Genomic DNA, 72,089 nt, shown 5'->3' on the forward strand with positions numbered 1-72,089 from the left:
GAATTAGACTTGGAAATACACAGTAGCGGGTGTGTGTGAAGTTATTCTGAATGACCCTATGTGCACCTTCAATATTATATACCCTTTTTGGGATAGATTTCAAATAGCTCTGATATAGCAGGAACCACTAAATTATGAAATTGCTAAATTGGGAATTGTACTTCAACCCAGAACAAAAAATGTGCTTTGACGGGCACTAAATAACTTTCCCAGCTACAACAGGACAACGGTAACGAGAGATTTAGAGGGATTTAAATTTGAGGCCTAGTATTTAGGCGCTGGGTGACAGGTATGGGTTTAGTGACAGAATTAGACTTGGAAATACACAGTAGCGGGTGTGTGTGAAGTTATTCTGAATGACCCTATGTGCACCTTCAATATTATATACCCTTTTTGGGATAGATTTCAAATAGCTCTGATATAGCAGAAACCACTAAATTATGAAATTGCTAAATTGGGAATTGTACTTCAACCCAGAACAAAAAATGTGCTTTGACGGACACTAAATATCTTGCCCAGCAACAACAGTACAGCGGTGGGTAACGAGAGATTTAGAGGGAATTAAATTTGAGGCCTAGTATTTAGGCGCTGGGTCACCGGTATGGATTTAGTGACAGAATTAGACTTGGAAATACACAGTAGCGGGTGTGTGTGAAGTTACTCTGAATGACCCTATGTGCACCTTCAATATTATATACCCTTTTTGGGATAGATTTCAAAGAGCTCTGATATAGCAGGAACCACTAAATTATGAAATTGCTAAATTGGGAATTGTATTTCAACCCAGAACAAGAAATGTGCTTGAACGGACACTAAATAACTCGCCCAGCTACAGCACTAGGGACAGATTTAGCTGGATATAAATTTGAGGCCTAGTATTTAGGCGCTGGGTGACAGGTATGGGTTTAGTGACAGAATTAGACTTGGAAATACACAGTAGCGGGTGTGTGTGAAGTTATTCTGAATGACCCTATGTGCACCTTCAATATTATATACCCTTTTAGGGATAGATTTCAAATAGCTCTGATATAGCAGAAACCACTAAATTATGAAATTGCTAAATTGGGAATTGTACTTCAACCCAGAACAAAAAATGTGCTTTGACGGACACTAAATATCTTGCCCAGCAACAACAGTACAGCGGTGGGTAACGAGAGATTTAGAGGGAATTAAATTTGAGGCCTAGTATTTAGGCGCTGGGTCACCGGTATGGATTTAGTGACAGAATTAGACTTGGAAATACACAGTAGCGGGTGTGTGTGAAGTTATTCTGAATGACCCTATGTGCACCTTCAATATTATATACCCTTTTTGGGATAGATTTCAAATAGCTCTGATATAGCAGGAACCACTAAATTATGAAATTGCTAAATTGGGAATTGTACTTCAACCCAGAACAAAAAATGTGCTTTGACGGGCACTAAATAACTTTCCCAGCTACAACAGGACAACGGTAACGAGAGATTTAGAGGGATTTAAATTTGAGGCCTAGTATTTAGGCGCTGGGTGACAGGTATGGGTTTAGTGACAGAATTAGACTTGGAAATACACAGTAGCGGGTGTGTGTGAAGTTATTCTGAATGACCCTATGTGCACCTTCAATATTATATACCCTTTTTGGGATAGATTTCAAATAGCTCTGATATAGCAGAAACCACTAAATTATGAAATTGCTAAATTGGGAATTGTACTTCAACCCAGAACAAAAAATGTGCTTTGACGGACACTAAATATCTTGCCCAGCAACAACAGTACAGCGGTGGGTAACGAGAGATTTAGAGGGAATTAAATTTGAGGCCTAGTATTTAGGCGCTGGGTCACCGGTATGGATTTAGTGACAGAATTAGACTTGGAAATACACAGTAGCGGGTGTGTGTGAAGTTACTCTGAATGACCCTATGTGCACCTTCAATATTATATACCCTTTTTGGGATAGATTTCAAAGAGCTCTGATATAGCAGGAACCACTAAATTATGAAATTGCTAAATTGGGAATTGTATTTCAACCCAGAACAAGAAATGTGCTTGAACGGACACTAAATAACTCGCCCAGCTACAGCACTAGGGACAGATTTAGCTGGATATAAATTTGAGGCCTAGTATTTAGGCGCTGGGTGACCGGTATGGATTTAGTGACAGAATTAGACTGGGATATGGCCAAAAAATGAACAGACTATTGCTGGTTAAATGCACTTGGTGTGACAGCTTCACCCTGATGTAGGCTTTAGCCAAAAAACAACCACACCATTGAGGGTTAAATGCACTTGGTCGCAGCTTGTGCTGGCGCACCACAAGACACAAAATGGCCGCCGATCACCCCAGAAAAATGAGACTGACAAACGGTCTGTGCAGCCTAAAAACAGTGAGCAATTGAGGATCAGCAGCTCAATGATCCACAGCTGCAGATCGATCAGTTAATCAAGTCCTTTGGAGGAGTTAATCTGCCTAATCTCGCCCTACTGTCGCAGCCGCAACCTCTCCCTACGCTAATCAGAGCAGAGTGACGGGCGGCGCTATGTGACTCCAGCTTAAATAGAGGCTGGGTCACATGGTGCTCTGGCCAATCACAGCCATGCCAATAGTAGGCATGGCTGTGATGGCCTCTTGGGGCAAGTAGTATGACGCTTGTTGATTGGCTGCTTTGCAGCCTTTCAAAAAGCGCCAAGAAAGCGTCACAAAAGCGCGAAGAAAGCGACGAACACCGAACCCGAACCCGGACTTTTACGAAAATGTCCGGGTTCGGGTCCGTGTCACGGACACCCCAAAATTCGGTACGAACCCGAACTATACAGTTCGGGTTCGCTCATCCCTAGTCTATTTATAAGGTAGGGGGTATGTCCATGTGCTGAAATGTCTCAATTGGCTATCCTGTACCACCTGATGGATGTGTCATGGGTCAAAGTTCTTCACAATGTAAAAGAATACGGCGAGCACGAATATCGCCATATGTTCACATGTTCGGCGAACCACGAACAAGCAAAGTTTGCAGCAAACCGACCGCCGGGCAAACCGCAAGGCCATCTCTAGTCCTCAAAATCCCTGTGACAGGTTCCCTTTAAAGGAAACGGTGTCATGATAATATTTGGGATACTTCATATGAATGCTAAATAAAGCTACATCGTATCTTGATAACGCCATGCATATTTAGTAATAAAAATACCAATGCATCAGGTGATTTTTTATTTTTTTTTAACGTGATGTTGGTAGACTATAAAATTAAAAGGGGCACCATAGTACATTGTCCACCTGGCCAAAGGCCCAGAGGTTTTTAAATTATACAATCTACAATATTTGTTCTGTTTTGATCACCATATTGAAGACCAAAATCCTCACCCCTCCTTTATATCAAGCTGAAAGGTATAATACAAGGGGTCATGGAAAAGGCTCAAGTACGTGTAAATAGACACAAATTTGTTCTAACATTTTTTTGATCACTAAACAAAATGCCCCAGAAAATGCTTGCAGGGTTTTTTGGATTTTTATGGCTTTTACCTTATGCATATTTTTAAAATTGGGTTAGGCTACATGCAAATGACAATTGTGTGTTTTGCGCACGGCATCCGTGTGCGTTCCGCAATTTGCGGAAGGGCACGGACAGCCATTGATATAACTGCCTATTCTTGTCCGCAAAACGGACAAGAATAGGACGGGTTATATATTTTTTTGCGGACCACGGAACGGAGCAACTGATGGAGACAACACAGAGTGCTGTTAGCATCTTTTAAGGCTTCATTGAAGTGAATAGGTCTGCATCCAAGCTGCGAAAATGGCGGCTCGGATGCGGACCAAAACAACGGACGTGTGCATGAGGTCTTACTGTGTTTTTTCACTGTGTGAAATGCTAGAAAAAAAATCCAAAAATGTCTGCATGCTGATTTAAGAAGATAAAAAAAAGATTAAAAAAAACAACCACCCCAAAAAGCCAAATAATTAGAAAAAACCCTAGTAGTAAGGAAATGTTTGTGTATCCAGTGTTTCGTATTGCCCACACTTGCAGCTAACATCTGGAGCTTGCATTGTTACAGCAAAAAAATCACCAAAAATTTCACTAAACCTACAAAAGTGCAGAAAAAAACACCAGCAAAAACCTACACATGAACCCACCATAAAATAAAAAGTACAGCAAACATCATCATCTCATATAACTACTATGAATCGTTTTAATTTTAAATCCATCCAGCAGTTAACATGTGTTCAATATAAAGCAGATAACAGTAGACTAGGCTGGCTCCAGCCCGGGAACCTTCAGATGAATCCTCAGGACAGCTGAAGACTGCAGCAGCATCTAGTGGTCATCACAAGGAACCGGCCAACAGACATGTCTACGTTATCCAAAATGCTTTATTTGGGGAAAACCACGGTGAATGGGCTTGGTTGCCATAGATACACAGCAATGATCTCCCTGTTCAGTGATTTGGTGTATTTCATTTATTCTCTTCCCACAGAGGGGGATAACTCACATTTTAATTTTTAAACATACTAAATTTTTAAAGGCTTTGAAAAAACAAACATGTAGAAGCCTTTGGTACATGCTCAGACCTGCAGTTTTACACATTTAGCACTTAACAACACAACCCCAGGGTAAGGTTGCTCATGGTTGTAATAAGTAAAGGCTAGAAAGGCTCAATGTATAAAAAAAAATAGTAACTTAAATGCTATATTCCACATCACAGCCATTACAGTTAGTATCAGAAAGTGCAGAGCTGCAAACAATAATCTGCATATATGTAAATTAGCATATAATAATTAATAAGAGTATGACCGCAAAGCACGGTTGTGAGGCGGTATCTGATGCCGCCTTGCTGTCGTTGAGTACCACATTTCTATACGGCAGCAGTAAGCTCTAACTTGAACTAACGAATACTGACTGCACTGTTTAGTTGGTCTGCAATGTTAATGGCCGTGTGGTATTGAAGGTTCTGCAGCTGTACAGATGCACAGTACTTGACTGCAGTGCAGCTGTGTTGGAACTGTGACTTGACTGTGGCTGCATATAGTGTTGAGCGAACTAAAGTATCCAAAGTGAACTTCGATTCTAATTTCAGGGAAAATTCTATTTGCCGAGAAGCCGAATTTACTTGTTCTTCGTAGTAACAAATACATTTTCCCTGAAATGGCGGTAAAAAATGAATAAAAAATCATTCTCCCCTCATCAATTTGAGCGCAAAGAGGCCACCTTGGCAATCTTGCTTGAAGATTTCACACTGGATCTTTGCGTTCAAATGGATAAGGTTAGTACAATATTATTATATTTTTTTTTAACTCATCAATCCCTGAAATCCCTTAATAGTCATCTGAGATGTCGTGATAAGTGATGAACACGTCATCTGAGGGATTCAATGACAGGGGGCAGTGCAATTGCCGTTCCCCATCATTGCACTACTTACAAAGAAATGATGGGGATTTCAGGGATTGCATTTTAAGTAAATCGTCATGAAGCAAAATTATTTTCAAAGTTCAGAGAAGCAGCCAAATCGAATTTTTAAGAATTTCGCTCATCTCTAGTTGTATACCGATTGCACAGTATCTATCATCTTGAAGATTATATTTTGTGAGTGTGTGTACATAAGTATACAGTTATCAGTGATAACACAAATATCACCTTCCTAATATTTAGTGTCGGCTGAATACCGCATGTGCTTGAGCGCAATGCTCGAGTCTCCTCCCTGCACATTTGTTGGCTGCTACGCAGCCAATAAACATGCAGGTAAGTACTGCCCTTCACTGTAATGCCATAGCCATGTTGGTTACTGGCATTACAGTGATTGGCTGGCCGGAACGCGCCATCGGGTGTTATATAGCACCCGATCACACGTGTTTGGCTCAGTGTTAGTCAGAGCGAGCTGTGCTGAAGAAGGGACAGATAGTGTAGGGAGTGAAATTATTTTTTTGTAAAGGACTATTGTTGTATGTGGCAGCAGCAATATAATTTTTTAACGCAACCTGCGCAAAATTGCTAAAACTTTACAGACCCAACAGTCCTTTTAAGGACTGTTGTGTGTGGCATCAATATATATTTTTAGCACATCCTGCGCTAAATAGTGTGCAATTAATTTTATATTAGCCATTGCTAACATCAGCAACATTATCTGCGGTATTTCTCCTGTGTAACATTTCCACATCCCAAATATCTGTGACATTTCCTGTAATTTTTTATTAGCCACTGGTGACATCAGCGACATTATCTGCGGTATATCTCCTGTGTGAAGTTCCCACATTCCAAATACCTTTTTTAATTTTTTTGCGCATACACTTACAAATCCTATGCTGTTGCACGTGTTACATACTTTCAAACATATATAACATTTAATATGAAGTAGGCGAGCAGTAAGGGACAAGGAAGTGGCCGTGATGCTGAAGGTGCACGCAGAGGCTGTGGCCCTGGGCGCGGAGAAACTGTGCTTGCTGCCAGAGCACAAGAAAAACAATCATCCACGATACCAAGCTTCATGTCCCAGTGGTGGTGCAGGACAACACTCTCGAAGTCAGACCAGTGCGACCAGGTGGTCGGTTGGATTGCAGCAGATAATTATTCCAGTTGGTTAATCACCACCTTGTCTTCCACCAAGTCCAGTTTCAGTAGCCAAGAGTCGGGCACCTAAAGAGTAACCAGCAGGCCCGCACCTAAAATCTTTTACAGGGTAAGCTCACCAGCAGCCCCGAACCTAAAATCTTTTACAGGGTCAGCTCACCAGCAGGCCCTTGCAAATCATTTTTTACAGGGTCAGCTCACCAGCAGGCCTGCACCTAAAATATTTTACAGGGTCAGCTCACCTACAGGCCCACATGGGATGCCATTCTGGGTGAAATATTTCCTTCCGGGGACCTTCCATTGATGTGTGCCAATGGCCACAAATTTTTATAAAGGCCTCTGAGTCCAACAGTTTATATGGCAGTAGGTGGCAGGCTATCAGTTCCAACAAGCCATCGGTCAGCGGTTAGGCAACAGGGTGATGCGGCATTATCACATTTTTATGCTCAAACATTTGGGCCACGGAAGCCTGCCTTCTACTAGATGAATGCGACAATGGCACGGTGGTTGATTGAGTGGAGGACAAATGGAAGGGGAGAGGAGAAGAGGCAGGATTTGGAGCGCCAGGAGTGTGGCTTTGTGGGTTCTTACGGTGTTGCTCCCACTGGGTTCGGTGTTGCTCCCACTGGGTCATCCCTAGGTGAGAGTTGGGCTCACCGCTACTTATGCGTTGACAGCACAGGCTGCAGATAGCAACACTATTATCAGCAGCTGACACGTTAAATAAAGCTTACACTGCGGAGCCATGTGCTGGCATCCTGGGAGTACAAGAAGTGACCATGCATGGTGCATGGTACGCTCTAGATACATTTGCAGTCTGCTTTTTGCTTCCTGTGCACTGCGAGTTCTGCCTGCTTCTCTTCCTTCTACTCCCTATCTGCTTCTCCGTCTATCCCTCTGAACTTCCCTCCTCTTCCTCTAGTGTGTGCACCCACGTGACGTCCGTCGACACGTCATCATCGTTACCTTCACCACCACTAACATTAGAAATCTTGGAGCAGGCAGCAACAGCGGGGACCACCCTCCTTGGGCTGATCTGGGTACTGTCGTCAGACTGCTGGGTGGCGGCCGCTGCTGCCTCCTCTTCCTCATCCGATGCCAAGAGTGGCTGCACATCGGTAAGGTCTGGGAATGGATGGGAAAATAATTCCTCTGACACGAGTGGAGGGGCTATCGTGGTGCTGGTGGTGGTGTCTTTGGGGGTGCACACAGCAGAGAGTGAGGAGGGTGCAGATACAGAGGATGAGGAGGGCGCGGAAGGCTGAGTGAGCCACTCAACCAACTCTGGTGCGCCCTTTGAAGTTAGAGTATGCACCTTCTGCAACTTCCCACTTAGGCTTTGGCCTGGTGCACCTGCCTGACCCCTACCATCCCTATGAAATGTTCTGCCTCTTCCTCTGCCTGTCATTTTCTAAATGACCCTCTGCCTAAGTCCGTAGAGAAGAGCAGTATTTGTGGAAGAAGTTATATTGCAGCCCTAAATCAGTATTTGGTGGAAAAAGGTATATATCAATAGCACCCCCCAATCGGTATTTTGTGGAAGAAGGCATATGGCACCCCTCAATCAATATTTGGCGGAAACAGGTATATATCACCCCTAAAACAGCATTTGGAGGAAACAGGTATATGGCACCCCTCAATCAGTATTTTGTGGAAGCAGGTGTATGACAGCCCTCAATCAGTATTTGGTGGAAGAAGATATATGGCACCCCTCAATCAATATTTGCTGGAAACAGGTATATAGCACCCCTCAATCAGTATTTGACGGAAACAGGTATACAGCACCCCTTCATCAGTATTTGGCGGAAACAGGTATATGGCACCCCTCAATCAGTATTTTGTGGAAGCAGGTGTATTGTAGCCCTCAATCAGTATTTGGTGGAAGAAGGTATATTTCACCCCTCAATCAGTATTTTAAAGAAGAAGCTATATAGCAATAGCACTCCTCAATCAGTATTTGGTGGAAGAAGGTATATGGCACCCCTCAATCAATATTTGGTGGAAACAGGTATATAGCACCCCTCAATCAGTATTTGACGGAAACAGGTATACAGCACCCCTTAATTAGTATTTGTCAGAAACAGGTATATGGCACCCCTCAATCAGTATTTTGTGGAAGCAGGTGTATCGCAGCCCTCAATCAGTATTTGGTGGAAACAGGTATATACAGTTGCAAGAAAAAGTATGTGAACCCTTTGGTATTATATGGATTTCTGCACAAATTGGTCATAAAATGTGATCTGATCTTCATCTAAGTCACAACAATAGACAATCACAGTCTGCTTAAACTAATAACACACAAAGAATTAAATGTTACCATGTTTTTATTGAACACACCATGTAAACATTCACAGTTCAGGTGGAAAAAGTATGTGAACCCCTAGACTAATGACATCTCCAAGAGCTACTTAGAGTCAGGTGTCAGTCAACTGGAGTCCGGTCAATGCGATGAGATTGTAGGTGTTGGTTACAGCTGCCCTGCCCTATAAAAAACATACACCAGTTCTGGGTTTGATTTTCACAAGAAGCATTGCCTGATGTGAATGATGCCTCGCACAAAAGAGCTCTCAGAAGACCTATGATTAAGAATTGTTGACTTGCATAAAGCTGGAAAGGGTTATAAAAGTATCTCCAAAAGCTTTGCTGTTCATCAGTCCACGGTAAGACAAATTGTTTATAAATGGAGAAAGTTCAGCACTGCTGCTACTCTCCCTAGGAGTGGCTGTCCTGTAAAGATGACTGCAAGAGCACAGCGCAGACTGCTCAATGAGGTGAAGAAGAATTCTAGAGTGTCAGCTAAAGACTTACAAAAGTCTCTGGCATATGCTAACAGCCCTCCCCTCAATCCTGGTATATACTATCCTGTGCTATGTAAGTGTCACACTTCTTGTAAACCATGGCTTATGTGCTCCTTCCTGCCATTTAAGTAGGTATGGATGTTATATTATGATTATGGATATCTAAGCATCCTCTTTTGGGAGACTTCATTGTTGATATTAGACTACAGAAGTCATGTAGTCTCATTATGTATTGAGCTGTCTTATGATAAAATGCATAGAAGTATGCCTCGGTAACTCCAAGTACTGGATTATAAGTTCAGCTCTGACAATATATAAGGCTATATGCACACGACCATGCCGTTTTTTGTGGTCCGCAAACCGTCTATTTAAATATATATATTTTTAAACAAAGATTTAATTTATAATATATGTGTGTTTGTATATTTGGTGAATCTTTATTTATATATTGGCCCCTCTGTATATAATATGTAATGGTCCCTCTTTATAATATATATTGGCCCCTCTGTATAATATCTAATGGCCCCCGTTCTTTCCCCCACCTCCATAGTGCCCCCAATATGGCCCCTAGTACTTACATAAAAATAAAAAAAATACTCACCTCTCTTCATCGCCTCTTGAAGCCTTTGGTCGTGCGTCCCGGTGCAGGTGGTCAGATACACATCACCGTGCCCTCCTGCGCCTCGTCATCACTTCATCTAGCGAGACCTGGCACAGGAGGTCACGGTGATGTAATCGCAATCTTCTGCGCTATTCTACTGCTTCATAGGCTTCAGGCCTGGCCTGAAGCTTATGAGGCAGAACGGAGGGGGATGGGAGCCATAGGGTTCCATCACCCTCATTATACTGCCTGCTGCCTGGCGCCCCCTACAATTTGGTGCCCGGGGAAATGCCCACCCCCTTCCACCACGCCACGCCACTGGGTGATGTGTACAGTATATGCATCTAGGTGAAAATATATTACATACAGCATACAATAGGTCACCCTAATATTTATTTTTCTCTAATTAGTATGAAATCTGACTGAAAAAACACTCTGTGAGGGAGATTGCAAGTACCACATACCTGGTTTCTTGCAAAATTGTTTTGTTCTCTAATGTTTTTCATGTTATTTAATAGCATTTTTTTGGAATACAATAGTGTGTATATTCACTATGGATCTTCTATGGGTCCTAAGGGTTTAACCAACCTGGATACAGCCCCAGAGGAAGCTGAGGTATGGATTGTTTAGCTCCATACCTGTAGGAGTCTTGAGTCATTAGAGAAAGTGAGAGTTTGTTCTTGTGCTCACTCTACGTAGATCAAGGCTGCATCTACCAAGAGAGAATCATCTATACATTAAAGTACTCCAGGAAGAGAAAGAGAGGGGATCTGTGACGGCCAAGCAAACTGAGTCAGTAATGTACAGTGCTGCTTAAAAGTTTGTAAACTTTACTTCTGTGAGTGGAAAATTCTGCACTTAGTAAAGAGATGCTTATTTTCCACATCTGGCCTGGTTACTGACTCTGGCACTATACACTGACCACTAGAGTTGAGCGAGAACCTGGATGTTCGGGTTCGAGAAGTTCGGCCGAACTTTCCGGAAATGTTCGGGTTCGGGATCTGAACCCGATCCGAACTTCGTCCCGAACCCGAACCCCATTGAAGTCAATGGGGACCCGAACTTTTCGGTACTAAAAAGGCTGTAAAACAGCCCAGGAAAGGGCTAGAGGGCTGCAAAAGGCAGCAACATGTAGGTAAATCCCCTGCAAACAAATGTGGATAGGGAAATGAATTAAAATAAAAATTAAATAAATAAAAATTAACCAAAATCAATTGGAGAGAGGTCCCATAGCAGAGAATCTGGCTTCACGTCACCCACCACTGGAACAGTCCATTCTCAGATATTTAGGCCCCGGCACCCAGGCAGAGGAGAGAGGTCTCGTAACAGAGAATCTGTCTTCATGTCAGCAGAGAATCAGTCTGCATGTCATAGCAGAGAATCAGGCTTCACGTCAGCCACCACTGCAACAGTCCATTGTCATAAATTTAGGCCCAGCACCCAGGCAGAGGAGAGAGGTCCCGTAACAGACAATCTGGCTTCATGTCAGCAGAGAATCAGTCTTCATGTCATAGCAGAGAATCAGGCTTCACGTCAGCCACCACTGTAACAGTCCATTTTCATAAATTTAGACCCAGCACCCAGGCAGAGGAGAGAGGTCCTGTAACAGACAATCTGGCTTCATGTCAGCAGAGAATCAGTCTTCATATCATAGCAGAGAATCAGGCTTCACGTCAGCCACCAATGCAACAGTCCATTGTCAGATATTTAGGCCCAGCACCCAGGCAGAGGAGAGAGGTCCCGTAACAGACAATCTGGCTTCATGTCAGCAGAGAATCAGTCTGCATGTCATAGCAGAGAATCAGGCTTCACGTCAGCCACCAATGCAACAGTCAATTGTCATAAATTTAGGCCAAGCACCCAGGCAGTGGAGAGAGGTCCAGTAACAGACAATCTGGCTTCATGTCAGCAGAGAATCAGTCTGCATATCATAGCAGAGAATCAGGCTTCACGTCACCCACCACTGTAAGAGTCCATTTTCATAAATTTAGGCCCAGCACCCAGGCAGAGGAGAGAGGTCCCGTAACAGAGAATCTGGCTTCATGTCAGCAGAGAATCAGTCTTCATGTCATAGCAGAGAATCAGGCTTCACGTCAGCCACCACTGCAACAGTCCATTGTCATAAATTTAGGCCCAGCACCAAGGCAGAGGAGAGAGGTCCCGTAACAGAGGATCTGGCTTCATGTCAGCAGAGAATCAGTCTTCATATCATAGCAGAGAATCAGGCTTCACGTCAGCCACCAATGCAACAGTCCATTGTCATAAATTTAGGCCAAGCACCCAGGCAGAGGAGAGAGGTCCCGTAACAGACAATCTGGCTTCATGTCAGCAGAGAATCAGTCTTCATATCATAGCAGAGAATCAGGCTTCACGTCACCCACCACTGTGAGAGTCCATTTTCATAAATTTAGGCCCAGCACCCAGGCAGAGGAGAGAGGTCCCTTAACAGAGAATCTGGCTTCATGTCAGCAGAGAATCAGTCAGCATGTCATAGCAGAGAATCAGGCTTCACGGCAGCCACCACTGCAACAGTCCATTTTCATAAATTTAGGCCCAGCACCCAGGCAGAGGAGAGAGGTCCCGTAACAGACAATCTGGCTTCATGTCAGCAGAGAATCAGTCTGCATGTCATAGCAGAGAATCAGGCTTCACGTCAGCCACCACTGCAACAGTCCATTTTCATAAATTTAGGCCCAGCACCCAGGCAGAGGAGAGGGGTCCCGTAACAGACAATCTGGCTTCATGTCAGCAGAGAATTAGTCTGCATGTCATAGCAGAGAATCAGGCTTCACGTCAGCCACCACTGCAACAGTCCATTGTCATAAATTTAGGCCAAGCACCCAGGCAGAGGAGAGAGGTCCCGTAACAGACAATCTGGCTTCATGTCAGCAGAGAATCAGTCTTCATATCATAGCAGAGAATCAGGCTTCACGTCACCCACCACTGTAAGAGTCCATTTTCATAAATTTTGGCCCAGCACCCAGGCAGAGGAGAGAGGTCCCGTAACAGACAATCTGGCTTCATGTCAGCAGAGAATCAGTCTTCATATCATAGCAGAGAATCAGGCTTCACGTCACCCAACATTGGAACAGTCCATTGGCATATATTTAGGCCCCGGCACCCAGACAGAGGAGAGGTTCATTCAAATTTGGGTAGCCTTGCAATATAATGGTAAAATGAAAATAAAAATAGGATTGAATGAGGAAGTGCCCTGGAGTACAATAATATATGGTTAAGGGGAGGTAGTTAATGTCTAATCTGGACAAGGGACGGACAGGTCCTGTGGGATCCATGCCTGGATCATTTTTATGAACGTCAGCTTGTCCACATTGGCTGTAGACAGGCGGCTGCGTTTGTCTGTAATGACACCCCCTGCCGTGCTGAATACACGTTCAGACAAAACGCTGGCCGCCGGGCAGGCCAGCACATCCAAGGCATAAAAGGCTAGCTCTGGCCACGTGGACAATTTAGAGACCCAGTAGTTGAATGGGGCCGAACCATCAGTCAGTACGTGGAGGGGTGTGCACACGTACTGTTCCACCATGTTAGTGAAATGTTGCCTCCTGCTAACACGTTGCGTATCAGGTGGTGGTGCAGTTAGCTGTGGCGTGTTGACAAAACTTTTCCACATCTCTGCCATGCTAACCCTGCCCTCGGAGGAGCTGGTCGTGACACAGCTGCCTTAGCGACCTCTTGCTCCTCCTCTGCCTTGGCCTTGGGCTTCCACTTGTTCCCCTGTGACATTTGGGAATTCTCTCAGTAGCGCGTCTACCAACGTGCGCTTGTACTTGCGCATTTTCCTATCACGCTCCAGTGCAGGAAGTAAGGTGGGCACATTGTCTTTGTAGCGTGGATCCAGCAGGGTGGCAACCCAGTAGTCTGCACACGTTAAAATGTGGGCAACTCTACTGTCGTTGCACAGGCACTGCAGCATGTAGTCGCTCATGTGTGCCAGGCTGCCCAGGGGTAAGAACAAGCTGTCCTCTGTGGGAGGCGTATCGTCATCGTCCTGCCTTTCCCCCCAGCTACGCACCAGTGATGGACCCGAGCTGCGTTGGGTGCCACCCCGCTGTGACCATGCTTCATCCTCATCCTCCTCCACCTCCTCCTCATCCTCGTCCTACTCGTCCTCCAGTAGTGGGCCCTGGCTGGCCACATTTGTACCTGGCCTCTGCTGTTGACAAAAACCTCCCTCTGAGTCACTTCGAAGAGACTGGCCTGAAAGTGCTAAAAATGTCCCCTCTTCCTCCTCCTCCTGGGCCACCTCCTCTTCCATCATCGCCCTAAGTGTTTTCTCAAGGAGACATAGAAGTGGTATTGTAACGCTGATAACGGCGTCATCGCCACTAGCCATGTTGGTGGAGTACTCGAAACAGCGCAACAGGGCACACAGGTCTCGCATGGAGGCCCAGTCATTGGTGGTGAAGTGGTGCTGTTCCGCAGTGCGACTGACCCGTGCATGCTGCAGCTGAAACTCCACTATGGCCTGCTGCTGCTCGCACAGTCTGTCCAGCATGTGCAAGGTGGAGTTCTACCTGGTGGGCACGTCGCATATGAGGCGGTGAGCGGGAAGGCCGAAGTTACGCTGTAGCGCAGACAGGCGAGCAGCAGCAGAATGTGAACGCCGGAAGCGCGAACAGACGGCCCGCACTTAATGCAGCAGCTCTGACATGTCAGGGTAGTTGTGAATGAACTTCTGCACCACCAAATTCAGCACATGCGCCAAGCAAGGGATGTGCGTCAAACTGGCTAGTCCCAGAGCTGCAACGAGATTTCGCCCATTATCACACACCACCAGGCCGGGCTTGAGGCTCACCGGCAGCAACCACTCGTCGGTCTGTTGTTCTATACCCCGCCACAACTCCTGTGTGGTGTGGGGCCTGTCCCCCAAACATATGAGTTTCAGAATGGCCTGCTGACGTTTACCCCGGGCTGTGCTGAAGTTGGTGGTGAAGGTGTGTGTCTGACTGGATGAGCAGGTGGAAGAAGAGGAGGAGGAAGTCGAGTAGGAGGAGGAGGCAACAGGAGGCAAAGAATGTTGCTCTGCGATCCTTGGCGGCGGAAGGACGTGCGCCAAACAGCTCTCCGCCTGGGGCCCAGCTGCCACTACATTTACCCAGTGTGCAGTTAGGGAGATATAGCGTCCCTGGCCGTGCTTACTGGTCCACGTATCTGTGGTTAGGTGGACCTTGCCACAGATGGCATTGCGCAGTGCACACTTGATTTTATCGGATACTTGGTTGTGCAGGGAAGGCACGGCTCTCTTGGAGAAGTAGTGGCGGCTGGGAACAACATACTGTGGGACAGCAAGCGACATGAGCTGTTTGAAGCTGTCTGTGTCCACCAGCCTAAATGACAGCATTTCATAGGCCAGTAGTTTAGAAATGCTGGCATTCAGGGCCAGGGATCGAGGGTGGCTAGGTGGGAATTTACGCTTTCTCTCAAATGTTTGTGAGATGGAGAGCTGAACGCTGCCGTGTGACATGGTTGAGACGCTTGGTGATGGAGGTGGTGGTGGTGTTGGTGGTACATCCCCTGTTTGCTGGGCGGCAGGTGCCAACGTTCCTCCAGAGGCGGAGGAAGAGGCCGAGGCGGCAGCAGCAGAAGAGGCCGAGGCGGCAGCAGCAGAAGAGGTAGCAGGGGGAGCCTGAGCGACTTCCTTGTTTTTAAGGTGTTTATTCCACTGCAGTTCATGCTTTGCATGCAGGTGCCTGGTCATGCAGGTTGTGCTAAGGTTCAGAACGTTAATGCCTCGCTTCAGGCTCTGATGGCACAGCGTGCAAACCACTCGGGTCTTGTCTTCAGCACATTGTTTGAAGAAGTGCCATGCCAGGGAACTCCTTGAAGCTGCCTTTGGGTTGCTCGGTCCCAGATGGCGGCGGTCAGTAGCAGGCGGAGTCTCTTGGCGGTGGGTGTTCTGCTTTTGCCCACTGCTCCCTCTTTTGCTACGCTGTTGGCTCGGTCTCACCACTGCCTCTTCCTCCGAACTGTGAAAGTCAGTGGCACGACCTTCATTCCATGTGGGGTCTAGGACCTCATCGTCCCCTGCATCGTCTTCCACCCAGTCTTGATCCCTGACCTCCTGTTCAGTGTGCACACTGCAGAAAGACGCAGCAGTTGGCACCTGTGTTTCGTCATCATCAGATACATGCTGAGGTGGTATTCCCATGTCCTCATCATCAGGAAACATAAGTGGTTGTGCGTCAGTGCATTCTATGTCTTTCACCGCTGGGGAAGGGCTAGGTGGATGCCCTTGGGAAACCCTGCCAGCGGAGTCTTCAAACAGCATAAGAGACTGCTGCATAACTTGAGGGTCAGACAGTTTCCCTGGTATGCATGGGGGTGATGTGACAGACTGATGGGGTTGGTTTTCAGGCGCCATCTGTGCACTTTCTGCAGAAGACTGGGTGGGAGATAATGTGAACGTGCTGGATCCACTGTCGGCCACCCAATTGACTAATGCCTGTACCTACTCCGGCCTTACCATCCTTAGAACGGCATTGGGCCCCACCATATATCGCTGTGAATTCTGGCAGCTACTGGGACTTGAGGTAGTTGGTACACTATGACGTGTGGATGTGGCAGAACGGCCACGTCCTCTCCCAGCACCAGAGGGTCCACTAACACCACCACAACCATGTCCACATCCGCGTCCCTTAATAGATGTTTTCTTCATTGTTATCGTTCACCACAACAACAAAAATATTATTTGGCCCAATGTATTGTATTCAAATTCAGCTGAATATAAATTTGAGGCCTAGTATTTAGGCGCTGGGTGACCGGTATGGATTTACTGACAGAATTAGACTTGGAAATGCACAGTAGCGTGTGTGTGAAGTTATTCTGAATGACCCTATGTGCACCTTGAATATTATATACCCTTTTAGGGATAGATTTCAAATAGCTCTGATACAGCAGAAACCACTAAATTAGGAAATTGCTAAATTGGGAATTGTATTTCAACCCAGAACAAAAAATGTGCTTTGACGGACACTAAATAACTTGCCCAGCCACAACAGTACAGCAGTAACGACAGATTTAGCAGGATATAAATTTGAGGCCTAGTATTTAAGCGCTGGGTGACCGGTATGGATTTACTGACAGAATTAGACTTGGAAATGCACAGTAGCGTGTGTGTGTGAAGTTATTCTGAATGACCCTATGTGCACCTTGAATATTATATACCCTTTTAGGGATAGATTTCAAATAGCTCTGATATAGCAGAAACCACTAAATTAGGAAATTGCTAAATTGGGAATTGTATTTCAACCCAGAACAAAAAATGTGCTTTGACGGACACTAAATAACTTGCCCAGCCAGAACAGTACAGCGGTAACGACAGATTTAGCGGGATATAAATTTGAGGCCTAGTATTTAGGCGCTGGGTGACCGGTATGGATTTACTGACAGAATTAGACTGGGATATGGCCAAAAAATAACCACACTATTGCTGGTTAAATGCACTTGCTGTGACAGCTTGACCAACCACACTACTGAGGGTTAAATGCACTTGGTGACGGGCGCAGCTTGCCCCTGATGTAGTATATGGCCAAAAAATGAACAGACTATTGCTGGTTAACTGCACTTGGTGTGACAGCTTGACCAACCACACTACTGAGGGTTAAATGCACTTGGTGACGGGCGCAGCTTGCCCCTGATGTAGTATATGGCCAAAAAATGAACAGACTATTGCTGGTTAAATGCACTTGGTGTGACAGCTTGACCAACCACACTACTAAGGGTTAAATGCACTTGGTGACGGGCGCAGCTTGCCCCTGATGTAGTATATGGCCAAAAAATGAACAGACTATTGCTGGTTAATAGTGATGAGCGGGAGGTGCCATATTCGATTTCGCGATATTTCGCGAATATTCGAATGAATATTCGTGTTATATTCGTCGAAATCGAATATTCGTAATTATTCCAATTATCGCGAATAATATACGAATTTTTTTTCGCGTATTGCGATTATTTATCTTGATAGTATAAGGCAACGTTCCTATGCTAATTGACTATGGCTAGGCTAATATGTGTATTTTACGAAATTTCGTGATTTGCTCTAACTTCGTCTCTTAGAATATTACGAATATTCTAAAAGACGAAGTTAGAGCAATATTACGAAATTTCGTAAAATACACATATAGATTGTAATTTAGCTAATATACTGCTATAATCCCTTTTTTTGCCTCTAATTTTTTTTTGCCTCTTCTGAACTTTTTTTGTAAAATATGTACACTATTAAAAAATATTACTATAGCAGTATATTAGCTTAAATACAATCTATGTGTATTTTACGAAATTTCGTAATATTGCTCTAACTTCGTCTTTTAGAATATTCGTAATATTCTAAAAGACGAAGTTAGAGCAATATTAAGAACATTTGCAAAAGCCGAAATTGCGATGCGAGTAATATAATACGAAATAATCGCATGAAGATTTCAACTTAGCACTGCTATATTCCATATTCTAGCCTAATATGGAATATAGCAGTGCTAACTTAGCACAGCTATATTCCATATTAGGCTAGAATATGGAATATAGCAGTGCTAAGTTGAAATCTTCATGCGATTATTTCGTATTATATTACTCGCATCGCAATTTCGGCTTTTGCAAATGTTCTTAATATTGCTCTAACTTCGTCTTTTAGAATATTACGAATATTCTAAAAGACGAAGTTAGAGCAATATTACGAAATTTCTAAAAGACGAAGTTAGAGCAATATTACGAAATTTCGTAAAATACACATAGATTGTATTTAAGCTAATATACTGCTATAGTAATATTTTTTAACAGTGTACATATTTTACAAAACTTAAGTTCAGAAGAGGCAAAAAAAATTAGAGGAAAAAAAAAGGGATTATAGCACTATATAAGCTAAATTACAATCTATATGTGTATTTTACGAAATTTCGTAATATTGCTCTAACTTCGTCTTTTAGAATATTCGTAATATTCTAAAAGACGACGTTAGAGCAATATTAAGAACATTTGCAAATTTCGCAAGTTGCGATGCGAGTAATATAACACGAAATAATCGCATGAAGATTTCAACTTAGCACTGCTATATTCCATATTCTAGCTTAGTATGGAATACAGCAGTGCTAACTTAGCACAGCTATATTCCATATTAGGCTAGAATATGGAATATAGCAGTGCTAAATTGAAATCTTCATGCGATTATTTCGTGTTATATTACTCGCATCGCAACTTGCGAAATTTCGTAAAATACACATATAGATTAGATTGTAATTTAGCTAATATGGAATATAGCAGTAAGTTGAAAACTCCACTGACTGGAGCAGCCAGGAAGCCAGGAATCCAAAGGACAGGTAAGAACAACTTTAGAAAAGTGGGAAAGAAAAAAAATATTATAATAAAAAAAAAAATACGAATATTCGAATTCGCGAATATATAGAACGATATTCTAAATATTCGCGAAATCTCGAAATTGCGATATTCGAGAAAAAAATTCGTAATTCGAATATTCGCGCTCAACACTACTGGTTAAATGCACTTGGTGTGACAGCTTCACCCTGATGTAGGCTTTAGCCAAAAAACAACCACACCATTGAGGGTTAAATGCACTTGGTGACAGGCGCAGCTTGCCCCTGATGTAGTATATGGCCAAAAAATAAACAGACTATTGCTGGTTAAATGCACTTGGTGTGACAGCTTCACCCTGATGTAGGCTTTAGCCAAAAAACAACACCATTGAGGGTTAAATGCACTTGGTCGCAGCTTGTGCTGGCGCACCGCAAGACACAAAATGGCCGCCGATCACCCCAGAAAAAAGTGACTGACAAACGGTCTGGGCAGCCTAAAAACAGTGAGCAATTGAGTATCAGCAGCTCAATGACCCACAGCTGCAGATCGATCGATTAATCAAGTCCTTTGGAGGAGTTAATCTGCCTAATCTCGCCCTACTGTCGCAGCCGCAACCTCTCCCTACGCTAATCAGAGCAGAGTGACGGGCGGCGCTATGTGACTCCAGCTTAAATAGAGGCTGGGTCACATGGTGCTCTGGCCAATCACAGCCATGCCAATAGTAGGCATGGCTGTGACGGCCTCTTGGGGCAAGTAGTATGACGCTTGTTGATTGGCTGCTTTGCAGCCTTTCAAAAAGCGCCAAGAAAGCGTCACAAAAGCGCCAAGAAAGCGACAAACACCAAACCCGGACTTTTATGAAAATGTCCGGGTTCGGGTCCGTGTCACGGACACCCCAAAATTCGGTACGAACCCGAACTATACAGTTCGAGTTCGCTCATCCCTACTGACCACCTCACCAACGTCTCCTGCCTAACATCCACACCAAAGGGTACTCCAACTACCATCAGACAGGACCCCAACACATACCTCCCAACCGTCCCAGATGCTGCGGAACAGATCCGGATTTCAGTGGTTGTCCCGCGGTCCCTGTTCAGGGAAGGTATGTCCCGCTCTCTGGCAGCTGTCCCTGCTTCCATACAAATTTACTGTGATGGGGGGGGGGGGCAGCTGCGCATATTACTGTGTGGGGGGACAGTTGCGCATATTACTGTGAGGGGGCACAACTGAGCATATCACTGTGAGGGGAAAAATATGGGCATATTACTGTGACGGTGCTCAACTGAGCATATCACTGTGAGGGAAAAATATGGGCATATTACTGTGACGGGGCTCAACTGGGCATATCACTGAGGGGACAAATCTGGGCATTGCTATTGTGAGGGTGCACAATCCTGGGCTTATTACTGTGAGGGGGCACATATCTGGCATTGCTACTGTGAGCAGGCACATATCTGACCATATTGTGAGGTAGTACATATCTAGACATAACTATGGTGGAGGAGGCACATATCTGGGGTACAATGCTGGCATAACTATTATGTAGTGACATAAAGATGGAATAATTACTATGTGAGAGCATTTAGGGGACTGGGTGGGATTAGGTGATTAGTTATGTTTTGGATGGAGTTATAGGCGTAGCTTAGTGCAGAAATGTGCTCCACTTCCTTCTTTTCTAAAATTGAGAGTTGTTCCAACATCAGGGTTTTCCCTCCTTTCACTGCCCTGGCCGATGGAGTGATGCTATGAGGAGAGCCATTGTGATAGAATTTTACAGCTAGATCCACTATCACTCCCATCCTCTGCTCTGTCGCCTCAGGGGCTTGTGCCAGATTTATCAAAACTGATTTAAAGGAAAACTTGCTTAGTTGCCCATAGCAAGAAATTAGATTGCAACTTTGATTTTTACACCCCCCCAAACAACTTCTTTGCGATCTCCATCTTCCATGCAATCCACTATTATGTCTAGTCAAAATCGCTTCTCTTACACCAGGGCCAGCAGACGCTCCATCCGTTTCCTACAGTGCCTCTGTATATAATGTCATTGTATATTACTGTTGAGGGGATTTTGACAACAAAATATTTTAGTCCTCCTCCTGGGTGGGCCCCTTCTGATTTTGGGTCCCAAAGCAGCCACTTCCCCTGCTTCCCATATAACTATGCCCCAGCACTTGACATGAAGTGTTTGGTCAGTTAAAACCAGAAATGGAACCTGCAGGAAATAATATTCCATATGATTGAAAGATTTGTATTTCCTCTGTGATTTGAACCCACTCCTATTTTGGCTTACAATTACTGATGAAAAATACTGACTAAATATTGACTGTGTGAGAGCAAATTAAGTCAACACACTTTATACTTTAAAGGGGTTGTTCGGGTTATGTAAAAAAAATAATAATCTGATGGTTAGGAATATACAGTTTTCAAAATAATAGCAGTCAGACATCACTACCCTGATCAATCACTGTTTTTGGTAGAAATTATACTTCTACATGGTAAATAATATACTAGCAGGTGTATTAGAGTAATAGAAATCCAACAGACCCAACAGTCATAACATGCATACTGCTGATTCTGTATAATTGAATCACTAATTGAAAGGGGCATGTTCAAATTAACAGCAGTGTGGAGTTCAATGAGTAAAGTCATTCATTCTTTGAAAAACAGGTGGCAATTATTGCCCTTATTTAAGGAAGGAAGGCAGCAAATGTTGTACATGCTGGTTACAGTGCATTTCTCTCTCAAATTCTGAGGAATATGGGTCGTTCCAGACATTGTTCAGAAGAACTGCGTACCTTGATTAAAAAGTTGATTGGAGAGGGGAAAAAATATAAAGAAGTGCATAAAATGATAGGCTGCTCAGCTAAAATGCTTTAAAATGGCAACCAATACCTGAAAGACGTGGAAGAAAGCGAAAAACTGCCATTCAAATGGATAGAAGAATAGACAAAATGGCAAGGCCTCAGCTAACAATCAGCTCCAGGAAAATCAAAGAAGGTCTAAAGCAGTGATGGCGAACCTTTTACCTGCCGAGTGCCCAAACTGCAACATACACCCACTTATTTATCGCAAAGTGCCAACACAGCAATTTACCTTAAATACTACAGTCCTATATAGAATATCTTCCATGTACTTTATCATTTATCTACAATATCCTGCCTACATTCCATGTGCTGCCTGTGCTGTTCATAGTGCGTCCTGCGCTGCTGAATGGCAGGAAAAGTCTAAGGCATATTGGTACACCATAGACTTCTTCCAGGGTGTGGGTGCCCACAGAGAGGGCTCTGAGTGCCACCTCTGGCACCCGTGCCATAGGTTCGCCATAACTGGTCTAAAGTGATCTGTGAGTACTGTTACAATTAGAAGACGTCTATGTGAAGCCAAGCTATCTGCAAGAGGCCCAATAAAGTCCCACTGTTGAAAAAAAGACATGTGCTGAAGAGGTTACAATTTACCAAAGAGCACATTGACTGGCCTAAAGAGACATTTTGTGGACTGATGAAAGTAAGATTGTTCTTTTTGGGTCTAGTGGCCGGAGACAATTTATCAGACGACCCCCAAACACTGAATTCAAGACAGACTACGTTGTTGGGCTTATTTATCGCATACCAGGGATCATGGATCAGTTTGAATACATCAGAGTACTGGAAGAGGTCATGCTGCCTTATGCTGAAGAGGAAATGCCCTTGAAATGGGTGTTCCAACAAGACAACAACCCCAAACACACCAGTAAACGTGCAACATCTTGGTTCCAGACCAACAAGGTTGACGTTATGGAGTGGTCAGCCCAATCCTCGGATATTAATCAAATAGAAGCTTGTGGGGTGACATAAAAAATGCAGTTTATGAGGCAAAACCAAGAAATAGAGAAGAACTGTGGAATGTAGTCCAATCATCCTGGGCTGGAATACCTGTTCACCTGTTTCATGCAACACAGATGTACAGCAGTTCTCAGAAACAGTGGTTATACAACTAAATATTAGCTAAGTGATTCAAAGGAAAGCAAAATCTTCAAACATTTTTCAGTTGATATAGTGAATGTTTGAGTTTGTAAAGAAGAATGCAATCACTGCTATTTTTTTGAACAGTCTAATATTCACTTTTCGAAATTTTCTTTTAGAGGAACAACACAAATTTGATATATTTTTCTTCATGTTTTGATGTGGAATAAAATGTGTAATGTTCCCAGTGCATTTGTGTGTATGGAAATAAAAGCTATTAGAAGAATTTTGAACGTAGTTCACTTGTTTTAAACACACTTTTATTATTTTGAACACAACTGTATACGGAAGCTAAATAAGTTTTAGGCAAAAAAAATATCTATTTCCTAATGTCCGTAATTCTCTTTTGGTGCATTGCTTACCTGCAATAACAACAATCTGAGGTTTTCATCATGAATATTTTTGCCCCTCCGCCTGCTCAGCAAAGGGAGTGAATAAAAGTGCTGCCCCAAATGAAATGTCTGAAATGTTATGTCCAACTTGTGCTCCCCCAGTTCCCTGTCCAGCTCCTTATTGGGGGGACAGTGTTATCATATAAAATAAAAATAAAAAAGTAACTTGGAGGATCCAAGAATCCATGGATGGGCCATCGCCGTTGCAGAAGGATTCAGAGAAGTGCCTGGTGTAGGAGCCAGGCCGACACAATCATGGAGGGATAAAAAAAAAAAATAGGCCTAATTACTTGGGTGCTGCCTTACCGCTGCCAGAAAAAATATTGACCTAGATGGCTGTGAAGGACATGTACTGTCCCTGTCTGTAAGTGTTGCTCCAGGTGTCCACCATGGTGTGAACCTTGCTACACAGTGAGAATCACATGAAGCGGCCCACATTGTCCAACATGTGAGAGTACAAGGCGGGGGTAGATTTTTAGTTAAAATGATGCTGGCTAGGTATCTTCCAGCGAGTGCATGCCATTAGCTCCCTAAAGGCTGTAGACTTGACTAAATGGTATGGCAACTGCACCAGCTACAACTTGGCCAGGTGGGAATTAAGCTTGCATACCATTGGATTACTGGGCATGTAGAGTTGTTTCCTGGCCATGCATCCTGTTATCAATGGCTGGTGATGGAGCGAAGGAGGTGTCTGAGCAGGAGAAGCGGAAAGGTATGATGACTATGTGAAAGACCCCATGCTGCCTGTGGATACAGCCTGGCTGACCCAAGGGGGACTGGGAGAAAGAAGGAACTCCTGTTCCATTAGCTGGCTTCCACTTTTGCTTGCTCACTGGATGGGGTGATGTTGCCTCTTGCGGTAGATAAAGCCGTTGTGCCTATGTTTGTGTTTGCCCACGTCTTATTTTGCTCGTATGCAGCCTGCACAAGGCAATGCTTTTGTCTTGCAGCACAGTGGAGAAGAAATACTCACTCAGAGCTAGAGGCAGCCAAGCTCGGCTTTGATCTGGCACGTTATGGGCCTAACCCACCACCCACATCAGCGTCATTGCCAGATCCTGAAGCAGACGTGGCCTTGGCTGTTCTTTGGGAGGTATGTGGCGTCTGCTCTTTATTGCTGCCACATTCACCCTCCTCCTCTGATGCTGCCTCCTCCTCAACATCCTGATCCAGCTCCAAGGTCCTGTTGGCCCCTTTGCCTGCTCTGCATTTGTCCTGACTGATGCTGTTGCTGCCACCAATGCCAATACCAAAGCTATGGGTGTTACTACTACCGCTACCGCAAAAACAGCTATACCAGGGGTCGGAACCTTCTTCTCCATTTCCTTCTCAGGAGTCAGGACATTGCAAACACTGACTGCTCTCACACAAGTCATTAACAGGGAGACTCTCTTGACTATCTGTTGTAGGGAGTTGTGGGATTTTCTTGCTATTTCTTGGAAAAAAAGGAAGGTGCTCCTGTAGGAGGGGACAGTAAAGTCTGATATGTCATTGAAAGCCTTTTTTTGAGCTGTAAGGAGAAAGAGCAGTGGGAATGCTGTGAGCTTTCATCCTGAGAGGAGGAGGGAGCCATCGAATCCACAATCGTATCCTCTTTCTCCTCAACAATAATTTTGCACCTTTCTAAAGCCAGCAGGGAAAACTGCAGCCTACTACTGCTACTACTACTTCTGGTCGGATAGCTGGAGCTACTTCCCACATTCTGGCACTGGGACTTTCTTTGGATCCTTTCCATGGCCATGACATTTTTGGGCCTCTCAGAAAATATTGTGCACTACCCTACATATTGGTGTAGTAATCACGTATAATAGTAATTATATATAAATTAAGGGAAAAAGATTTAGGCCTAACTTTGTTATCACTCACAGGTAAATTGTTACTCTAGCCTGTGTATTGGTGTACTGACCACCTTTATGTTGGTTTCATTAAATTTAATAATCTCAAAATTCTAACTGTGTGGATATACACTGATGAACAAAATGGTAACAACGTTTTGACTTTCTGGCTCCATATCTCACCATCTACTACAGTTTCAAATGTGAGAATACATCTTTTTACAGACAATCATCTTGGCTATCTCATACATAAGTTGGACTTGCAACTATTTAGCATATGATTAGTTATTCAGATTGTCATGTAACTACATTGCTACTGTACTGCTCCTGGTGGTTGAACAGTGTTTTTCTTCTTGTATGCTACAAATTACAACCTGTTCTCACATTCCCTAATAGCTCAGTATGTTATTAGGTTGATTCCCTAGGTCACTGGTTCCAATCTTTGAGCAGCCATGACAAATATTTCCCAAGAAAAGAGAATCATCCAACTCATTGATAGCAGTATCTTGGCCAAGAAAATTGCCAAACTCTATCATGTGAGTGCCATGACAGTTGCAAGAATACAAAATGAAGTCCACCTATCCATTCCAAAGCCAAGAGGTGGACATCCAGGCAAAATATCGAAGTCAAGTCGTCTCATCACAAGGTCTATCAGTTCTGGCTCGACAAATACTGCAGTAGCTCCTATGCTTTGTAATAGTGAGATCACTAGGTGAAGAAGTCTTGACTTCAATATCGTTATAAGAAGCGTTGGCTCGAGTTTGCAAAAAAATTACAAACCGTAGATAGTAGAAGATTGGAAATGGGTGATTTGGAGGGATCAGACGAAAGTCAATAGACTGGGCTTTGACGGGTGCAAATGGGTCTCGAGGAAACTAGGGAAAAGGGGGCTAACTGATCAAGAAATTGAAGTAACTGTCATAGGGTTGTGTTGAGGAACGGTTGAGACGTATGCATATATATCCATGCATACCTGCAAACACGTGCGGGCATGTATGGTATATATGTGCATACATTAGACCTAGCATCATGGGACGATGTGCCCAGCATCTGCGCACGTCTGCCCATGGTGATCCCCAGGGGCTCATGTTGGCCCCTGTGGGAAATATGTGTCCCCTGGGAGCCGTGCCCCCTGATAATGTAGGGGCTTGGGCCCCCTGATAATGTAGGGGCTTGGGCCCCCTGATAATGTAGGGGCTTGTGATGTGCCCCTTATTATCTGTGCCCCCTTATATATATGAATGTGGCCCCTTATATAATCCCCCTTAGAATGTATGATTAATGTATACATGTGTATGGATGTGCCCCAAGCATCAATACACATGTATATTCATATAATGCCCCCTTGTCATATCCCCATGCCATATAGTAACCCCCCCTACATGGACCCAGATGCATCAATGTGAATGTGGCCCAAGCATTCACATTGATGTATTCTGAGTAAAGGCGCCAGGATGACCGGATAAGGTCCGGTCATTCTGGTGACCTCAAAAGGATTCAAATTCTAATGAATTTGAATCCTTTTGTTCTAATTATCTGCAGCCCTGCTGGAGATAATTAAACATAATAGAGAGAGAGGAGACATCTCCGCTCCCTCTATTATGTGCATTCCGGCATTGCAATTACCATTGCGATGTCCGGAATGCCGAGAGCTACAGGCGGGAGATCAAAGGATCTCCAGCCTGTCTGCAGCGCGTCCCCGATGTGCAGGCCGGCGCAGTGACGTCATATCACTGCGCCGGCCCACGTGGATGATGGGGGGGCACGCGCGCCCCCTGGTGGGCGTCGCAGTGCGGGAGTGCGGGCGGACGGGTTTAAATATCCGGCGGCCCGGCACTCAAGGAGGAAGTTAGGGTCTGGGCCCCCCACATGAGGAGAGCGCGTCCTGCGCTCAGAAGTGAGGACCAGACCCCCACCTGATAGGAGCGCATCCTGCGCTTAACTGAACCGGACCCCTGCCGCCCCCACCACCTCCGGCTAAAGGACCCCCGACCAGACCCCCCACCTAATAGAAGGAGCGCATCCTGCGCTCAAGGCGGATCTGGACCCCCCCCCCCCAGGCAGGAATAGGAGCCCCGACACCTACTCCTCTCAGAAGCGGCACCTCCAGGAAGGAAGAGGACGCAGGCAGAAAGGAGCTGAACTGCTCTCTGACACACAGGCTGTACGGAGCAATCACCCCCCCCCCCCCCCCTCTGGAATGCAGGCTGGCTAAGTATCCACTTCCTGGTTAACCCCTGTCCTGCTGCCCTTTGCACAGAACCCCTAAGTCCCCTGGTTAACCCCTGAATTGCCTCCTTCCTGCATCCCCTGGTTAACCCCTGACCCTCCACCACACAACCCTTCTCCTACTCCCCTGATTAACCCTCTGATAACCCTTGCCCCTGAACTGCCCTGCAGCAGCACTGCCAGTCCCCTGTTAACCCCTTCCCCTACTCTGCCCTTCAAGTCTCCTGGTTAACCCTTGCTGGACCCCTGGTTAACCCTTGACATCCCTGACCCCCTACCATTTAACCCCCCTGGTTAACCCCTGGTGAACCCCTGCACTGCTGCGCTGTAGAGCATGCTTCTGCTCTGCAAACAAACTGTATCGTGTTTAACCCTCTTGTAACCCCGTAGGGACAGTATAGAGCTAGGCGGGTAGGTTGTTATACTTGTATGTGTGTATTGTATAGTTAGTTTATGGGTGGAATTGGGAACTTGTAGCGTAGTTTGAGTATTATATATGTGTAGTGCTGTGTAATTACTGTATTGCGTGTTTGGTGTATTAAATACCGTTATATTTGTACCCTTTGTGTAGTGTGTACTTGTTAGCGGTAGTGAGTAAGGCGCATGCAGTTAGTGTAGTTGATTAGTGTAAAGCATAGCAAAATTATTGTATATATTATTATATAAAGGCATAAATAGGCGGAGTCATCACTAGACGGCTCCTCCTATTTAGGAATATTAATTATCGATATTCGCATATGATTGGTGATTAATATTCCCCCTTTACAGGTTGTTTCACAGCCAAAGGCATTGGATTCTTGAAAAGGGAAAAGGACATAGTGTTCCAGCAGGACAATGACCCAAAGCATACATCAAGATTGGCCAAGAAATGATTCAATGACAATGAAGTAGAAGTGCTGGATTGGCCCCCAGAGTCCCCAGACCTCAACCGAACATTTGTGGGTAGAGTTGAAGAAAAAGCTTTATTCGTATCCAAGTGAGTTGACCAGTATGCACCAACATTAGAACATGTAGAAGAGACTTGGGAACAGAATTCGGTTGAGACATGTTTGAATCTGATTAAGAGCATGCCCAGAAGAATTCAGGCAGTGTTGAAAACCATAGGCATGCAGTGTCCTACATCCGATATGGTCGTGGGGCCCTATATAACTTTGGGCATATGCATTATGCCATGTCAATGTATTTCTGTGTGAACTGTAATTCCTTATAACTAGGGATGAGCGAACTCGAACTGTATAGTTCGGGTTCGTACCGAATTTTGGGGTGTCCGTGACACGGACCCGAACCCGGACATTTTCGTAAAAGTCCGGGTTCGGGTTCGGTGTTCGTCGCTTTCTTCGCGCTTTTGTGACGCTTTCTTGGCGCTTTTTGAAAGGCTGCAAAGCAGCCAATCAACAAGCGTCATACTACTTGCCCCAAGAGGCCATCACAGCCATGCCTACTATTGGCATGGCTGTGATTGGCCAGAGCACCATGTGACCCAGCCTCTATTTAAGCTGGAGTCACATAGCGCCGCCCGTCACTCTGCTCTGATTAGCGTAGGGAGAGGTTGCGGCTGCGACAGTAGGGCGAGATTAGGCAGATTAACTCCTCCAAAGGACTTGATTAACTGATCGATCTGCAGCTGTGGATCATTGAGCTGCTGATCCTCAATTGCTCACTGTTTTTAGGCTGCACAGACCGTTTGTCAGTCTCATTTTTCTGGGGTGATCGGCGGCCATTTTGTGTCTTGTGGTGCGCCAGCACAAGCTGCGACCAAGTGCATTTAACCCTCAATGGTGTGGTTGTTTTTTGGCTAAAGCCTACATCAGGGTGAAGCTGTCACACCAAGTGCATTTAACCAGCAATAGTCTGTTCATTTTTTGGCCATATACAAAATCAGGGGCAAGCTGCGCCTGTCACCAAGTGCATTTAACCCTCAATGGTGTGGTTGTTTTTTGGCTAAAGCCTACATCAGGGTGAAGCTGTCACACCAAGTGCATTTAACCAGCAATAGTCTGTTCATTTTTTGGCCATATACAAAATCAGGGGCAAGCTGCGCCTGTCACCAAGTGCATTTAACCCTCAATGGTGTGGTTGTTTTTTGGCTAAAGCCTACATCAGGGTGAAGCTGTCACACCAAGTGCATTTAACCAGCAATAGTCTGTTCATTTTTTGGCCATATACAAAATCAGGGGCAAGCTGCGCCTGTCACCAAGTGCATTTAACCCTCAATGGTGTGGTTGTTTTTTGGCTAAAGCCTACATCAGGGTGAAGCTGTCACACCAAGTGCATTTAACCAGCAATAGTCTGTTCATTTTTTGGCCATATCCCAGTCTAATTCTGTCACTAAATCCATACCGGTCACCCAGCGCCTAAATACTAGGCCTCAAATTTATATCCAGCTAAATCTGTCCCTAGTGCTGTAGCTGGGCGAGTTATTTAGTGTCCGTTCAAGCACATTTCTTGTTCTGGGTTGAAATACAATTCCCAATTTAGCAATTTCATAATTTAGTGGTTCCTGCTATATCAGAGCTATTTGAAATCTATCCCAAAAAGGGTATATAATATTGAAGGTGCACATTGGGTCATTCAGAATAACTTCACACACACCCGCTACTGTGTATTTCCAAGTCTAATTCTGTCACTAAACCCATACCTGTCACCCAGCGCCTAAATACTAGGCCTCAAATTTAAATCCCTCTAAATCTCTCGTTACCCACCGCTGTACTGTTGTTGCTGGGCAAGATATTTAGTGTCCGTCAAAGCACATTTTTTGTTCTGGGTTGAAGTACAATTCCCAATTTAGCAATTTCATAATTTAGTGGTTTCTGCTATATCAGAGCTATTTGAAATCTATCCCTAAAAGGGTATATAATATTGAAGGTGCACATAGGGTCATTCAGAATAACTTCACACACACGCTTCTGTGCATTTCCAAGTCTAATTCTGTCACTAAATCCATACCGGTGACCCAGCGCCTAAATACTAGGCCTCAAATTTAAATCCCTCTAAATCTCTCGTTACCCACCGCTGTACTGTTGTTGCTGGGCAAGATATTTAGTGTCCGTCAAAGCACATTTTTTGTTCTGGGTTGAAGTACAATTCCCAATTTAGCAATTTCATAATTTAGTGGTTTCTGCTATATCAGAGCTATTTGAAATCTATCCCTAAAAGGGTATATAATATTGAAGGTGCACATAGGGTCATTCAGAATAACTTCACACACACGCTTCTGTGCATTTCCAAGTCTAATTCTGTCACTAAATCCATACCGGTGACCCAGCGCCTAAATACTAGGCCTCAAATTTAAATCCCTCTAAATCTCTCGTTACCCACCACTGTACTGTTGTTGCTGGGCAAGATATTTAGTGTCCGTCAAAGCACATTTTTTGTTCTGGGTTGAAGTACAATTCCCAATTTAGCAATTTCATAATTTAGTGGTTCCTGCTATATCAGAGCTATTTGAAATCTATCCCAAAAAGGGTATATAATATTGAAGGTGCACATTGGGTCATTCAGAATAACTTCACACACACCCGCTACTGTGTATTTCCAAGTCTAATTCTGTCACTAAACCCATACCTGTCACCCAGCGCCTAAATACTAGGCCTCAAATTTAAATCCCTCTAAATCTCTCGTTACCCACCGCTGTACTGTTGTTGCTGGGCAAGATATTTAGTGTCCGTCAAAGCACATTTTTTGTTCTGGGTTGAAGTACAATTCCCAATTTAGCAATTTCATAATTTAGTGGTTTCTGCTATATCAGAGCTATTTGAAATCTATCCCTAAAAGGGTATATAATATTGAAGGTGCACATAGGGTCATTCAGAATAACTTCACACACACGCTTCTGTGCATTTCCAAGTCTAATTCTGTCACTAAATCCATACCGGTGACTCAGCGCCTAAATACTAGGCCTCAAATTTAAATCCCTCTAAATCTCTCGTTACCCACCGCTGTACTGTTGTTGCTGGGCAAGATATTTAGTGTCCGTCAAAGCACATTTTTTGTTCTGGGTTGAAGTACAATTCCCAATTTAGCAATTTCATAATTTAGTGGTTCCTGCTATATCAGAGCTATTTGAAATCTATCCCAAAAAGGGTATATAATATTGAAGGTGCACATTGGGTCATTCAGAATAACTTCACACACACCCGCTACTGTGTATTTCCAAGTCTAATTCTGTCACTAAACCCATACCTGTCACCCAGCGCCTAAATACTAGGCCTCAAATTTAAATCCCTCTAAATCTCTCGTTACCGCTGTACTGTTGTAGCTGGGAAAGTTATTTAGTGCCCGTCAAAGCACATTTTTTGTTCTGGGTTGAAGTACAATTCCCAATTTAGCAATTTCATAATTTAGTGGTTCCTGCTATATCAGAGCTATTTGAAATCTATCCCAAAAAGGGTATATAATATTCAAGGTGCACATTGGGTCATTCAGAATAACTTCACACACACGCTTCTGTGCATTTCCAAGTCTAATTCTGTCACTAAATCCATACCGGTCACCCAGCGCCTAAATACTAGGCCTCAAATTTATATCCCGCTGAATTTGAATACAATACATTGGGCCAAATAATATATTTGTTGTTGTGGTGAACCATAACAATGAGAAAAACATCTAGTAAGGGACGCGGACGTGGACATGGTCGTGGTGGTGTTAGTGGACCCTCTGGTGCTGGGAGAGGACGTGGCCGTTCTGCCACATCCACACGTCCTAGTGTACCAACTACCTCAGGTCCCAGTAGCCGCCAGAATTTACAGCGATATATGGTGGGGCCCAATGCCGTTCTAAGGATGGTAAGGCCTGAGCAGGTACAGGCATTAGTCAATTGGGTGGCCGACAGTGGATCCAGCACGTTCACATTATCTCCCACCCAGTCTTCTGCAGAAAGCGCACAGATGGCGCCTGAAAACCAACCCCATCAGTCTGTCACATCACCCCCATGCATACCAGGGAAACTGTCTCAGCCTCAAGTTATGCAGCAGTCTCTTATGCTGTTTGAAGACTCCGCTGGCAGGGTTTCCCAAGGGCATCCACCTAGCCCTTCCCCAGCGGTGAAAGACATAGAATGCACTGACGCACAACCACTTATGTTTCCTGATGATGAGGACATGGGAATACCACCTCAGCATGTCTCTGATGATGACGAAACACAGGTGCCAACTGCTGCGTCTTTCTGCAGTGTGCAGACTGAACAGGAGGTCAGGGATCAAGACTGGGTGGAAGACGATGCAGGGGACGATGAGGTCCTAGACCCCACATGGAATGAAGGTCGTGCCACTGACTTTCACAGTTCGGAGGAAGAGGCAGTGGTGAGACCGAGCCAACAGCGTAGCAAAAGAGGGAGCAGTGGGCAAAAGCAGAACACCCGCCGCCAAGAGACTCCGCCTGCTACTGACCGCCGCCATCTGGGACCGAGCACCCCAAAGGCAGCTTCAAGGAGTTCCCTGGCATGGCACTTCTTCAAACAATGTGCTGACGACAAGACCCGAGTGGTTTGCACGCTGTGCCATCAGAGCCTGAAGCGAGGCATTAACGTTCTGAACCTGAGCACAACCTGCATGACCAGGCACCTGCATGCAAAGCATGAACTGCAGTGGAGTAAACACCTTAAAACCAAGGAAGTCACTCAGGCTCCCCCTGCTACCTCTTCTGCTGCTGCCGCCTCGGCCTATTCTGCTGCTGCCGCCTCGGCCTCTTCCTCCGCCTCTGGAGGAACGTTGGCACCTGCCGCCCAGCAAACAGGGGATGTACCACCAACACCACCACCACCACCTCCGTCACCAAGCGTCTCAACCATGTCACACGCCAGCGTTCAGCTCTCCATCTCACAAACATTTGATAGAAAGCGTAAATTCCCACCTAGCCACCCTCGATCCCTGGCCCTGAATGCCAGCATTTCTAAACTACTGGCCTATGAAATGCTGTCATTTAGGCTGGTGGACACAGACAGCTTCAAACAGCTCATGTCGCTTGCTGTCCCACAGTATGTTGTTCCCAGCCGGCACTACTTCTCCAAGAGAGCCGTGCCTTCCCTGCACAACCAAGTATCCGATAAAATCAAGTGTGCACTGCGCAACGCCATCTGTAGCAAGGTCCACCTAACCACAGATACGTGGACCAGTAAGCACGGCCAGGGACGCTATATCTCCCTAACTGCACACTGGGTAAATGTAGTGGCAGCTGGGCCCCAGGCGGAGAGCTGTTTGGCGCACGTCCTGCCGCCGCCAAGGATCGCAGGGCAACATTCTTTGCCTCCTGTTGCCACCTCCTCCTTCTCGGCTTCCTCCTCCTCTTCTTCCACCTGCTCATCCAGTCAGCCACACACCTTCACCACCAACTTCAGCACAGCCCGGGGTAAACGTCAGCAGGCCATTCTGAAACTCATATGTTTGGGGGACAGGCCCCACACCGCACAGGAGTTGTGGCGGGGTATTGAACAACAGACCGACGAGTGGTTGCTGCCGGTGAGCCTCAAGCCCGGCCTGGTGGTGTGTGATAATGGGCGAAATCTCGTTGCAGCTCTGGGACTAGCCAATTTGACGCACATCCCTTGCTTGGCGCATGTGCTGAATTTGGTGGTGCAGAAGTTCATTCACAACTACCCCGACATGTCAGAGCTGCTGCATAAAGTGCGGGCCGTCTGTTCGCGCTTCCGGCGTTCACATCCTGCCGCTGCTCGCCTGTCTGCGCTACAGCGTAACTTCGGCCTTCCCGCTCACCGCCTCATATGCGACGTGCCCACCAGGTGGAACTCCACCTTGCACATGCTGGACAGACTGTGCGAGCAGCAGCAGGCCATAGTGGAGTTTCAGCTGCAGCACGCACGGGTCAGTCGCACTACAGAACAGCACCACTTCACCACCAATGACTGGGCCTCCATGCGAGACCTGTGTGCCCTGTTGCGCTGTTTCGAGTACTCCACCAACATGGCCAGTGGCGATGACACCGTTATCAGCGTTACAATACCACTTCTATGTCTCCTTGAGAAAACACTTAGGGCGATGATGGAACAGGAGGTGGCCCAGGAGGAGGAGGAGGAGGATGAGGAAGAGGGGTCATTTTTAGCACTTTCAGGCCAGTCTCTTCGAAGTGACTCAGAGGGAGGTTTTTTGCAACAGCAGAGGCCAGGTACAAATGTGGCCAGCCAGGGCCCACTACTGGAGGACGAGGAGGACGAGGATGAGGAGGAGGTGGAGGAGGATGAGGATGAAGCATGGTCACAGCGGGGTGGCACCCAACGCAGCTCGGGTCCATCACTGGTGCGTGGCTGGGGGGAAAGGCAGGACGATGACGATACGCCTCCCACAGAGGACAGCTTGTCCTTACCCCTGGGCAGCCTGGCACACATGAGCGACTACATGCTGCAGTGCCTGCGCAACGACAGCAGAGTTGCCCACATTTTAACCTGTGCGGACTACTGGGTTGCCACCCTGCTGGATCCACGCTACAAAGACAATGTGCCCACCTTACTTCCTGCACTGGAGCGTGATAGGAAGATGCGCGAGTACAAGCGCACGTTGGTAGACGCGCTACTGAGAGCATTCCCAAATGTCACAGGGGAACAAGTGGAAGCCCAAGGCCAAGGCAGAGGAGGAGCAAGAGGTCGCCAAGGCAGCTGTGTCACGGCCAGCTCCTCTGAGGGCAGGGTTAGCATGGCAGAGATGTGGAAAACTTTTGTCAACACGCCACAGCTAACTGCACCACCACCTGATACGCAACGTGTTAGCAGGAGGCAACATTTCACTAACATGGTGGAACAGTACGTGTGCACACCCCTCCACGTACTGACTGATGGTTCGGCCCCATTCAACTTCTGGGTCTCTAAATTGTCCACGTGGCCAGAGCTAGCCTTTTATGCCTTGGAGGTGCTGGCCTGCCCGGCAGCCAGCGTTTTGTCTGAACGTGTATTCAGCACGGCAGGGGGCGTCATTACAGACAAACGCAGCCGCCTGTCTACAGCCAATGTGGACAAGCTGACGTTCATAAAAATGAACCAGGCATGGATCCCACAGGACCTGTCCGTCCCTTGTCCAGATTAGACATTAACTACCTCCCCATAACCATATATTATTGGACTCCAGGGCACTTCCTCATTCAATCCTATTTTTATTTTCATTTTACCATTATATTGCGATGCTACCCAAAGTTGAATGAACCTCTCCTCTGCCTGTGTGCTAGGCCTAAATATATGCCAATGGACTGTTGCAGTGGTGGCTGACATGAAGCCTGATTCTCTGCTATGACATGCAGACTAATTCTCTGCTGACATGAAGCCAGATTGTCTGTTACGGGACCTCTCTCCTCTGCCTGGGTGCTGGGCCTAAATTTATGACAATGGACTGTTGCAGTGGTGGCTGACGTGAAGCCTGATTCTCTGCTATGACATGCAGACTGATTCTCTGCTGACATGAAGCCAGATCGTCTGTTACGGGACCTCTCTGCTCTGCCTGTGTGCTAGGCCTAAATATATGCCAATGGACTGTTGCAGTGGTGGGTGACGTGAAGCCTCATTCTCTGCTATGACATGCAGACTGATTCTCTGCTGACATGAAGCCAGATTGTCTGTTACGGGACCTCTCTGCTCTGCCTGTGTGCTAGGCCTAAATATATGCCAATGGACTGTTGCAGTGGTGGGTGACGTGAAGCCTCATTCTCTGCTATGACATGCAGACTGATTCTCTGCTGTCATGAAGCCAGATTGTCTGTTACGGGACCTCTCTGCTCTGCCTGTGTGCTAGGCCTAAATATATGCCAATGGACTGTTGCAGTGGTGGGTGACGTGAAGCCTCATTCTCTGCTATGACATGCAGACTGATTCTCTGCTGACATGAAGCCAGATTGTCTGTTACGGGACCTCTCTGCTCTGCCTGTGTGCTAGGCCTAAATATATGCCAATGGACTGTTGCAGTGGTGGGTGACGTGAAGCCTCATTCTCTGCTATGACATGCAGACTGATTCTCTGCTGTCATGAAGCCAGATTGTCTGTTACGGGACCTCTCTGCTCTGCCTGTGTGCTAGGCCTAAATATATGCCAATGGACTGTTGCAGTGGTGGGTGACGTGAAGCCTCATTCTCTGCTATGACATGCAGACTAATTCTCTGCTGACATGAAGACAGATTCTCTGTTACGGGACCTCTCTCCTCTGCCTGTGTGTGTGCTGGGCCTAAATATATGCCAATGGACTGTTGCAGTGGTGGCTGACGTGAAGCCTCATTCTCTGCTATGACATGCAGACTGATTCTCTGCTGACATGAAGCCAGATTCTCTGTTACGGGACCTCTCTCCTCTGCCTGTGTGTGTGCTGGGCCTAAATATATGCCAATGGACTGTTGCAGTGGTGGCTGACGTGAAGCCTCATTCTCTGCTATGACATGCAGACTGATTCTCTGCTGACATGAAGCCAGATTCTCTGTTACGGGACCTCTCTCCTCTGCCTGTGTGTGTGCTGGGCCTAAATATATGCCAATGGACTGTTGCAGTGGTGGCTGACGTGAAGCCTCATTCTCTGCTATGACATGCAGACTGATTCTCTGCTGACATGAAGCCAGATTCTCTGTTACGGGACCTCTCTCCTCTGCCTGTGTGTGTGCTGGGCCTAAATATATGCCAATGGACTGTTGCAGTGGTGGCTGACGTGAAGCCTCATTCTCTGCTATGACATGCAGACTGATTCTCTGCTGACATGAAGCCAGATTCTCTGTTACGGGACCTCTCTCCTCTGCCTGTGTGTGTGCTGGGCCTAAATATATGCCAATGGACTGTTGCAGTGGTGGCTGACGTGAAGCCTCATTCTCTGCTATGACATGCAGACTGATTCTCTGCTGACATGAAGCCAGATTCTCTGTTACGGGACCTCTCTCCTCTGCCTGTGTGCTAGGCCTAAATATATGCCAATGGACTGTTGCAGTGGTGGCTGACGTGAAGCCTCATTCTCTGCTATGACATGCAGACTAATTCTCTGCTGACATGAAGACAGATTCTCTGTTACGGGACCTCTCTCCTCTGCCTGGGTGCCGGGGCCTAAATATCTGAGAATGGACTGTTCCAGTGGTGGGTGACGGGAAGCCAGATTCTCTGCTATGGAACCTCTCTCCAATTGATTTTGGTTAATTTTTATTTATTTAATTTTTATTTTAATTAATTTCCCTATCCACATTTGTTTGCAGGGGATTTACCTACATGTTGCTGCCTTTTGCAGCCCTCTAGCCCTTTCCTGGGCTGTTTTACAGCCGTTTTAGTGCCGAAAAGTTCGGGTCCCCATTGACTTCAATGGGGTTCGGGTTCGGGACGAAGTTCGGATCGGGTTCGGATCCCGAACCCGAACATTTCCGGGATGTTCGGCCGAACTTCTCGAACCCGAACATCCAGGTGTTCGCTCAACTCTACTTATAACAGGCTGTTTTAGATGTGCATGTCATTACATCCATTCCCCCTAGGCAGTGATGGCACTAATATATATATATATATATATATATATATATATATATATAACAAGGAAAGACACCGCAGCACATCCGTAGGTGAAATATTGTGGATCTTTATTCACCCTTGCTACAAAAGATAAAGATCCACAATATTTCACCTACGGATGTGCTGCGGTGTCTTTCCTTGTTTTATATCATACACCCTGGTAAGGTGTTGTCACCGCTGGCACCCATCGGTTTGATACTAGGTGTGCTGCCCTGATTCTACACAGTCTATATATATATATATATATATATATATATAGTAGGAAGATGCAAGGGTCCGTAGTTGACAGAAGGTATGTGTCACTAAGGTTCCTGGCCTCAGTGGAGTAAGAACTAGTTTTCATGTGTCAATAGCAGTTTCTGTGCTGTTTGACACCTAGCTATTTAGTATAGCTGTATAGCTGATCCGGGACAGCTCTTACTGGGAGTAGTCAAAGTGCTTGGTGGGTGACTACTCCCCATGTTCCAGGCCGGGTCTTGACAGGCGTATAAAAAACAGCCAGCACTGTCAGGTGGTGTGGATTACCTCCCTCTGACAGTGGAACTCTGGAGATCTCTGTGCTCAGGTCTGAAGACCATGTGTCAGGCGAGCAGGCCACCTTAAAGCCTGCAAGTGGACTTTCTGAGGCTAAGCATTTAGCTGGGTGAAAAGTGACACCCAGGATACCAGGTGAACTTTATTCTCTTTTTCTGTGTGTGAACAATAGTAATGTGCGGCAGAGGTAATATTCAAATTTGCGATATTTCGCGAATATTTGATAGAATATTCAACATATTCGTCAAGTATTTGCAAATTTGCATATTCGTTATCACAATTGTAATATTCGCATAATGCACATGTGCGTGCACATTATGGGGGTGGCTAATCGTGCGTGACAACGTTTTTCAAAGTAGGCAAGCGAGTGCATTGCGAGTGCGCCAATCGTAAATAATGTTGCGATTATATTTGCACAATGCATATAACTTCATTTTTTATCAAGTCAGATTAGATATTCATCATTGTTGTAATAAGTATTGTTTTGACATCACAGCACTTTGTCTGTAGCAAGCATGTATTTACAGGGAGTGCAGAATTATTAGGCAAATTTGTATTTTGACCACATCATCCTCTTTATGCATGTTGTCTTACTCCAAGCTGAATAGGCTCGAAAGCCTACTACCAATTAAGCATATTAGGTGATGTGCATCTCTGTAATGAGAAGGGGTGTGGTCTAATGATATCAACACCCTATATCAGGTGTGCATAATTATTAGGCAACTTCCTTTCCTTTGGCAAAATGGGTCAAAAGAAGGACTTGACAGGCTCAGAAAAGTCAAAACTAGTGAGATATCTTGCAGAGGGATGCAGCACTCTTAAAATTGCAAAGCTTCTGAAGCGTGATCATCGAACAATCAAGCGTTTAATTCAAAATAGTCAACAGGGTCGCAAGAAGCGTGTGGAAAAACCAAGGCGCAAAATAACTGCCCATGAACTGAGAAAAGTCAAGCGTGCAGCTGCCAAGATGCCACTTGCCACTAGTTTGGCCATATTTCAGAGCTGCAACATCACTGGAGTGCCCAAAAGCACAAGGTGTGCAATACTCAGAGACATGGCCAAGGTAAGAAAGGCTGAAAGATGACCACCACTGAACAAGACACACAAGCTGAAACGTCAGGACTGGGCCAAGAAATATCTCAAGACTGATTTTTCTAAGGTTTTATGGACTGATTAAATGAGAGTGAGTCTTGATGGGCCAGATGGATGGGCCCGTGGCTGGATTGGTAAAGGGCAGAGAGCTCCAGTCCGACTCAGACGCCAGCAAGGTGGAGGTGGAGTACTGGTTTGGGCTGGTATCATCAAAGATGAGCTTGTGGGGCCTTTTCGGGTTGAGGATGGAGTCAAGCTCAACTCCCAGTCCTACTGCCAGTTTCTGGAAGACACCTTCTTCAAGCAGTGGTGCAGGAAGAAGTCTGCATCCTTCAAGAAAAACATGATTTTCATGCAGGACAATGCTCCATCACACGCGTCCAAGTACTCCACAGCGTGGCTGGCAAGAAAGGGTATAAAAGAAGAAAATCTAATGACATGGCCTCCTTGTTCACCTGATCTGAACCCCATTGAGAACCTGTGGTCCATCATCAAATGTGAGATTTACAAGGAGGGAAAACAGTACACCTCTCTGAACAGTGTCTGGGAGGCTGTGGTTGCTGCTGCACGCAATGTTGATGGTGAACAGATCAAAACACTGACAGAATCCATGGATGGCAGGCTTTTGAGTGTCCTTGCAAAGAAAGGTGGCTCTATTGGTCACTGATTTGTTTTTGTTTTGTTTTTGAATGTCAGAAATGTATATTTGTGAATGTTGAGATGTTATATTGGTTTCACTGGTAAAAATAAATAATTGAAATGGGTATATATTTGTTTTTTGTTAAGTTGCCTAATAATTATGCACAGTAATAGTCACCTGCACACACAGATATCCCCCTAAAAAAACTAAAACTAAAAACAAACTAAAAACTACTTCCAAAAATATTCAGCTTTGATATTAATGAGTTTTTTGGGTTCATTGAGAACATGGTTGTTGTTCAATAATAAAATTAATCCTCAAAAATACAACTTGCCTAATAATTCTACACTCCCTGTATTTGTGAATGTTGAGATGTTATATTGGTTTCACTGGTAAAAATAAATAATTGAAATTAGTATATATTTGTTTTTTGTTAAGTTGCCTAATAATTATGCACAGTAATAGTCACCTGCACACACAGATATCCCCCTAAAATAGCTAAAACTAAAAACAAACTAAAAATTACTTCCAAAAATATTCAGCTTTGATATTAATGAGTTTTTTGGGTTCATTGAGAACATGGTTGTTGTTCAATAATAAAATTAATCCTCAAAAATACAACTTGCCTAATAATTCTGCACTCCCTGTATGTATGTATAGACAGCAAAGAAATATCAATCACATGCACATTGCAATTTTCTTGCCACACACTTGTCGGTCTGGAGATTTTTTTTTTTTGTCTGACCACCAGTATTTGCTGGTTCATTTAGCGTTACCCAGGGTGCATTACGGGGAGGCGAACCAGCTGTACACAGCTTTATTTAAAGTCTGTTTAAAAAGAGGGTGGGGAAACCCATATGTCACAATCTGTGACCATCAGGCAACTAATCTTAGAAATGTATACAGAGAGGGGAGCAAATATCTCTGCACATTAGGAAGATTAGGGAAAGACCCGACTTGCTAGCTGGAATAGCTATGTATCTGCAGGTCGGGGTAAATGGACACTAAAGTCAGTGTGAATGGATGCACTATGTGTGTATCATCGGTGATCCTGTAGGATGTATATACACAGATAAGGTTGTGCCACCTGGTATATGTAACCAGGAATGTTCAATACATTAGATCGCACTGCCTCTGTCATATAACAGTCTCAAAGGACTTGCAGCCACTAACTGTAGTGCAGATGACAGATCAGTCTTTAATGTGTATTGCTGATGGTAAATACCTAGGTCACAGCCTTATATCCGCAGCCAGTATTGGCTAAATACAACCACTCCGAGCCAATTGATTAAGCTCCATTCACACACATAAAAGCCAGTATATTTTGGCTCATCCATCCATCACATGCATACTCCAAGGCTGACTAAAGGGTTAAATGCATCTAGTGCAGTCCTGCCTAAAGAGCTGTATCCTGATACAATGTATTAGCTCTACGCGTTTCCACGTGACCTGTTATTATCACGCATCTTCAGGAGCTTATTGTTTGCTAGTGTCAAAACAGTAGAGCCGCACTGTGGTGTGCTATGGCTAATGGCGCTGTAATGGCCGCACGCGGCCGATAGAACGCCGAGTTCATATGGACGAGGCCCCGCCCACCAGGAGGTGTGTCCCGGTACCGTATCCAATCAGAAGTAGGGGCGGGTTCTCTAGCTCCGCCCTCTGACCGGCCGATGCCGAAATTGATTCCAACACTTCCTGACATGAATTGCGTTATACGCAGTGACAGGGGGAGTGAAATTCGCGGCCCATATACTGTCATTCCAGACCGGAGCAAATCCACACAAGGGGTGCCCTCATGATTCATAACCAGAAAAAAGACAGGTACCGCTCACACCCATGTCGTGTGACATCAAAGGGGAGGGGTGAATTACAACACTGATAGATTCAAAAGAAGCATCACTGTTGCACGCAGCTCAGGTTGGACATGCACATATACTATACATCCAGATTGTATAGATGCACATCGATATGTACATATACAGACCCTATTATACCAAAAATGGAAAAAACAAGATGCAACTTACATCATGTTATATTATATTTATTAAAGATTTTTTTCTTCCTTTTGTTATTTATTAAATTTCAAAGGGCAGCATATACATGTGTGCAGATCAACTCCAAGGTTTAAATATAAAGGGCAGCATATAGGTATATGCGACTCCAAAATCAGACGTGCTCCAATATCAGACGTCCAGCTCTAATGTAGACCATCCCATGTGTAATGGGGCTACTGTATTAGATGAAACTGGCGAAAGATATGGACTCGTTGAGCCCTAATGGTTGAACTGTCTGCAACTTGTATGTCCACATCGCTTCTTTTCGTAATAGGGGTATATCAATATCCCCTCCACGGATTGACATCTTTACTAATTCAATCCCTTGTACTTTTAACACATCAGGGTCACCATCATGCATTTCACAAACATGACGTGCCACTGATGTGTCCCGTTTGTTACGGATGTCCGACATATGTTCGCCGAATCTGCGTCTCAACTCACGTCTTGTTTTGCCGACGTATTGTGACCCACATTGGCAACTGATTAAATATACAACACCTGCAGAAGTACACCTGATAAACGCCCGTATCTTGTACCTTTTATTTGTTATGTGGCTGGTAAAGAATTCTCCTCTCAGGATATTCCTGCAGATGATACACGAGCCACAGGGGAAGGTACCTTTGAGGGTATTTTTTAACCAGGTCTCAGGTTTGGGTTGTGTATATAAACTCTGCACCAAGTGGTCACGTAGATTTAAACTACGTCGGTACGTGATTGAGGGAAACTCTGGAATAAGCTTCCCAATATCTGGGTCAGATTGCAGAATAGACCAGTGATTTTGTAAAATGTCACGAACATTTTTGTGGGCCTTATCAAAAGTTGCGACAATTCTGGGCGTAGAGTCCGCAGTGTTTCTTGGTTTTGGAACCAGCAATTGGGTACGGTCTGTACTCATGGAGTGATGGAACGCTTGTTTCAAAGCATATTGTGGGTATCCCCGATTGATAAATCGGCCTCTAAGGTCAGATGCAGCAGCCCTAAAATCACCTAGGCCTGAACAGTTCCTCCTGGCCCTGAGGTATTGTCCCTTCGGGATACCTCTTTTCAGGGCCAGGGGATGACCACTCTGCCAGTGTAGAAGGCTGTTAGTCGAGGTTTTTTTCCTAAACAGATTTGTGGTTATCTTTCTGTCAGTGCCGATGGTGATCATCAGGTCCAGAAATGCTATCTGTTGTGCTTGTACCTCAGATGTAAAAAATAAACCCATCTGATTCACATTTAATGCTGCCACAAATGCCGCAAATTGTTCTTGTGTCCCCTTCCACAGGATCAGCACATCATCGATGTACCTGATCCATAGTTGCACCTTCGATGTGTGCTGCTCCATCTCGTCGCCGAACACAACTTCCTTCTCCCACCAGCCCAGGTACAAGTCGGCAAAAGTCGGGGCACAGGGACTGCCCATCGCGACACCCCTGAGCTGGTGGTAGAAGCGTTGGTCGAAGATGAAGACATTGTGGGTGAGGACAAATTCCAGCAGCTGTAGCAAGAAGATGTTGTGCCGGCGACATTGTTCACCTCTCTGTTGGATGAAGGCCTCGACAGCCCTACACCCTACAGCCCTACACCCAAGGGTATAGAGCTGTACAAGGCCTCAACATCCAAACTAGTGAGGAGGACACCTTCATCACACTGTATTCCATCCAGGCGTTGTAGCACATCCATTGTGTCTCGGGCATAGGATGGCAACGACATCACGAATGGACGCAAAATTGTGTCCAAATACGTGCTTACGTTGGCAGTAAGGCCACCTATGCCCGAGACAATGGGCCTGCCCTTCAGTACCGATCCTGCTTTGTGCAGTTTCGGCAGACTGTAAAATGTTGCTACAACCGGGGATTTAGGAAGAAGATAGTCCAATTCATTTTTGCTGATGAGTTTAACTCCAAAAGCACTATTTAACAAACTCGCCAGCTCATGTCTGAATATGGAGGTAGGGTTAGTTGGAAGACGCCTGTATGTTTTGGGATCCTCAAGCAGGCGGAGACACATTAAACGATAATCCCCCTGCTCCATCACGACAATGTTGCCTCCTTTGTCGGAGGGCTTAATAACAATGGACGTGTCCGTCTCCAGTGCTTCCAAGGCCTGTCTTTCAGTTGATGTAAGGTTATCCCTGCCCAGAGGTATATCCTCTAATTTTTGGAGGTCCTGTGTGACTACATACAGAAAAGTATCGATAGGGGTGGTATCACTAACCGGGGGAAATATTTTAGATGGATTTCTCAACTCCGTAAATGGACCATCTCCTATCATTCTGTCACCCTCTTCCGATAGACCTGCCAATAGCAGAACGTCTTGCAAATCCTCCACCTCAATACCCAGTTCATGACATCTTCTCCTGTCATGGATTTTAAAAAACTTTTTCCATTTTAATCTGCGTGCAAACAACTGTAAATCTTTAACCCAATTAAATAAGTTAAACTTCTGCAGGGGTACAAACGAGAGTCCTTTCTTCAAAAGACTCATCTCTGTGGTGGAAAGTGTACGTTTGGACAGATTGACAACGGATGCCGAACAGAATAGTGGATCTACAAGAGGACGAGGTAGTTATAGACGAGGAAATCGTAGAGCACGTGGCTCTCAACAAGGAGGTAGATCAGGGAGAGGTTCCCGTGGAGGTTTTTTAGACTTTCCTCCAGTGTCCGACTACCTACTGCGCCACAAGAAACTACCTTAGCTCCCCAAGTAGATGAACTACAAGTTGTCAATCTGTCCAAACGTACACTTTCCACCACAGAGATGAGTCTTTTGAAGAAAGGACTCTCGTTTGTACCCCTGCAGAAGTTTAACTTATTTAATTGGGTTAAAGATTTACAGTTGTTTGCACGCAGATTAAAATGGAATTTTTTTTTTTAAATCCATGACAGGAGAAGATGTCATGAACTGGGTATTGAGGTGGAGGATTTGCAAGACGTTCTGCTATTGGCAGGTCTATCGGAAGAGGGTGACAGAATGATAGGAGATGGTCCATTTACAGAGTTGAGAAATCCATCAAAAATATTTCCCCCGGTTAGTGATACCACCCCTATCGATACTTTTCTGTATGTAGTCACACAGGACCTCTAAAAATTAGAGGATATACCTCTGGGCAGGGATAACCTTACATCAGCTGAAAGACAGGCCTTGGAAGCACTGGAGACGGACACGTCCATTGTTATTAAGCCCTCCGACAAAGGAGGCAACATTGTCGTGATGGAGCAGGGGGATTATCGTTTAATGTGTCTCCGCCTGCTTGAGGATCCCAAAACATACAGGCGTCTTCCAACTAACCCTACCTCCATATTCAGACATGAGCTGGCAAGTTTGTTAAATAGTGCTTTTGGAGATAAACTCATCAGCAAAAATGAATTGGACTATCTTCTTCCTAAATCCCCGGTTGTAGCAACATTTTACAGTCTGCCGAAACTGCACAAAGCAGGATCGGTACTGAAGGGCAGGCCCATTGTCTCGGGCATAGGTGGCCTTACTGCCAACGTAAGCACGTATTTGGACACAATTTTGCGTCCATTCGTGATGTCGTTGCCATCCTATGCCCGAGACACAATGGATGTGCTACAACGCCTGGATGGAATACAGTGTGAGGAAGGTGTCCTCCTCACTAGTTTGGATGTTGAGGCCTTGTACAGCTCTATACCCCATGATCTTGGGTGTAGGGCTGTCGAGGCCTTCATCCAACAGAGAGGTAAACAATGTCGCCGGCACAACATCTTCTTGCTACAGCTGCTGGAATTTGTCCTCACCCACAATGTCTTCATCTTCGACCAACGCTTCTACCACCAGCTCAGGGGTGTCGCGATGGGCAGTCCCTGTGCCCCGACTTTTGCCAACTTGTACCTGGGCTGGTGGGAGAAGGAAGTTGTGTTCGGCGACGAGATGGAGCAGCACACATCGAAGGTGCAACTATGGATCAGGTACATCGATGATGTGCTGATCCTGTGGAAGGGGACACAAGAACAATTTGCGGCATTTGTGGCAGCATTAAATGTGAATCAGATGGGTTTATTTTTTACATCTGAGGTACAAGCACAACAGATAGCATTTCTGGACCTGATGATCACCATCGGCACTGACAGAAAGATAACCACAAATCTGTTTAGGAAAAAAACCTCGACTAACAGCCTTCTACACTGGCAGAGTGGTCATCCCCTGGCCCTGAAAAGAGGTATCCCGAAGGGACAATACCTCAGGGCCAGGAGGAACTGTTCAGGCCTAGGTGATTTTAGGGCTGCTGCATCTGACCTTAGAGGCCGATTTATCAATCGGGGATACCCATAATATGCTTTGAAACAAGCGTTCCATCACTCCATGAGTACAGACCGTACCCAATTGCTGGTTCCAAAACCAAGAAAAACTGCGGACTCTACGCCCAGAATTGTCGCAACTTTTGATAAGGCCCACAAAAATGTTCGTGACATTTTACAAAATCACTGGTCTATTCTGCAATCTGACCCAGATATTGGGAAGCTTATTCCAGAGTTTCCCTCAATCACGTACCGACGTAGTTTAAATCTACGTGACCACTTGGTGCAGAGTTTATATACACAACCCAAACCTGAGACCTGGTTAAAAAATACCCCCAAAGGTACCTTCCCCTGTGGCTCGTGTATCATCTGCAGGAATATCCTGAGAGGAGAATTCTTTACCAGCCACATAACAAATAAAAGGTACAAGATACGGGCGTTTATCAGGTGTACTTCTGCAGGTGTTGTATATTTAATCAGTTGCCAATGTGGGTCACAATACGTCGGCAAAACAAGACGTGAGTTGAGACGCAGATTCGGCGAACATATGTCGGACATCCGTAACAAACGGGACACATCAGTGGCACGTCATGTTTGTGAAATGCATGACGGTGACCCTGATGTGTTAAAAGTACAAGGGATTGAATTAGTAAAGATGTCAATCCGTGGAGGGGATATTGATATACCCCTATTACGAAAAGAAGCGATGTGGACATACAAGTTGCAGACAGTTCAACCATTAGGGCTCAACGAGTCCATATCTTTCGCCAGTTTCATCTAATACAGTAGCCCCATTACACATGGGATGGTCTACATTAGAGCTGGACGTCTGATATTGGAGCACGTCTGATTTTGGAGTCGCATATACCTATATGCTGCCCTTTATATTTAAACCTTGGAGTTGATCTGCACACATGTATATGCTGCCCTTTGAAATTTAATAAATAACAAAAGGAAGAAAAAAATCTTTAATAAATATAACATAACATGATGTAAGTTGCATCTTGTTTTTTCCATTTTTGGTATAATAGGGTCTGTATATGTACATATCGATGTGCATCTATACAATCTGGATGTATAGTATATGTGCATGTCCAACCTGAGCTGCGTGCAACAGTGATGCTTCTTTTGAATCTATCAGTGTTGTAATTCACCCCTCCCCTTTGATGTCACACGACATGGGTGTGAGCGGTACCTGTCTTTTTTCTGGTTATGAATCATGAGGGCACCCCTTGTGTGGATTTGCTCCGGTCTGGAATGACAGTATATGGGCCGCGAATTTCACTCCCCCTGTCACAGCGCCATTAGCCATAGCACACCACAGTGCGGCTCTACTGTTTTGACACTAGCAAACAATAAGCTCCTGAAGATGCGTGATAATAACAGGTCACGTGGAAACGCGTAGAGCTAATACATTGTATCAGGATACAGCTCTTTAGGCAGGACTGCACTAGATGCATTTAACCCTTTAGTCAGCCTTGGAGTATGCATGTGATGGATGGATGAGCCAAAATATACTGGCTTTTATGTGTGTGAATGGAGCTTAATCAATTGGCTCGGAGTGGTTGTATTTAGCCAATACTGGCTGCGGATATAAGGCTGTGACCTAGGTATTTACCATCAGCAATACACATTAAAGACTGATCTGTCATCTGCACTACAGTTAGTGGCTGCAAGTCCTTTGAGACTGTTATATGACAGAGGCAGTGCGATCTAATGTATTGAACATTCCTGGTTACATATACCAGGTGGCACAACCTTATCTGTGTATATACATCCTACAGGATCACCGATGATACACACATAGTGCATCCATTCACACTGACTTTAGTGTCCATTTACCCAGACCTGCAGATACATAGCTATTCCAGCTAGCAAGTCGGGTCTTTCCCTAATCTTCCTAATGTGCAGAGATATTTGCTCCCCTCTCTGTATACATTTCTAAGATTAGTTGCCTGATGGTCACAGATTGTGACATATGGGTTTCCCCACCCTCTTTTTAAACAGACTTTAAATAAAGCTTTGTTTTTTTATTTTAAACGTTCATCAGGCTGTGATTATCTAAGTATTATAGGAACGTCTATCAATCCAATTGTTTTTGTGTGTATTGAACCAGCTGTACACCCCATAACGTACCATCACTTCTCTAGACAGGTACATCTCAGCTCAGCAGGCCAATATACGATTTCTCAGACCCCATACACATACAATGGGAATACAATTTGATCTTATAACTGTAACATTAAATCTAATATTTCCACCTTCTAACAATTAAATACTTTTTGCTGTGTTGTTGAGGACATTTATTCTTAATACTTGTATTTAACAAATGTGGGATTACTGTATTTTTTGCCCTATAAGATGCACCTGCCCATAAGACACACCTAGGTTTTTGAGGAGGAAAATAAGAAAAAAAAATATTTTGAACCAAAAGGTGTGCTTTTGGTGGGTTTTGAACTAATGGTGGATGACACTACTATGGGGGATCTGTGGGTGACACTATTATGGGGATCTGTGGATGACACTGTTATGGGGGGATCTGTGGATGACACATATATGCTGTGAAGATACGAGATGTGCAGCACCTGAAACTACGGATACTGGAAGCCTGTGCTAGCATTTCTCCTGCAGTGTTGCTATCAGTGTGTGAAGAGTGGGAGAAGAAGGTTGCGTTGACAATCCAACACAATAGGCAGCACATTGAACACATTTTATAAGTGGTCATAAACTTGTAAATAACTCATGAAAGAATTAAGGTACGTTAAAACCAAGCACACCATTGTTTTTCTTGTGAAATCCCCAATAAGTTTGATGTGTCACATTACTTCAAAATGGCCGCCATGGTCACCACACATCTTGAAAAGTTTCCCCCCTCACATATACTAATGTGCCACAAACATTAAGTTAATATCACCAACCATTCCCATTTTATTAAGGTGGATCCATATAAATGGCCCACCCTGAAATGGTTTTCACTTCAAAGGTGTGCCCTGTCAGGTTTAATAAGTGGGATTTCTTGCCTTATAAATGGGGTTGGGACCATCAGTTGCGTAGTGGAGAAGTCAGGTGGATCCACAGCTGATAGTCCTACTGAATAGACTGTTAGAATTAGTATGATGGCAAGAAAAAAGCAGCTAAGTAAAGAAAAACGAGTGGCCTTAATTACTTTAAGAAATGAAGGTCAGTCAGTCCGAAAAATTGGGAAAACTTTGAAAGTATCCCCAAGTGCAGTGACAAAAACCATCAAGCGCTACAAAGAAACTGGCTCACATGCGGACCGACCCAGGAAAGGAAGACCAAGAGTCACCTCTGCGGCGGAGGATAAAAATCATCCAAGTCACCAGCCTCAGAAATCGTTGGTTAACAGCAGTTCATATTTGAGACCAGGTCAATGCCACACAGAGTTCTAGCCGCAGACACATCTCTAGAACAACTGTTAAGAGGATACTGTGTGAATCAGGCCTTCATGGTAGAATATCTGCTAGGAAACCACTGCTAAGGACAGGCAAAAAGCAGAAGAGACTTGTTTGGACCTAAGAACACAAGGAATGGACATTAGACCAGTGGAAATCTGTGCTTTGGTCTGATGAGTACAAATTTGAGATCTTTGGTTCCAATCACTGTGTCTTTGGGCAACGCAGAAAAGTTGAATGGATGGACTCTATATGCCTGGTTCCCACCATGAAGCATGGAGGAGGAGGTGTCATGGTGTGGGGGTGCTTTGCTGGTGACACTGTTGGGGATTTATTCAAAATTGAAGGCATGCTGAACCAGCATGGCTACTACAGCATCTTGCAGCGGCATGCTATTCCATCCGGTTTGCGTTTAGTTGGACCATCATTAATTTTTCAACAGGACAATGACCCCAAACACACCTCCAGGCTGTGTAAGGGCTATTTGACCATGAAGGAGAGTGATGGGGTGCTGCGCCAGATGACCTGGCCTCCACAGTCACCGGACCTGAACCCAATCGAGATGGTTTGGGGTGAGCTGGACCGCAGAGTGAAGGCAAAAGGGCCAACAAGTGCTAAGCATCTCTGGGAACTCTTTCAAGACTGTTGGAAGACCATTTCAGGTGACTATCTCTTGAAGCTCATCAAGAGAATGCCAAGAGTGTGCAAAGCAGTATTCAAAGTAAAAGGTGGCTACTTTGAAGAACCTAGAATATGACATATTTTCAGTTGTTTCATACTTTTTTGATAAGTATATAATTCCACATGTGTAAATTCATAGTTTTGATGCCTTCAGTGTGAATCTACAATTTGCATAGTCATGAAAATAAAGAAAACTCTTTGAATGAGAAGGTGTGTCCAAACTTTTGGTCTGTACTGTATATTTATCCACACAGTGCGGTAGTGATGTATGATGTAACCGTCTGATTTCGTACTTTTCACACACACATAATAATAAATATATGTGTGTGCATATCTAGATAAATAGCAATCATCAATCTGTATTACAGTAAAAGTTCCCGTCCATCATTACATTACATACATCCCCCACTTAGGCTAGTTTCACAATAGCGGCATGGACGTCCGCCAGGCTTTTTCGGCAGGTGAACAGCCTGTCGGATCCGTCCTGCCGCTAGTGTACATGTGGCCCTGGACTACCACTCCAGCCCCATTGACTCAAGGGATCAGGGTGGAGTTCCGGGGACGGAACTCTGCAAACCATGCCGACATGTTGTAGTTTTATTCTGTCCACCTGGTTGGCATGGCATTCCGTCCCCAGAACTCCACCCCGCTCATACTATAGTCAATGGGGCCAGAGCAGTAGTCCGGGGCCACACGTAGACTAGCGGCAGGACGGATCCGACAGGCTGTTCCGCTAGTGTGAAACTAGCTTAATTAGCATTTGGTATTAGTTAAGAGTTGTTTGTCTAAATCTGAACGTTGTGGGATCACAGGTCTTCCCATTCCAACTGTGCACCGCCTTGTTTCTGCTGCTGAATCGGCCGTGGTGGAGGTCTCAGCAGAGGAGGAGAAGGAGGATGCTGAGCAGGCGGGCCCCTCCCAGAGTCTTATTGCCACAAACCCACCTGATGTGGGAGATTATGTTGAAGTGGCAGAGGCAGGCCCCTCCAAAGGGCAGGAAACCTCCACCCCAGCTCCTGCTGAGGAGATATCCCCACACCAGCTCCTGATGAAGAGGAGGAGGAGGAGGAGTTAATTACCACCCTGTGCCAGGAGGGTAAATATTTGCACAGATCATTCTAATTCTGTATACAATACATATTTATAAACATTAACCCTCTCTACCCCAGGCCCGTTTTTACCTTCATGCTCATGTAATTTTTTTGTAAATCTAAAATGTATCACTTTATGTGCTAATAACTAGAGTTGAGCGAACACCTGGATGTTCGGGTTCGAGAAGTTCGGCCGAACTTCCCGGAAATGTTCGGGTTCGGGATCCGAACCCGATCCGAACTTCGTCCCGAACCCGAACCCCATTCAAGTCAATGGGGACCCGAACTTTTCGGCACTAAAACGGCTGTAAAACAGCCCAGGAAAGGGCTAGAGGGCTGCAAAAGGCAGCAACATGTAGGTAAATCCCCTGCAAACAAATGTGGATAGGGAAATGAATAAAAATAAAAATTTAATAAATAAAAATTAACCAAAATCAATTGGAGAGAGGTCCCATAGCAAAGAATCTGGCTTCCCGTCACCCACCACAGGAACAGTCCATTCTCAGATATTTAGGCCCCGGCACCCAGGCAGAGGAGAGAGGTCCCGTAACAGACAATCTGGCTTCATGTCAGCAGAGAATTAGTCTGCATGTCATAGCAGAGAATGAGGCTTCACGTCAGCCACCACTGCAACAGTCCATTGGCATATATTTAGGCCCAGCACCCAGGCAGAGGAGAGAGGTCCCGTAACAGACAATCTGGCTTCATGTCAGCAGAGAATTAGTCTGCATGTCAAAGCAGAGAATGAGGCTTCACGTCAGCCACCACTGCAACAGTCCATTGGCATATATTTAGGCCCAGCACCCAGGCAGAGGAGAGAGGTCCCGTAACAGAGGATCTGGCTTCATGTCAGCAGAGAATGAGGCTTCACGTCAGCCACCACTGCAACAGTCCATTGGCATATATTTAGGCCCAGCACACAGGCAGAGGAGAGAGGTCCCGTAACAGAGGATCTGGCTTCATGTCAGCAGAGAATTAGTCTGCATGTCATAGCAGAGAATGAGGCTTCACGTCAGCCACCACTGCAACAGTCCATTGGCATATATTTAGGCCCAGCACCCAGGCAGAGGAGAGAGGTCCCTTAACAGACAATCTGGCTTCATGTCAGCAGAGAATCAGTCTTCATATCATAGCAGAGAATCAGGCTTCACGTCACCCACCACTGTAAGAGTCCATTTTCATAAATTTAGGCCCAGCACCCAGGCAGAGGAGAGAGGTCCCGTAACAGACAATCTGGCTTCATGTCAGCAGAGAATCAGTCTTCATGTCATAGCAGAGAATCAGGCTTCACGTCACCCACCACTGCAACAGTCCATTGGCATATATTTAGGCCCAGCACACAGGCAGAGGAGAGAGGTCCCGTAACAGAGGATCTGGCTTCATGTCAGCAGAGAATTAGTCTGCATGTCATAGCAGAGAATGAGGCTTCACGTCAGCCACCACTGCAACAGTCCATTGGCATATATTTAGGCCCAGCACACAGGCAGAGGAGAGAGGTCCCGTAACAGAGGATCTGGCTTCATGTCAGCAGAGAATCAGTCTGCATGTCATAGCAGAAAATCAGGCTTCACGTCACCCAGCACTGTAAGAGTCCATTTTCATAAATTTAGGCCCAGCACCCAGGCAGAGGAGAGAGGTCCCTTAACAGACAATCTGGCTTCTTGTCAGCAGAGAATCAGTCTTCATATCATAGCAGAGAATCAGGCATCACGTCACCCACCACTGTAAGAGTCCATTTTCATAAATTTAGGCCCAGCACCCAGGCAGAGGAGAGAGGTCCCGTAACAGACAATCTGGCTTCATGTCAGCAGAGAATTAGTCTGCATGTCATAGCAGAGAATGAGGCTTCACGTCAGCCACCACTGCAACAGTCCATTGGCATATATTTAGGCCCAGCACCCAGGCAGAGGAGAGAGGTCCTGTAACAGACAATCTGGCTTCATGTCAGCAGAGAATTAGTCTGCATGTCATAGCAGAGAATGAGGCTTCACGTCAGCCACCACTGCAACAGTCCATTGGCATATATTTAGGCCCAGCACACAGGCAAAGGAGAGAGGTCCCGTAACAGACAATCTGGCTTCATGTCAGCAGAGAATCAGTCTTCATGTCATAGCAGAGAATCAGGCTTCACGTCACCCACCACTGCAACAGTCCATTTTCATAAATTTAGGCCCAGCACCCAGGCAGAGGAGAGAGGTCCCGTAACAGACAATCTGGCTTCATGTCAGCAGAGAATTAGTCTGCATGTCATAGCAGAGAATGAGGCTTCACGTCAGCCACCACTGCAACAGTCCATTGGCATATATTTAGGCCCAGCACCCAGGCAGAGGAGAGAGGTCCCGTAACAGACAATCTGGCTTCATGTCAGCAGAGAATTAGTCTGCATGTCATAGCAGAGAATGAGGCTTCACGTCAGCCACCACTGCAACAGTCCAATGGCATATATTTAGGCCCAGCACACAGGCAGAGGAGAGAGGTCCCGTAACAGAGACTCTGGCTTCATGTCAGCAGAGAATCAGTCTGCATGTCATAGCAGAGAATGAGGCTTCACGTCAGCCACCACTGCAACAGTCCATTGGCATATATTTAGGCCCAGCACCCAGGCAGAGGAGAGTGGTCCCGTAACAGACAATCTGGCTTCACGTCAGCAGAGAATTAGTCTGCATGTCATAGCAGAGAATGAGGCTTCACGTCACCCAACATTGGAACAGTCCATTGGCATATATTTAGGCCCCGGCACCCAGACAGAGGAGAGGTTCATTCAACTTTGGGTAGCCTCGCAATATAATGGTAAAATGAAAATAAAAATAGGATTGAATGAGGAAGTGCCCTGGAGTACAATAATATATGGTTAAGGGGAGGTAGTTAATGTCTAATCTGGACAAGGGACGGACAGGTCCTGTGGGATCCATGCCTGGTTCATTTTTATGAACGTCAGCTTGTCCACATTGGCTGTAGACAGGCGGCTGTGTTTGTCTGTAATGATGCCCCCTGCCGTGCTGAATACACGTTCAGACAAAACGCTGGCCGCCGGGCAGGCCAGCACCTCCAAGGCATAAAAGGCTAGCTCTGGCCACGTGGACAATTTAGAGACCCAGAAGTTGAATGGGGCCGAACCATCAGTCAGTACGTGGAGGGGTGTGCACACGTACTGTTCCACCATGTTAGTGAAATGTTGCCTCCTGCTAACACGTTGCGTATCAGGTGGTGGTGCAGTTAGCTGTGGCGTGTTGACAAAAGTTTTCCACATCTCTGCCATGCTAACCCTGCTCTCAGAGGAGCTGGCCGTGACACAGCTGCCTTGGCGACCTCTTGCTCCTCCTCTGCCTTGGCCTTGGGCTTCCACTTGTTCCCCTGTGACATTTGGGAATGCTCTCAGTAGCGCGTCTACCAACGTGCGCTTGTACTCGCGCATCTTCCTATCACGCTCCAGTGCAGGAAGTAAGGTGGGCACATTGTCTTTGTAGCGTGGATCCAGCAGGGTGGCAACCCAGTAGTCCGCACAGGTTAAAATGTGGGCAACTCTGCTGTCGTTGCGCAGGCACTGCAGCATGTAGTCGCTCATGTGTGCCAGGCTGCCCAGGGGTAAGGACAAGCTGTCCTCTGTGGGAGGCGTATCGTCATTGTCCTGCCTTTCCCCCCAGCCACGCACCAGTGATGGACCCGAGCTGCGTTGGGTGCCACCCCGCTGTGACCATGCTTCATCCTCATCCTCCTCCACCTCCTCCTCATCCTCGTCCTCCTCGTCCTCCAGTAGTGGGCCCTGGCTGGCCACATTTGTACCTGGCCTCTGCTGTTGCAAAAAACCTCCCTCTGAGTCACTTCGAAGAGACTGGCCTGAAAGTGCTAAAAATGACCCCTCTTCCTCCTCCTCCTCCTCCTCCTGGGCCACCTCCTCTTCCATCATCGCCCTAAGTGTTTTCTCAAGGAGACATAGAAGTGGTATTGTAACGCTGATAACGGCGTCATCGCCACTGGCCATGTTGGTGGAGTACTCGAAACAGCGCAACAGGGCACACAGGTCTCGCATGGAGGCCCAGTCATTGGTAGTGAAGTGGTGCTGGTCTGTAGTGCGACTGACCCGTGCGTGCTGCAGCTGAAACTCCACTATGGCCTGCTGCTGCTCTCACAGTCTGTCCAGCATGTGCAAGGTGGAGTTCCACCTGGTGGGCTTGTCGCATATGAGGCTGTGAGCGGGAAGGCCGAAGTTGTGAATGAACTTCTGCACCACCAAATTCAGCACATGCGCCAAGCAAGGGATGTGCGTCAAATTGGCTAGTCCCAGAGCTGCAACGAGATTTCGCCCATTATCACACACCACCAGGCCGGGCTTGAGGCTCACCGGCAGCAACCACTCGTCGGTCTGTTGTTCTATACCCCGCCACAACTCCTGTGCGGTGTGGGGCCTGTCCCCCAAACATATGAGTTTCAGAATGGCCTGCTGATGTTTACCCCGGGCTGTGCTGAAGTTGGTGGTGAAGGTGTGTGGCTGACTGGATGAGCAGGTGGAAGAAGAGGAGGAGGAAGCCGAGAAGGAGGAGGTGGCAACAGGAGGCAAAGAATGTTGCCCTGCGATCCTTGGCGGCTGGAAGGACGTGCGCCAAACAGCTCTCCGCCTGGGGCCCAGCTGCCACTACATTTACCCAGTGTGCAGTTAGGGAGATATAGCGTCCCTGGCCGTGCTTACTGGTCCACGTATCTGTGGTTAGGTGGACCTTGCTACAGATGGCGTTGCGCAGTGCACACTTGATTTTATCGGATACTTGGTTGTGCAGGGAAGGCACGGCTCTCTTGGAGAAGTAGTGGCGGCTGGGAACAACATACTGTGGGACAGCAAGCGACATGAGCTGTTTGAAGCTGTCTGTGTCCACCAGCCTAAAGGCCAGCATTTCATAGGCCAGTAGTTTAGAAATGCTGGCATTCAGGGCCAGGGATCGAGGGTGGCTAGGTGGGAATTTACGCTTTCTCTCAAATGTTTGTGAGATGGAGAGCTGAACGCTGCCGTGTGACATGGTTGAGACGCTTGGTGACGGAGGTGGTGGTGGTGTTGGTGGTACATCCCCTGTTTGCTGGGCGGCAGGTGCCAACGTTCCTCCAGAGGCAGAGGAAGAGGCCGAGGCGGCAGCAGCAGAAGAGGTAGCAGGGGGAGCCTGAGTGACTTCCTTGTTTTTAAGGTGTTTACTCCACTGCAGTTCATGCTTTGCATGCAGGTGCCTGGTCATGCAGGTTGTGCTAAGGTTCAGAACGTTAATGCCTCGCTTCAGGCTCTGATGGCACAGCGTGCAAACCACTCGGGTCTTGTCGTCAGCACATTGTTTGAAGAAGTGCCATGCCAGGGAACTCCTTGAAGCTGCCTTTGGGGTGCTCGGTCCCAGATGGCGGTGGTCAGTAGTAGGCGGAGTCTCTTGGCGGCGGGTGTTCTGCTTTTGCCCACTGCTCCCTCTTTTGCTACGCTGTTGGCTCGGTCTCACCACTGCCTCTTCCTCCGAACTGTAAAAGTCAGTGGCACGACCTTCATTCCATGTGGGGTCTAGGACCTCATCGTCCCCTGCATCGTCTTCCACCCAGTCTTGATCCCTGACCTCCTGTTCAGTCTGCACACTGCAGAAAGACGCAGCAGTTGGCACCTGTGTTTCGTCATCATCAGAGACATGCTGAGGTGGTATTCCCATGTCCTTATCATCAGGAAACATAAGTGGTTGTGCGTCAGTGCAGTCTATGTCTTCCACCGCTGGGGAAGGGCTAGGTGGATGCCCTTGGGAAACCCTGCCAGCGGAGTCTTCAAACAGCATAAGAGACTGCTGCATAACTTAAGGCTGAGATAGTTTCCCTGGTATGCATGGGGGTGATGTGACAGACTGATGGGGTTGGTTTTTAGGCGCCATCTGTGCGCTTTCTGCAGAAGACTGGGTGGGAGATAATGTGAACGTGCTGGATCCACTGTCGGCCACCCAATTGACTAATGCCTGTACCTGCTCAGGCCTTACCATCCTTAGAACGGCATTGGGCCCCACCATATATCGCTGTAAATTCTGGCGGCTACTGGGACCTGAGGTAGTTGGTACACTAGGATGTGTGGATGTGGCAGAACGGCCACGTCCTCTCCCAGCACCAGAGGGTCCACTAACACCACCACGACCATGTCCACGTCTGCGTCCCTTACTAGATGTTTTCCTCATTGTTATGGTTCACCACAACAACAAAAATATTATTTTGCCCAATGTATCGTATTCAAATTCAGCGGGATATAAATTTGAGGCCTAGTATTTAGGCGCTGGGTGACCGGTATGGATTTACTAACATAATTAGACTTGGAAATGCACAGTAGCGTGTGTGTGAAGTTATTCTGAATGACCCTATGTGCACCATGAATATTATATACCCTTTTAGGGATAGATTTCAAATAGCTCTGATATAGCAGAAACCACTAAATTATGAAATTGCTAAATTGGGAATTGTATTTCAACCCTGAACAAAAAATATGCTTTGACGGACACTAAATAACTTGCCCAGCCACAACAGTACAGCGGTAACGACAGATTTAGCGGGATATAAATTTGAGGCCTAGTATTTAGGCGCTGGGTGACCGATATGGATTTAGTGACAGAATTAGACTGGGATATGGCCAAAAAATAACCACACTATTGCTGGTTAAATGCACTTGGTGACGGGCGCAGCTTGCCCCTGATGTAGTATATGGCCAAAAAATTAACAGACTATTGTTGGTTAAATGCACTTGGTGTGACAGCTTGACCAACCACACTACTGAGGGTTAAATGCACTTGGTGACGGGCGCAGCTTGCCCCTGATGTAGTATATGGCCAAAAAATGAACAGACTATTGCTGGTTAAATGCACTTGGTGACGGGCGCAGCTTGCCCCTGATTTAGTATATGGCCAAAAAATGAACAGACTATTGCTGGTTAAATGCACTTGGTGTGATAGCTTGACCAACCACACTACTGAGGGTTAAATGCACTTGGTGACGGGCGCAGCTTGCCCCTGATGTAGTATATGGCCAAAAAATAAACAGACTATTGCTGGTTAAATGCACTTGGTGTGACAGCTTCACCCTGATGTAGGCTTTAGCCAAAAAACAACCACACCATTGAGGGTTAAATGCACTTGGTGACAGGCGCAGCTTGCCCCTGATGTAGTATATGGCCAAAAAATAAACAGACTATTGCTGGTTAAATGCACTTGGTGTGACAGCTTCACCCTGATGTAGGCTTTAGCCAAAAAACAACCACACCATTGAGGGTTAAATGCACTTGGTCGCAGCTTGTGCTGGCGCACCACAAGACACAAAATGGCCGCCGATCACCCCAGAAAAATGTGACTGACAAACGGTCTGGGCAGCCTAAAAACAGTGAGCAATTGAGTATCAGCAGCTCAATGACCCACAGCTGCAGATCGATCAATAATCAAGTCCTTTGAAGGAGTTAATCTGCCTAATCTCGCCCTACTGTCGCAGCCGCAACCTCTCCCTACGCTAATCAGATCAGAGTGACGGGCGGCGCTATGTGACTCCAGCTTAAATAGAGGCTGGGTCACATGGTGCTCTGGCCAATCACAGCCATGCCAATAGTAGGCATGGCTGTGACGGCCTCTTGGGGCAAGTAGTATGACGCTTGTTGATTGGCTGCTTTGCAGCCTTTCAAAAAGCGCCAAGAAAGCGTCACAAAAGCGCCAAGAAAGCGACGAACACCGAACCCGAACCCAGACTTTTACGAAAATGTCCGGGTTCGGGTCCGTGTCACGGACACCCCAAAATTCGGTACGAACCCGAACTATACAGTTCGAGTTCGCTCATCCCTACTAATAACTTTAAAATGCTTTTACTTATCACGGGCATAGTTCGATTTTATCTTCACACATTGTACTTCATGACAGTGGTAAAATTGAGTCAAATTATTAATGTCTTATTCTTAAAAAATATCTAATTTTAAAAAAGAGGAATAAAAACATTCAAAATTTTAATTTCTATTTGTTTTATAATATATAGTAATAGAGAGAAAAATAGTTATTACTTTACATTCCCTATATGTCTATTTCATGTTTGGATCATTTTGAAAATGAAATATAAATTTGTTGTGATGTTAGAAGGCTTAGAAGTTGAGAAGCAAATAATTAAGTAATTAAACTGTGTAAAAAAAAAAAAAATGTTCAGTTACGCAGTCACTTTTTGTGACTTACATAGTGGAAATGATAAATAAATCACCCCATTGTAGAAACTACATACCCTTAAGCTAATCAAAGTTGATTCTACGAACTCTGTTAACCCTTTAAATGTCCCATGAGAATCAAATAAAATGTAAAATTCAAAATCATTTTAGAAAATTACAAATTTTAATCTATTTTCAAGTGTTAAGATCTCCCAAAAATAAACCTATTACCCAGAATATGAAGTTTACAAAAACAACACTGGTGTGCACAAAAACTGACCTTTGGTCACACAGCAGGCTTCAGAGTGGATGGAGCACCATATTGCGTTAGGCGAGAGGATTTAGTTTGAATGATAATTGGGAGCTATGTCGCATGTTAAAAGAAGACACCCTTACGTGCCCCTAGAGTGGAAAACCACAAGAAGTTACTCAATTTTGGAAACTACACCCCTCAAGGAATATACTAAGCACTTTGATCAATCTGCCATTTAACAGAATCAGGAAACACTTGGCTGTTAAAAAATAAAAAAATATGTTTTTCTCCAAAAAATAGATTTATACCCACATTTTTAACTTTCAAAAGTGGTAACAGGACTAAATGCACCCCACATTTAGTTCTCCTTTTCACTAAGAATACACCAACACTCAACCCCATATGTGAAGTTCAGCCTCTCCCTGTTTAGAGTTTTTACAGGCAATATCAACGCTGGCAGGGGAACAAAACACTGGTGTCCCCTGCCTCCCCTCTGAGGATACAGGTGCTGGCTTGCTGGCTTGCTCAGCATCAGTCACCTCAACATGACACCCCTGCAGCTCCGTAGCTGCGATGCTCATGTGTAAGTAATACGGCAAATAGGAGCGATCGGAGCTGCAGGTGTTTGGAAAAATCTCCCGCAGCTCTTATTTAATATGGCTACCTGCTCAGTAGATCAGCTATTGCACCATGGTTCACGAGTGATTTTGTCCAAGGGTCCGATTGTTTGTTGCACCTAATAGTACGGTGCTGGGCAGAAATTCAGGAAACACTCCACCTAATATTATAGAGCAGGTCATGATGAATATAAAAGGGCCAACAATGATGGGACAACACAAACTACAGTAATAGAAAACAACAACACTGCACAATAACTCTATGATCTACATAAACTAATATTAAATAACAAAAAAAACATTATACTCTACTGAACTGTCACTAAATAACCTAATATGTAATTATAGTAAATATTGTATACTTAAAAATTGAGATGTAAATTGTCAGTGTTAACCCAAATACTCCACAAAATGCAATAATTACCTCTTATTCTTAATAGATTTTTTTTTGTTTGTTTTCTTAACAGTAATAATTAAAATATATAAGAAAATTACAAAAATGAAGGAGGATCACCAAAAAACGGTGAAGGACATCTGGGCAAAGCTACGGAGAGTGACACAAAGCTGCAGTAGTTTAAGAAAATGCAGCAAAATTACCTCAACAATTGGTGGAGTTGCAGGAAGAAAATGCCATAGTGAAACGTCATTTATATGATTGTTTGAATTAAAAAGTTATTTGCAGTTATAACGTTTAGTGATGAGCGGCAGGGGCAATATTCGAATTTGCGATATTTCGCAAATATTTGGGCGAATATTCGCCATATATTCGCGAATTTGCGAATTCATGATCTCCAGGCATTATTTTCTTGATTGCGAAAATTCGCATAAAATTCGCATACAATTTTTCGCATAAAAATTAGCATGAACTGGTATTTTCACAAAAATCAAATATTCACAATTACGAATATATTTTGCGAAATTCAAAATATTCGCGAATTCTCGAAGTGCCGATATTCGCGATTAAAATTCGCAATTCGAATTATCGTGATCAACACTAATAACGTTTCCTTTCATTTTTTTTAATAATGTTATGTTTTTGTGTAATTTTAACAGAGAACTTATCAGTAGGGACCCTTTAGTCCAGGGGCAAACTCAGCAGGGTCCGGACAGACAGCAGCAGTAGGTACATGTTAACAGTGTAGTATAAGGCCTACTCATAAATACGCTTTTTGAGGACAGCAGCAGCAGGTAAAGGTAACGGTGAAGTATGAGGCCTTCACATAGCTACAAAGGATCATGATGATAACAGCAACAGGGAGATGCTAAGTTTACGGTGTAGTTTAAGTCAAACACATAGCTCGTCCTAACAGCATGATTATGACAGACAGCAGCAGGTAGATAGTAACGGTCGAGTATAAGGCCTAAACATATCTTGGCCTAACTCACCAGGATAGGCAGCAGCAGGTAATGTGGTGTGACAAAAGGCCCAAAGATAACACAGCAGTATCAGCAGCAGGTAGATAGTAACGGTGAAGTATAAGGCCTACACAACTCTGAAGGATCAGGACAAGATCAGCAGGCCAATGGTAAGTTAACGTTATATTATAAGGCTTACACATGGCTTGGCCTAACTCAGCAGGAACAGAGAGTGGCATGTTCTTAGTTTGCAGCAGGAAAGTGTTCCCAGGAATGGGGACCCGGCAGATGGATTAAATAACGATCCAAAAATTATACAACACTAACTACAGCATGTTTTTTTTCTTTGCTTACATAAGGAGTGTTCTCCCAATCATGAAAACTTCAATATTTTCAACATAAAAATTTTAAAGGCCAATATAACATAGTACAATATATCAGATATAAAAAAACAAATGCCCCGTATGTTCTGTCCTAGGGTTTATTAAACATTAATTTAATTTTTTGTAAACACAATGGGACCTTTCTCAAGTAGTAGTGACCAAACCGAATAGTCTCAAGTACAAGTCTAAATACCAAATGTGTAGAATAAAAAAAATATATATATTATTAAGTGTATTAACAAAATTTAACATGATAATAAAATTGCACTTTAAAAAAAATGCATAAAAAAAATACTTTTGATTCAAGTATCCATACAGTGAACAGATTATTAATCTCAATAACACTATTTTGAATAGTAACATTGGCTTAAATTATATTAGTGACAATTTTAACAAATATAAAATTAAAAAAAAAAAGCATTTCCAATAAACAAAAAAAATGTAGGAGTAGGCAAAGAACTAACTAGCAGGAATCCAATATAGTGTCCCGTTTTGTTAACTGTGCATGTCGGAGCATAGCTTCCTCCTTACAGACATAAACATGTGATGCAATGAGTAGAATCACTCACAAAATGGTGACATGGGTTCAGGAATATTATACAGTCCGTATGTAAATAATAAAGAAAAAAAAAACTTTTATTAGGTTTATAAATCAGTCCTTTACAATGTTAAGTGCACAAAACTTTTTAACAAGGGAAGCCCACATGTGGTCCCCACCTTGCTACAGTAAGAACCACAACAGGGCCGCCAAAAACCCAATTAAAGCAAAATTATAACTTATAAACTGAAATAAAAGAAATAAAAATATATTTTGGTAAATGAAGCGTAACACTGCATGATTGTATGTTATTAAAAAGTTTATAAATATATATATATATATATAAATATAATTCTTGACAATATACGATGAATAGTGCACATGCACAAATATTAAACATGCACACCAGTTTACGAGAAATATAATACTCTATACTTGTCATAGTACAAGTGCAAATAAGTTGTCCATGCTGGTTGTCCTCAGCATGATCTGGACAGAAAACATCAACAGTTAATTATTAACACTTTAATATAATGCAGACACATAACTTGGCAGTATTAGGCCAGACAGTAGCAGTTAAATAGTAACGCAACAGTAGAAGGCATACAAATTGAAGGCCCAAACAATGCAGGATCATGACAGACTGTAGCATGTAAATCGAAAATCTGTAGTCTAAGGTGCACACATTGCTCGCCTCAACTCTGCAGGATCGGGACAGACCAAAGCAGTTAAATGGTAACAGCATAGTATAAGGTCTACACCTAGCTCGCCTAACCCTGTAGGACAGGCAGCATCAGAATTTAAAGGCAATTTTGTAGTATAAGGCCTAAACTTAACTCAGCATGTTCAGGACAGACAGCTGCAGCATCAACAGGATGTAAGATGGAAACGGTTGAGTATAAGACCTACACATAACACGGCATAACTCTGCAGGACAGGCAGTATCATAATTTAAAGGTAACGTTGTAGTATAAAGACTAAACATAACTCATCATGTTCAGGAGAAGCAGCTGCAGCATCAACAGGATGGAAGATTGAAACGGTCGAGAATAAGGCCTAAACATAGCTTGGAATAACTAAGCAGGACAAGCAGCAGCAGGTTCAAAGTGGGCAGCAGTATAAGGCCTACACATAGCTTGGCATAACTCAGAAGGACAGGCAGCAGCAGCAGCATCATAATGGTAATGTTGTAGTCTAAGGCCTAAACATAACTCAGCATGATCAGGATAGACAGCAGTAGCATCAACAGGATGGAAGTTGGAAATGGTCAAATATAAGGCCTACTCATAACTCGGCATAACTCTGCAGGACATGCAGCATCAGCATTTAAAGGTAATGTTGTAGTATAAGGACTAAACAGAATTCAGCATGATCAGGACAGACAGCAGCAGCATCAACAGAATGGAAGATGGAAACTATAGAGTATAAGGCCTAAACATAGCGCTGAATAACTAAGCAAGACAGGCAGCAGCAGAGACCCTAGCAGGGCCGTTTCTAGGGGCGGGCGGGACGGGCGGCCGCCCGGGGCGCTGTCAGCAGCAGGGCGCCCGTTGAGGTAAAAAAAAAAATAAAAATCGTTATGATGGTAAATGATCGGGCGGCCGGCCGGCGGCGCCCCTCATGCTGAGCCTCCTGAGTGGCCGGCTCAGTGCTGCGCAGCCTGCCTGCGCTGCAGACTGCTGAGTTATTAGTGTAGCGTGGCCAAGCTCTGTTCGGTCCGGCCCGGGGTACAGGAGCATTTGTTTCTTGTACCCGGCCGGACTGAAAGGAAGTGCACACTAAGTGAGCACTTCCTGTCAGCCGGGTACAGGAAACAAAAGCTCCTGTACCGCGGAGCGAACAGAGCTCGGCCACGCTACATTAGAGGTGACAAGGGGGAGGAAATGAGAGGAGGAGGGGGGGAGTAGAATGAGACTAGTGACAAGGGAGGGGGGGGAGTAGAATGAGACTAGAGACTAGTGACAAGGGAGGGGGAGGGGGGGGGAGAAGAATGAGACTAGTGACAAGGGAGGGGGAGGGGGGGGAGTAGAATGAGACTAGTGACAAGGGAGGGGGGGGGAGTAGAATGAGACTAGTGACAAGGGAGGGGGGGGGAGTAGAATGAGACTAGTGACAAGGGAGGGGGGGGAGTAGTAGAATGAGAGTGACAAGGGAGGGGGGGGGGGAGTAGTAGAATGAGAGTGACAAGGGAGGGGGGGAGAAGAGAGTGACAAGGGAGGGGGGGAGAAGAGAGTGACAAGGGAGGGGGGGAGAAGAGAGTGACAAGGGAGGGGGGGGGAGAAGAGAGTGACAAGGGAGGGGGGGGAGAAGAGAGTGACAAGGGAGGGGGGGGGAGAAGAGAGTGACAAGGGAGGGGGGGGGAGAAGAGAGTGACAAGGGAGGGGGGGGGGAGAAGAGAGTGACAAGGGAGGGGGGGAGAAGAGAGTGACAAGGGAGTCCGCAGAGCCAGACTGCAGCCAGAGACCAGATCATCTAATTGTCCTGGTGGTAAGTAGACAATGCAATATGTGTATTATTTAATTGTTTAGTTATTAATACTACATTTTGCGGACCGCACATTGCCGGCACTAAGAGAATATGCCTATTCTTGTCCGTTATTGGGGACAAGAATAGGACATGTACTATTTTTTTTCAGGTTCGGAATTGCGCTGAATAACTAAGCAAGACAGGCAGCAGCAGAGACCCTAGCAGGGCCGTTTCTAGGGGCGGGCGGGACGGGCGGCCGCCCGGGGCGCTGTCAGCAGCAGGGCGCCCGTTGAGGTAAAAAAAAAAAAAAAAAAAAAAAATCGTTATGATGGTAAATGATCGGGCGGCCGGCCGGCGGCGCCCCTCATGCTGAGCCTCCTGAGCGGCCGGCTCAGTGCTGCGCAGCCTGCCTGCGCTGCAGACTGCTGAGTTATTAGTGTAGCGTGGCCGAGCTCTGTTCGGTCCGGCCCGGGGTACAGGAGCATTTGTTTCTTGTACCCGGCCGGACTGAAAGGAAGTGCACACTAAGTGAGCACTTCCTGTCAGCCGGGTACAGGAAACAAAAGCTCCTGTACCGCGGAGCGAACAGAGCTCGGCCACGCTACATTAGAGGTGACAAGGGGGAGGAAATGAGAGGAGGAGGGGGGGGAGTAGAATGAGACTAGTGACAAGGGAGGGGGGGGAGTAGAATGAGACTAGAGACTAGTGACAAGGGAGGGGGAGGGGGGGAGTAGAATGAGACTAGTGACAAGGGAGGGGGAGGGGGGGAGTAGAATGAGACTAGTGACAAGGGAGGGGGGGGGAGTAGAATGAGACTAGTGACAAGGGAGGGGGGGGGAGTAGAATGAGACTAGTGACAAGGGAGGGGGGGAGTAGTAGAATGAGAGTGACAAGGGAGGGGGGGGGGGAGTAGTAGAATGAGAGTGACAAGGGAGGGGGGGGAGAAGAGAGTGACAAGGGAGGGGGGGAGAAGAGAGTGACAAGGGAGGGGGGGAGAAGAGAGTGACAAGGGAGGGGGGGGGAGAAGAGAGTGACAAGGGAGGGGGGGGAGAAGAGAGTGACAAGGGAGGGGGGGGAGAAGAGAGTGACAAGGGAGGGGGGGGGAGAAGAGAGTGACAAGGGAGGGGGGGGGGAGAAGAGAGTGACAAGGGAGGGGGGGGGAGAAGAGAGTGACAAGGGAGGGGGGGAGAAGAGAGTGACAATGGAGTCCGCAGAGCCAGACTGCAGCCAGAGACCAGATCATCTAATTGTCCTGGTGGTAAGTAGACAATGCAATATGTGTATTATTTAATTGTTTAGTTATTAATACTACATTTTGCGGACCGCACATTGCCGGCACTAAGAGAATATGCCTATTCTTGTCCGTTATTGGGGACAAGAATAGGACATGTACTATTTTTTTTCAGGTTCGGAATTGCGGATCCGGGTCCGCAATTCCGGATCTGATAAGGGGGGGGGGGGGGGGGGGCAGGGGTGCCAATTTTTATCTTGCCTAGGGCGGCAAAAATCCTTGCACCGGCCCTGGTCAGACTTACTGACGTCACGCGCCTGCTCCTCCCACTAGGCGGCGCAGGCGCGTGACATACAGTGACTGAGTGAGCGCCGCACTGCCTGCCTGTTACCGCCCGCCCTGAGCCCCTGAGCAGTGCTGATGCCTGCTGTGAGGCGAGTGATGGTCTGGGGGGGCATTAATTACAATGGGGGGATGGGGGTTATTACAATGGGGGGGGGGCATTAATTACAATGGGGGGAATTAATTACAATGGGGGGGGGGCCACTGTGGGAGACATGAAAATGGGGGCCACTGTCACTGTGGGGGACATTAAGTTTAATAAGGATCACTATGGACATTATTTAGAATGGAGGCTGCTGTGGGTGTCATTACTCATTATAACTGTATAATGTCTGATAGGCCTAGTCCTGAGCTGAGTTATATTACCCTGCCCATGCCCTGTATAATAATGTACCCATCCCTGATACCCCTAAGGCTACTTTCACACTAGCGTTCGGGCGGATCCGTTCTGAACGGATCCGCTCATATTAATGCAGACGGAGGCTCCGTTCAGTACGGATCCGTCTGCATTAATAACTTTAAAAAAATTCGCAAGTGCGCAAGTAGCCTGCGCGGATCCGTTCAGACTTTCAATGTAAAGTCAATGGGGGACGGATCCGCTTGAAGATTGAGTCAATTGGTGACATCTTCAAGCGGATCCGTTCCCATTGACTTACATTGTAAGTCTGAACGGATCCGCACGGCCAGGCGGACACCCGAACGCTGCAAGCAGCGTTCAGCTGTCCGCCTGTCCGTGCGGAGGCGAGCGGAGCGGAGGCTGAACGCCGCCAGACTGATGCATTCTGAGCGGATCCGCTCCATTCAGACTGCATCAGGGCTGGACGGCTGCGTTCGGGTCCGCTCGTGAGCCCCTTCAAACGGAGCTCACGAGCGGACCGACGAACGCTAGTGTGAAAGTAGCCTTAAGTTATATTACCCCGCTGGAGTAATATAACTAAGGGGTATCAGGGTACATTATTATACAGGGCAGGGTAATATAACTCAGGACTAGGCCTATCAGACATTATACAGTTATAATGACATCCACAGCAGCCTCCATTCTAAATAATGTCCATAGTGATCCTTATTAAAAATAATGTCCCCCCACAGGCAGGCAGTGCGGGCGGCGGCGCTCACTCACTGTACCTCACGCACTGCGTGACGTACAGTGAGTGAGGTCAGCACTGCCTGCCTGTCTGTTACCGGGGGGGGGGGGGGGAGTTTTTTTGACACTCGCCCTGAGAGAAATTTTACCTAGAAACTGCACTGGACCCTAGCAACAACATAAATAAAATAAGACATCTCAGATAGCAGGTTCTAAGTGGGCAGCAGAAATGTGTTCCCAAGAATGGTCCCCCACCAGACCAGGGCAACACAATAACTAAAATAATACACCTCTGACAGCAGCAGGTACTAAGTGTGCACCAGGAATGCAGTAACATGCATACTAATTGCAATATTTAACATTGTAAAATGTTTATTTACATTATTTTTAACTTTTGCTACCACACCAAAAATTATTACTAAATTAAGTAGACACGCTGTACGCACCGGTCTGCTATAATTTTTCTTATCAGGCACATCGAGTCAGTAGTTCTTAGATATATTGATATTGTAGACGTACTACTTGAAGATATGTTTAACTGCCTATGTAAAGTACACTAAAAACACTTTAATACATATTACTAAAATTAAATCTCCACACAAATAGGCTTGATAGGGTGAATGGGAATATAACAGACTGATAATATGCTGATTCCTACAACCACCCTATCACAAGGACTCCTTTATATTTAGGAGTATTTTGATACTAATATAATTCCTCTATTGATCCATAGGAGTGTTATTCACACTACACATAGCAGGGATGTAGACCCTTTAAGCAATGCAGTGTTGGATCCCACACAGGGATGATGAATTCCTAGTAAATTTGATTACATAGAAACTCCTTTATATATAGGAGTGTGCAATCCAATTGAATAATTTGTACAGTGATCCTGAAAGGATCTGAATAGTACAATACGTGCTGGGCTGCAGACCCTACACAGTATACCACCCTTAGAAGATTATACTGTTAGGCTCAAAACAAAAAACGAGAGTCAGTCTGCATATGTATCGCTGCAGTAGATTGCTCGACGCGTTTTCCTATCCAACTATTTGTCGGTTCATCAGGAGCACATTAACCAAGTACTTTGCTGGCGCCAAGTATTGTATCCCTGATGGTGGGTATACAACAAGTGTGCAAAAGGACTTGGAAATTTTTAGGGAAATTTATACTGACTAGAGATGCTGCACGCTTCTGATATCGTGCGTGCAGCGATGAGCCTCCAGCATATATTAGCCATGTCGCGCGCGAGGTATGCGCTAGTTTAAATGGAGAAGACTCCTCCCATTTCCATGTCAAGCCTCTAGCTGGCGTCCAATAGAAAGATACTTCGCCGCATGACTACGCCCACTGCTGTCGTCATCACCGAGGGACAGACAGTACCTTACATCGTCATTACAGAGGGACAGACAATCCTCTGACTCCACCCCCTGCTATCGTCACTATAGAGGGACCGGCAGCCCATAGTGTCATCATCGGCGAGGTACCGCCTACTCCCAGCGTCATTCGTCGGTATGGCAAAGGAGAGGACAAATTTGTGACGTTTGCTTGAGTCACCAAGTGGGCGGGGACAAAAGCACTACGAATACACAGAAGGATTAAGGTAATCCCATTGTATTAATAGAGACCAAAAATAGGATCCCCATAGATTGCTATAATAATAAAGCAGCAAAGATAAATTTACATTAAAGTTCCATTTCATAGATGTGTACAGGGAATAAAGGACATATTATGAACCCTAGAAGTAGAATGGGTACAATATATATCTAAAGAATAGGAGAGAGATATTGATATTGAGCAACGGTATACAGATAGGGAACAGGAACATAGAATCAAATTTAATATATCCAATCCCAGGGGAAGCGTTTATTCAATGAAACACGCATATGAGATTGCATCATTGAGGCCTTTGGGCTTAACAGTGTTTAAGATAAAAATCCACTGTGCCTCCTTCCTGAGGAGCAATGTATCAATATCACCTCCCCTGGGTGGTGGTCTTACATGTTCTATACCCTGGAATTTAAAACAATCTGTAATACCAGGATGACAAATGGCCACATGTTGTGCAATAGGGGTATCTCCAATTTCTGATCTTTAGTAGATGTTCCCCTATGCGCCTCCTGAATTCACGTTTCATCTTCCCTACATATTGTGCACCACAAATGCAGGTTGCCAGGTATACCACCCCAACTGTCTTACAATTGATGAAGGATTTATTGTGGTATTCATGTCCTGTAGTTGAACTCCTGAAACGTATGCTCTTCAAAATCACTTTGCATGCTATGCAGTTGCCGCACTTGTATGTGCCATTTGGTATATTAGCCCCTAACCAGGTCTCATTTCTAGGGAAACTAAAGGCACTATGGACCAATTTGTCCTTGATGTTACCACCACGTCGATACGTCAGGGATAGCTGCCTACTAGATGTCCAACATCCGGGTCAGTTTTTAAAATCTCCCAATATTCAGTAAGCAGAGCATGCATCTCCTTATGTGCCGTATCAAAGGGTCCTATTATCCGTATCTGTGCATCCTCAGATGTCCTATTTCGAGGGTGCAGAAGATGTTCCCTATCACATGCTGCCGCATGTTGATAGGCTTCTTTCAAGACCAGTTTAGGATAACCCTTCTCAATAAACCGTTTTTTTAAGGTCATCCGCTGATGTCTTAAAATCAGACCACTGAGAACAATTCCGTCTCATTCTAAGGTACTGTCCCTTAGGAATGCCCCTCTTGAGTGGGTACGGATGTCCACACTCTCACCTCAAGAGGGCATTAGTGGCCGTAGGTTTACAGAACACGTTTTGACATGTCCCGAGGGATCAATCTCAATTGAAAGGTCCAAAAAAGTGATATGTCTTTCATCAATTTCAGACGTGAAGAAAAGGCCCAAAGTATTGACATTCAATCTTGATACAAAGTCCAAAAACCTTTTCTTCGTACCCTTCCATAGAATGAAAATGTCATCAATGAACCTCATCCATAATAATATGGATGAGGTCCATTCTTCCATCTCCTCGTTAAAGACAACCTCTCTCTCCCACCAGCCCAGATAAAGGTTGGCAAAGGTAGGGGCACTGGGACTGCCCATTGCCACCCCCCTGAGCTGGCGGTAGAGAGAACGGTCAAACAAGAAGATGTTATGGTGCAGAATGAAATTCAACAGCGTGATCACCAATTCATTGTGTTCATAGAACTGAGACCCTCTCTCCAGTAAAAAAGTATGGGCTGCCTCACAGCCTTATTGATGCGGGATGGTGCTTTACAAAGCTTCTACATCCAAACTGGCTAGTAGGGTGTCATTGTCACATCTGATGTCATTTAATCTCCTTAACACATCTATAGAGTCCCTAACAAAGGATGGTAAGCTGAATACAAAAGGCCTCAATATTTTGTCGACATAAATGCTGATTCTTTCAGTGAGACTACCAATACCCGACACTATCGGCCTTCCCTTAAGAGGATCAGTCCCCTTGTGTATTTTGGGTAGACTGTAAAAGGCCAGTAGTGTCGGGTGAGTTGGCAGCAGATACGCAAGTTCACCTGCTCTTATCAGTCTGCGCCACTTTGCTCCACTGAGAATTTGACTCAGTTCATTTCTGTAGGCCTGAAGAGGATTGTGATCCAGTTTGATGTAACAGGTCCTGTCATCAAGAATTCTCTTGCACATTTGTATTTACATATGAACATCAAGAACCACTATGTTCCCACCCTTGTCTGAGGGCTTAAT

Source organism: Bufo gargarizans, chromosome 9 (genome assembly GCF_014858855.1).
Source record: "Bufo gargarizans isolate SCDJY-AF-19 chromosome 9, ASM1485885v1, whole genome shotgun sequence".
Lineage (NCBI taxonomy): Eukaryota > Metazoa > Chordata > Amphibia > Anura > Bufonidae > Bufo > Bufo gargarizans.